Source organism: Merops nubicus, unplaced genomic scaffold (assembly GCF_000691845.1).
Source record: "Merops nubicus isolate BGI_N331 unplaced genomic scaffold, ASM69184v1 scaffold6127, whole genome shotgun sequence".
NCBI lineage: Eukaryota > Metazoa > Chordata > Aves > Coraciiformes > Meropidae > Merops > Merops nubicus.
Genome location: NW_008618215.1, coordinates 1 through 64,080, shown reverse-complemented (window position 1 = coordinate 64,080; position 64,080 = coordinate 1). Strand labels below are relative to the sequence as shown.

At 43.2% G+C, this 64,080-nt stretch overlaps 1 protein-coding gene across 1 annotated transcript; it reads right to left on the bottom strand.

Moving 5' to 3' along the window:
* Window positions 1-31,831: 31,831 nt before the first annotated feature.
* GCLC (glutamate-cysteine ligase, catalytic subunit) lies at window positions 31,832-51,889 on the bottom strand. Its single transcript, XM_008943364.1, has 15 exons — window positions 51,783-51,889; window positions 50,257-50,439; window positions 47,285-47,398; window positions 46,442-46,500; window positions 46,215-46,351; window positions 43,174-43,248; window positions 42,118-42,234; window positions 41,114-41,252; window positions 40,491-40,603; window positions 39,704-39,796; window positions 38,868-38,972; window positions 36,691-36,772; window positions 36,491-36,594; window positions 36,269-36,389; window positions 31,832-32,462 (listed from the first exon to the last, which is right to left on the bottom strand). The coding sequence occupies exons 1-15, from the start codon at window positions 51,884-51,886 to the stop codon at window positions 32,257-32,259; spliced, it is 1,752 nt and encodes a 583-aa protein (XP_008941612.1). The 5' UTR covers window positions 51,887-51,889; the 3' UTR covers window positions 31,832-32,256.
* Between the last annotated feature and the right edge of the window lie 12,191 nt (window positions 51,890-64,080).

Genomic DNA, 64,080 nt, shown 5'->3' with positions numbered 1-64,080 from the left:
TTTTTTTTTTTTTTTTTTTTTTTTTTGTTTTGGCTTTTTTTTTTTTTTCTTTTTTTTTTCTTTTAAATCCCAAGTCCCCATTTCCCTTTCTCCTTAAAGGACCAAACCACTGTATGTTTTTTGTGTGTGCAATTTGAGGCTTTGTAGCAGTTTTCAGTAAGGTATGAGCACTCACAGCTACACTTCCTACTTGCTTTAACACTTTGGGAAAAAAATCCAAAATCCAGCACAACTCTCAAGAGCCTCCTGAAGGCCCTGTGCCCACGTTTGTGTTTTGGATGTTTCCAAGGCATCCCTTCTCATTTGAGAGGAGCCAAACAATCTTGCTTCTTGCAAAATTAATAGAATAAGGCACAAGTCCTGTTTTTCTCACTTCAGCTAAAATGAAACGTGAACAGCATTAGGTCTTTTCACGTCTGTAAATCTGAACTTGACTTTTCAATGTGCTTTAAATAAAGTTGCTTCCCAACAGGCTTACACATTTGTTTCCATGATTTATTGATGAGAGATGATTGCACCAAGTGTTGCTTTCACAGCCAAAACAGCTTTCTAAATCTGGAAGGTGCTTAAATAATTAAGACTCAATCTGGCGGTTTAAAAAAACAAAACAAAACAAAAAAACCCAAAAAACCAAAAACACAAAAAACCCCAAGCATTTGCAACTTGAGATGCAAAAAGTGATGGAGTGGGATGTAGGGGGTATAGGCAGAGAGGTGGGTGGTAGCTGGGAAGCAAGCAGCACCGATGTGGGAGAGCGACGTGGTACTGCCCAGTACATGGGCCACATGACACCCTGCCCGCGCAGTGCCAGCATGCCCTGAGCCCACCAGGAGCTGGCATGCACCTCTTTGGCTCCCTCCACCATGGAGCTCCATCTTCTCGCTTGGCAGTGGGGTTTTAGCGAGGCTTTGTGTGCCCGAGGTGTTGCGTAGCTGGCACTGGAGAGGGGGGCACAGCAGCTGATGGGGGATAGGACAAAGCTGAGGTGTGGACTTTGGCTTTGCCAGCCCAGCTCCAGAGTGAGACTCTCTGCCTGCCCATGGAGCTGCTGGTTCCTCCCTCTCCCAGCCTCTCCAAAGTGCTCACACTGTTATCAGTCAGAGAACAGGAGCAAGGTCATGGTATGGAAAATGTCATGTCAGAATTACCCATTCAGGTGAACTAAGAAAGTCATGCCAAATATTTTGGCACTAAATGTTTGGCATTTAATGTGGGGTAGGGGCCAGCCAGTGCCATTGTGGGCTGCATATGTGCTGAGTCTCAGCATTGTACCTGTGCTCTCGGAGCATCTGCAAGTTTGTCAGGAGTGAAGATATCATTGTTGGCCTCCCCACCAAACGCTGGTGAAATTGCTGCTGGTTATGTTTGTTCAGGATGAGGTTCAGAGACCTCATTATCAGAGTAGAATCAATGAGGCTGGAGTTCAGAGAAGGGGCAATTAAACATTGTTAGGGATTTAGCCAGAAAGATTGTTAGGGCAGATTTAAAATAAGTTCTATCTTGTATGTAATTGTTACTTATGTCTCAAGGCTTGCATCTAAAGTGGAGAGACATGGATTTGATGAGTGGACCACTCAGTGGATAAGGAGCTGGCTGGATAGCTAGGCTCAAAAAGTTGTCAAGGGCTCGATGTCTGAGTGGAGACCAGTGATGAGTGGTGTTCCTCAGGGGCTGGTGTTGGGACCAGCGCTGTTTAACGTCTTTGTCAGTGACAAGGACAGTGGGATCAAGTGCACCCTTGGCAAATTTGACAACACCACCCCGCTCTGTGGTCCAATTGACATGCTGTAGGGAAGGGATGCCATCCAGAGGGACCTGGGCAGCCCTGAGAGGTTGGTCTGTGCAAACCATATGAAGTTCAACAAGGCCATGTGCAAGGTCCTGCATCTGAATTGGGGAAACCCCAAGCACAAATGCAGGTGGGGTGATGAATGCATCAAGAGCAGACCTGTGCAGAAGGACTTGAAGGTACTGGTGGATGAAAACTGAATATGAGCCAGCAATGTGCACTCACAGCCCAGAAAGCCAATCTCATCCAGGGCTGCATCAAGAGAATTGTGTCCAGCAGGCTGAGGGAGATGATTCTGTACCTCTACTGTGCTCCCACAAGACCCTACCTGGAGTACTCTGTTAAGCTCTGGAGCCCTCAGTGTAAGAAATACATGGACCTGTTGGAGCGGGACCAGAGGAGTGCCACAAAAATGATCATAGGACTGGATCACCTCTGCTGTGGGACAGGCTGAGAGAGTTGAGGGTGTTTAGCCTGGAGAAGAGAAGGCTCTGGGGAGACCTTATAGCAGCCTTCCAATACTTAAAGGGGGCCTACCGGAGAGATGAGGAGAGTAGATTTATGTTAAATGTAAGGAAGAAACTCTTTACTGTGAATGTGGTGAGGCACTGGAACAGGTTGTCCAGACAAGTTGTGTCCTCGCTGGAAGGGTTCAAGACCAGGTTGGATGGGGCTTTGAGAACCTTGGTCCAGTGGAAAGTGTCCCTGCCCATTGCAGCAGGCTTGGAACTAGATGATCTTCGAGGTCCTTTCCAATGCAAACCATTCTATGACTCTTGTAATCCTGTATTTTGAGAGAGAAGAGGCAGAATATGAGCACTGCAGAAAGCCAAGTAAGGCCTAAGCAACCCAGCCTAGAGAGCAGCAGCAGAGGTGACAAGGCCTCAGCAGATAAGGTTATCCTCACTAAATCAATGGTAAGCAAAGGGAAGAGGTTGAATAGAGGTTGATAGTGTTCGAGAGTATGGGTAAGAGGAGAACAGATGGAACTACGTCAGACAAGTAGAGTGAAGAGCCAGCAAGGACTACAGCACTGGGGAGACAGAAGAGTTTGGAGTAAAAGGTCCATGAATGTGCTGTTTGAAATTAGCCTGGGGAAGGTGGTGGAAGTGTGTGCTGCAGGGAAATGAGCCTGAATGGTCTTCTTCTGAGGGGGTGAGCTACCCAATCTCTTTTATTTTTAAAGCATCTATTAGAAATCCTAGCTATGCCTACTTAGTAGTGGTTCATCATACACACTGTAATGAATAGGTCATTGTTTTGATTAGGAACAAATTAATTCAGTTTTTCCAGAAATGAACTAAATTGATTAGAATAAATAACCATCATTTGCCACTCGATAACAGGGAATTTTCAGTTCTGCCTGGATTTTCCTTGGCTTCTCTCCAGGCTGACTGTGGCAGCTCCATGCTCTTTATCAGCGAGATAAGTGGGATGTGATTACTGTTCTTTTTAAATCAAATACTGGACTAAAGCATCAGGCTCGAAATTTCAGTATCTCTCTCTTCTGAATACGTTTTCTTCTGTTGTGCAAACCACAAATAGTTCGTGCTGTTTGTACAACTTTGTTGAGTTTTTAAGTACTTGATCTGCCTAGAAAAGCTTCCATCTGAGGTCTTCTTCACAATTTTGTACTTGGCAGGACTCATAAGCAAATGGGTGGATGAAGCTACTATGTTGAGATTCCAACACAAAACTGGTGTGAACTCACTGACTCTCTGTTCTGAGGTATGATCGCGTTACAAACTAGTGTTGGCTTTTGAAGGTGCTTTTTGCTCTCTGCCATCCAGGGCAAAATTCTCCCAAGCTTGAGTGGAGGCAGGTTTTTTGCCCTAGCTCTGTTTCTAATGCAATTTCACGCATTTTACATTAACAGCAGTTAGTTTTCTGCATTTCCTCTTCCTCTTACTACATCTCCTTGCAGTGTGCAGTGCTGTAGGCAAATGATTAAATAGGACTGAAAACCCGCGCCGACTCACCACCACGCTTGCAGAGTATTTTAGGAACCAGGTTTGCCACAGATGTTTGCTCAGTGTCCCACAAGAGCAAAATATTTTGTTTCTTCCCAAATAGGTCAAATAATTCGGATGTTTTCTCTGCCATTGGTGTTAGTTTGTTTTTCTCTCTCACCATGCTGCGAGTCATCTCAGAAAGAAAATATGATTAAAGCCCAACCTTGTCAATGCTGCTAACCTTGGGATATGTGCTTTTTTTTTTTGGTGTTGTCAGTTGGCTGCTAAAGCTTTAATTGCCCCAATTGGAGAAAATGGAGAAAAAACAAGCCCTAGAATATATCTTGCTGATATATACTGCCTGGTTTGCCCCTGTGGCACTGCTAGACAGCTGTCACTGGCAGCTGCTGGGGCTGCTAATAGGACACACACAGAGAATTAAAAGGTGTTTCTGATGAGCAAGTAGTAAAGGAGCAGGCAGTTTCAAAATGGGCATGAAGAAATTGGTCAGTTGACCCACAGGCACAGATACTCAGCTAACCCACATGGGTAGTGCCTGCAGGTCCTTCTCAGTCTGCCTCCTCTTTGTCAGCATGTACAGGAGAAGTGGCAGTCAGGAGCACCTCATTTGCAGCCTTGTGCTCACACTGTACCTTGTCTGGATCTCACTCTGGTAATCCTCTGTCCTGCAGGCATTGCTGCAGCCCCAACGAGCCCCAGAGCCTGTCCCCGCTCTTTCTTTCCCTGCCTGCTTTTGGGTATTCCCCTCATGATTTGGCACAGCTGCAGTCAAGAGCAGAAGCTCTTCAAGGGGAAGAGTCTAATGTCACTTCATCTAGTAAGAAGCTTCTGCTGCTGTAGAGTGATTTTATAAGAACTAATGGTAGTCACAGTAGGGTGAATAAAGTTTAAACTGCATTATTTTGCAATAGTAATGGGATACCTGTTCCTTGCCTATTCCCATTGTGGTGCCTGTTTGTTGACTTACTGCATGGATTACAACATCTTATTCTTCAAAACAATGTTCTTTCTTCCAAAACAGCATCATAAACTCATCATTGTGCACTGCAGCTTCTCACCAATTTTCTGCTTTGTCTGAAAACTAGTGGGAGCAGGATTCAGATTTGCCACGTTACTCAGTATAATGGAGCTGGTAAGAGCACAACACTGTATTTCCATTAAGAGTATTAGATGTTTTGGTTTGGAGGAGCAGTTAAGGGCAGCATTTGCAATCCCTCTTCATTTGCCATGCTCCCTATCCCTTTCTCTTTAATCAAGGCCAGTGTAAACTGTTTGTCATAATCCTGTTGTTGGGAGAAAACACTGTATCTGCTCAGAGCAAACAATCAATCGTGCTGTCTTAATGCAACAGAAGAAATGAGGGAAATTATCTTTTTAAATGCTCTGATTTATCTGAAAACATGTACATGAATCTGAATGGTTGTCATTCCATGCTGGAATTTTTCAAATATTAAATCCATTCAAATTGCCTTGTTGCTGAACTTCGTGGCATTGACTCTTACTTGAAAGTCAGGACAGTGATTAAGTCATTACTGCAGTCAGGTTTTTGAGGAGGCTGTTCCCCTACAGAGCACTCAGATCCTGCCATAGCTCCTTCCTCTTTCAGGCTGAAGTGTTCACAGAAGTACTTTTGTGTGTTTTGAGAAAACCATTATACCTGGATATGTGTCCAGAGTTAAAACTATTGCATACAGTTCTAATAGTCTGGTCTATTGTGGGATCAGTGTCTGTGCAGACCAGCCTGAAGCTTCCCTTCCTGGCTGCAGAATACTAAAGCCTCAGCAGACAACACTGAGCCTTCCTCTGCCTGTCTTCTTCCCAGGACATCAGTCCATCACAAATCCAATGTGCTGTCTCTGTTCTTTGCTCAGCCCTCGATATAAAGTGTTCAGATATCCTTTCCCACTTCTAAGGATTGTTCCTACTCTCACCTGGGAAGGCAGAACCTGCCTTTGCCCTCTGGTCTCTGTGGCCTTCTTGGGACCTCTGCTCCACTTCTTCCCTCCTGGGAAGAAGGAAGGCTAGCAATGGTTTTTTAAAACCAATTGGAAAAAAATGCCAAGTACAAGACTAATCATTCAAAATAACCAGTATTTTAGGATTTTTCACTTTCTTGCTGACATCTTCAGAGGGCCCTCTGAAGGTGTGCAGCCAAAAAGGGAGCCACCCAAAGTAGTGGCTGCTGTTGATGTTCTCAGCCCTGCAGCTGACCTCAGGAGAACTGTGAGGAGACCCTGGCTGAGTTCCCTGGCTGTGACGTACCAGCAGCTATTTGGAATAATCTCGGGTGAGTCATATAGCCACCAATCCAGGTCAGCTTTTGTGTGGGAGATATTTTAGATAAGCTTGCTTCTTATTAGATGAAAAGTAGTTTGGCTTTCCCTGGAAAGGAAGGGTGGTTTGGCTTTTATTCTCCTCAGAATGCATTTTTTTTTTTTCCCCCAGCTCTGAACAATACTGGATATAGGTAGACACTGACATAAATAACGGAGGATATTCATCATCTCTTCCACCCGCACTCTGTGCCAGTTTTGACCACTTACCCTCTAGATTACTCAGGGCAGGGACTCTTTCCTACTATATGCATGCAGAATGGACCTCAAGTATTTAAGAGATAGAAAAAGGGTATACAAATGTTGCACCCTCCTGGAGTCACTTTGATAATGGCCCAAGGAGCTCTGAGGGAAGACTGGTACAGTCCTAGTAGCTCCCAGAGAGGTATTACAGACTCATCATAAGGTCATAAGTAAACAAAGGTCTTAAAAGTGATCCAGTCCTTTCCTCATCCTTAGGCACAGTGAGATTTTCCTGAGCATAGCCAAAGATACTGAACTATTCCTACTGTGCGAGGTTAGTGGACAAAATGAACATCCCCAGCCACACAGAACACCATGTCCCAAGTGTATAGGTTGAGATTTCAACTACCAGCCAAGGCCTTGTGTTAAAGCCCACAGGAGGTCGTGGTGGGGTCCTGGGAAAGAAGAATAGTTCTCGCTAGGAGCGGAGGCTGCTATCTCTGGGGGCATGGCACCGCTGTTCTTCAAAGAAACAACTCTGATGTGCACTTCTGAAAATAAATTATGTTAAAAACAATGCCCTGGTCAGTCTCATTAATTTCTTCTTGCACCCATTGCCTCCCTCAGAAGCGTTTTAACCAAAGAAATACCAACAATAACAGCAACTAAAAATAACAAGGGACTATGTACAACTTCAGTGTAAAAACAATAGCTTAATATACTTGGGTTCGTTTCCAAAAGGTGAGGGTTTTTTTATGCTGCTGAAGTGACATCTCTCCGTACTCTTCTTTTATGAACAAGTACATTTGTGTTTACAGTCCTTTTTAGTTTTACAGTTTTCATTAAGCCTTATACGTATTTTGATGACACCTAACTTTTCTCCTGTGCCTCTGGCACAGGAAAGAATTTGGCCCATCATCTTAATACCAACTTCCTGCTTACATAATTTTTTTTTCATTTACAACATTTCCAAGCTGTAGTCTGCTAAAACCTGCAGCAGTCTTTGTTTTCAGTCCTTTGACACAAATTTTTATTTTGGTACTTGAACAGTCTCACTAATAATTATTAAGGTTTCTTGCATTTATTGGTTTATTTGAAAAGCTGCAGGAGGATGGCATGATTATACTATCATCAGAAAGTGTGTACTAACCTCTTACATCAATACCCACCCTTCTCAGCTGCAGTGTGCTGATGACCTGATGTGTGGTGTTGACTGCTTCCCTGAGTAGAACACTGGTACATCTATACCTGTGAGCAGCCTCTTTTATGAAAATACCAGAATTGTGAGACCCAGTCCTTGGGCTTTTGTCTGTCCTTATTTCTCTCACATAACTACACTTTAAGTGAGGCAGGTTCTTCTTTTTGAATCCTGTTACAGTTTTTTTTCTTGCATTTAAGGTTCGTCTTTTCAGTAATTTCTGTGATAGAAGATTCTGTTTCTGGTCTTTATTTTGTTTTCTGTTTTGGCTGTATCAGTCCAATAGCTGTACCATTATTATTTAATGAATTTAAATATAAAATTTTTATCTAAACAAATTTAGAGGCATTCTGTATTCTTGTAATTGTTTTATTCTCATTTTAAAGGAAGGTACTTAGTATGATTGGTCTAGTAGCTGGTTTTATTTTATTGTTGGAATAATTTATGTGCTGATTTTTTTCTAAAATTGGAAGTGGTAGCAACATATATCCAACATCATATTTTTTCTTGTGTTTTCAAATATAAACCATAAGTGGGGTTCTTGTCCTCTGCAAAATTGACTGAAGAACCACAAATATATAAAAATTGGCAATTTATTTGAATTTAGCAGTGTTGCAAAACAAATAGCTTGTATCTAGTGCCAGTATCTCCTGCAATGTGACAAAGGTGAAGACTCACAGGGGTTTCTTTGTCTCCTGTTTCAGATTGTCTGTTAAAATAAGAATGATGTTAAGTATCTTAAGGTCTACTTCACTTCATTTGAGTGATCCCATACTTTCTGAACTTTCAGCTCATGTCAGCCTTGTAAAGTCCCCTCCTTAAGTAAGGCCCCCTTAGCATCACATATTTCGTTAAAACACGGTAAGGACCAAAAGCTTACAAGCAGTCACTGTGGCTTGTTCACTGCTGTCTCCAGCCTCTGTGTGGGAACAACTGCTGTGGGTTGTCCCCAGACACTTTTATCTCTGGGACGGGTTCTCTGTGTCGGGACGAAACAGCTGGAACTCAGAAATGCCAAGTTACTGCTTTTTAATGGGTTACCACATCACTTCGACCACGGAAATAAGTTGTTTGTGCTCTTACTTCCTGTGGAAAGGAGAGATGAAGTACATCAGCCTAAATCATTGCAGACTGAAGCTAACACGCTTTGCTTTTGCTGGGGAGTGGAGCTTTTAGCTACTGCTCCTGGAAGAGGACTTGTTCAGCTTCAGGGACTACTTAGGCATCTGAGCCGTTAGATATACTTTAACAAGAACTAAATTAGTTCTGTGTTTACCAGGGACACTTATAGTTGCTAACAGCTCTCCTTGGCACCAGAAGCTCTTCTAGGCATATATATGAGAGTGCCTCTGTTCTCATAATTATAGTATTGCTACCAACATGCTATAATTAGACAAGTTAAAAGTTGTCTGAGCTCCTACTTATTGCTGAAATGTGCTAAATTCCGGAAGCAGTTGCTGCTGAGAAAAATCACTTTGAAGCTTTAGCTCCAACATAGGTGGTATTCTCACACCCTACTCACTTTTCACTTCAGTGGAGCTTTTTGTGTGGACTTAACATGCATGGATGGTCTTTGTTAACAGCTCTTCTTGTCTTCTTGTTATATACCAGAAGAGCATTAGAGGCCCAATGGAGTGTATTTTAATAAATATCTCCTTTATGCCACCTGTCAAACTTAACTGTCAGGGGTTTGTTATTTTATTACATCATTTTCTCACTGAATATCTTTATTTTCTATGTTTTCGGGCAGCGTAGAGCATCCTCCGAAACCCAGGAAGAATAATCAGTTCACTCCTTTATTCTATGCGAGGTGTCTGTGCTACTCATCCCTTACCGACTGAAGATAGCAGGTGTGAGCTCTGCACAGGGTGGACAAGAGGTTCTAGCTTTGAACTGTTGCCAAATTCAATAAAATGTCAGCTTCGATGTAACTCGATTTCTTCAACCTACTTTTATGAAAGAAAAAGCATCACTGAGGCCTATTTGCTTTTTGCCATAGCTGCTCCTCCTCATATCGTTTTGACAAGGCAGTTGCCTTGTTACATCCCTTTTATAGATGATTGAACGTGTCACTTTTTATAACCATTGTGTTTTTGCTCCAGCCCTGCAGTGAGTGCGCTGATGGCACAGGAAAGGCAGCTCAGAGCTGAGACTTCTGGCCCCGTTCTCATGAGCATAGTAGCAGGGAATTCATCATCAGAGGCTCTCATCAGAAATCCCCATTCTTCACATAGTTTCTTATTTGTCTCCTAGCTCTTGGCAGGCTTTCTGCTTCCACCCACATGGTAAAGGCTTGTCTAATAAGAGCAGCAGCGTGGAGCCCATTAAGATCAGAACTGCAGACTAACTGAGCCTAACTCCCCCTTTTGATAGTGGAGAGCTGTCTTCTTTAAAGGCAAGTGGGCTTCAGTTAATGATAGCTGGCCAGTTTCTGGCATTGAAGCAGTGAAGGGTGTTGGCCCTGCGAGTGCCTGAATGCTGAATGTGTGTGCACCGTGCCTGCTGCAGTCAGGTCCTGCCCCATCCAGGTCCCAGCCCATCGGTGAGGAGTTCCTCTGGGCCACGGCCTGGGGGCAGGATTATTAACCACCTCTCCTCCTTCCAACAGATAGCTTTGTTATGCTTGGATCCTGCATTTCGTTTCAAGATAGGGTGCTTGCCTTGCCCCTGCCCTTTCCTCAACCCTAGCCTCTGCTATACAGACACAAAAGCCACAGCCATCTGATTTCATCTGAAGCGTTGCTCTGACAGGGGGTTTAGCATTCATCCTTTAAAGGATGACTGTCTGCAGGGGTGGCAGGATGGGCCACACAGGCACGGAAAGGCTTTGAACTCTGTGTGTCTCAGCACCACGGACCAGAACTTCTCCACACTTGCAGAACTGCACCAGCAGCCTGCCCAGGCAGGGCACAGTACAGACGTTCATCTCTTGTCCAGATCCTCTTTTAGCTTGAACAGGGGGGAAAGGCTTCTAGGAAAGTGAAGCTTGGCTATTTAAACTTAGTTTTCACCTGAGGGACTGTGTGTGTACAGTTTTCATTCCTGGTAAAACCCAGAATGCATCATGCAGGCCTCAGGTCAATAAGATGTGTCCCTTCCCTTGAAAACTAACAAGTTACATGGACATCCCAGTAACTGAAAATCTAAGAAGGGACTGGAATAGGCAACTGTAAACTTCTAGCTGTGGAGCAGCTCCCTGCAGTATCTTGGCCTATCTGACCCCTCTGAGTTTCTCTTTTCCTTTCCACTGAGCCCTTTCTCCCCAAGAAGTTGTAGTCTTCTTTGGAAAGTCTCACACCTAATCCTCTCAGCAGCTCCTGTGACACTTTTTCAGGCTATAGTGCCGCAGTCAGCTTAGCCTGGCTGCTGTCAAAGGCCTGGTCTGCTACTTCACCAGTCATTTTCTGCAACTGCTTGTTCCAGGTGCCCTTCATTGCTAGCTACCTGATCTTGGCGTTGAACCCTGGCTGAAATCTAACCCAGCACAAGCAAGGAAGATTTTCAGAAAGCTACACCTACAGGAAGGAATCAAACTTGTCCCAGGCTGTTGTCTGGCACTGAGGATGCCTGTGCCCACACTGTCAGGCTCACTGTAGAGTGACCACCTGCAGCAGGGTGCCCACATATAGCCTTTTGGTTGAGAGAGATGTCTCCTTGTGCCTGTCTCTGGATCATACCCAGGAACTTGGGAACTCAGCTCACAAATGGCCAGAGGCATTGTGCTTCTTATCTAAGCATGGATGCCTGAGCTGCAGTGCTTGGCCACATTTCCTGGCATGCTTAATTAAATGAATAGGTGTGGTTCATATGGCTGTGTGACCAATCAAGAAACCCTTGCTGTGGAAAAAGGATCAGAGGACTAGGCAAGGATGGTGCAGTCTTGAAGCTCAGGAAAGAACGTAAGAAGTGATTGTAGCTGTTGTAAGGGAAGCTGAACTTGATCTCAAGACCAGAGGGACTGGAGAGTGACTTTTGTTGTAGAGACACTGCTGTATCAGTTGAATGGGTCAACTGGTTGTATTATTGGCCTGCCCTAAAACAATCAGTAGAAATTATCTTCCTGACACAGCCAGAGCAGCATGAGGGAAGTGTATGTATGTCTCAGCCCGACATGGAATATAAAAATCAAAGAACCAGCAAAACGAACTGTGAAGAGGATAATGCCCTTGAGCTGGCCTCAACTCACCTGTTTCTTCCTGGCAACTGGAGATGCCCAGCATCATGATGGTGAGGGTATAGAGAATGTTACTGAGATTCATGGTTGTATTGTATTCAGCTGTGCATGGCAATTGCTGTATTAAGCTTGTGTTATGATTCCAGCATATCACTGTATTGGTCTGCTAAATCAAATCTTGTGTAACATCAAGTATTTTCAAATAGGTAATTTAGTATTAAGATATTAAACCCTGCTCATACAGAGTGTCAGAAAGAACGTGTTCAGAGAGTATTAAGCTCTGTCAGACTGCATGAGCATTGGTGTGGGTGCAAGGGAGAGGATGGGAATGAGAGCTGGGAGCCAAAGGAAGAGAGTATCACCCCTTCCTTCTTGAGTGAGTGCTTGCACTGGGTTAAGGGATCGTGGAACTACGGTGTCAGTCATCACTGCAGACACACGTATGGGTGCTATGTGGTTACTGCAGTTTGCTCCTGCTAATGGTCTCCCTTTCTAGACAGTACCTAGGATTAGACATCTCATCTCCAACCTCTCATTTCAAGCAGACTTTTGAAAATATTGACTTCTTTTCTGCTTTAATTGCTTGCAATCTCTCAAAAACAGACAAATTTTCTGAGTTTTTTCTTCTGTATCCTTTTTTTTTTTGTTCCCCTCGGAGGTTTATTTCCATGCATTAGTTCCTCTTTCATTGGCTGAACTTTTAAGGAGGAAGAAAACTGTAGTGTCAGATCTCATACAACTAGACCTGAAAGAAAGCAGCTCTGCAACAGCATGTATTGACTAGACCTCTCTCAGTTCAATCGTTTTTTTCTGTTTATCAGTGAAGCCTTAGAACAAAGCAGTACTGTGACTAGCCCCTGCAAACTGCAGCATGTCCACAGGTGGTGGGAGCAATGGCTGCACTTCCCAGGGTCTCAGGAATGTCCCTGTTAGGATGTGCAGGGTAAGAGCCCTCAAAGTCACACATCTACAAAAAGCTGTCACCTACACAAAAGATGTCCAGTGCTACTTTGGGAAATTCACATATGGATGATGAAATGCCACAGATCCAGTTCTATGGGTAATATGATATAAAGGAACTATTTCAGTCAAAGAAATGAAATATTTTTTGAAACCTTTTTAGAAACATACATTTAGAAGAGGGGGAAACTTGTCATGGTGTAGGTTTGCTGGGTTTCCTTTTTAAAAAGGAGCAGGGTCAAGAGAGAAAGATCTGATTTATATTTTCACAGAACCAGGGCCCAGCTTCTTCTTAAACTTAAATTGACATTGATTTTAACAGCAGAAGAAAAGAGCTTCACATTGATTTGGACAACAGCTGAAAATTGCATTTCATGTAGCAAACAGTTCTTGGATCATGACTAATTACATCACTTTGAGTAAAAGCTATTAAATCCCCTGTATTTAACTGTGTTCCCATTTTAAATGCTGTTTTATCTGGAAAACAATCTCTTGTAAGGGGAAAAAGCCAAATTCTGTATTCAGTTCAGTTTTATCTATGAGACAACACTTCTGCATTCTGCAAAAACCATAAGCAGAGGAGTGAAAGTACAGATACCAGAAATGATGGCTGGAGATCAGGGTCACCCTGGCTTTGTAGGTCAGTGCTCCCCAGCTGCATCATGACACAGGGAGCAGTGCTCCCAGCACCCTGTCCACTTGGAGGGCAGCTGGCCTGTCGAAGGTGTGGGCGCTTGGCCCAGCCCTTGCTGGGAAGCTCATGTTTTGTTTTCCACAGCCTTAGTCAGCGCTGCCTCCTGGCCACTTCCCTCAGGATGTGCTGTTGCAGGCCACTCCCTGAGGTACTTCAAGGCATGTTTTTTGCTGGCAAGGCCAAGAGATTTTGGTTAAATCCAGGAACAAGCTGGGCTTGGCTTGTTTCAAGCTCTCTCCTCTCCTAGGAGCGCCCAGGGAGGTGCCCGGGGGCCAGTTTGAGCTGTTGATATCATCCCAGATGGAGGTTACAGAGATTTGCAGGGACTCATTATTTGTGTCATGCCCTCTTTACATTGCTTTAGCCTTATCTGAGGAGCAAATGTGCCCTGACCTGCCTTGAGGCAAATGGTACCAGGCCACAGCAAGCAACTTTCTGGGGTGCACGGTGGAGGCGGGGAGACAGTGCAGCATTCCCAGAATAAACAGTTCTGAACATGGTTTTGCAAAGGAAAATAAGGACTGGAAAAGAGATATCTTGTGAAGCTTCTGCTGCAAAACATGGACCTTAAGGAAGGGAATCAACTGGCATTATTCAGAGCCCCCCACTTCACTGGCAGAAGCTTGAGCTGGTGAGAGAGCTGCTAGTCTCTTCTGTTTAAAAGGTCCAGGTTTTTATTAAAAAATAAATAATTTTAATTCTAGCAGCCAGTGCTAGATGTGGCTGTTCTGATGCCACACCTGGCACAACATCGCTGCCTGCGTCACTATGGAGACTGGCTCTTAGCTGCCAGGAAGGGCAGTGGGCTGGGGCTGAATGGAAAAGAGCTAAACAGAAGTCTGGGACCCAAGCTGCCTCCATCCTTGTCTCGTATCTAATCCGTTGTTCTCACCCTTTTGCAGGGCAGTTTTGCGTTAGTAACACCAACCTCTGCTTGGGATTTTCTACCCCTGCTGACTGTCCCACTGATTAATGTCTCTTCCAGGTTGTCAGTCTGTACATGGCTGTTGAGTGCAACCTGAGTGCCCAGCATGGGGGTGTCTGGGCCTCGTTCACCAGTGGAACACAGAATCTCTTTCTTCACGCTAAATTTGTGTGGCCACGTTGTCGAATTAAGAATAAACTGATCCCTGTGTTCCTCCCCTTTGTTCCTCCCCTTTGTTCCTCCATCAGGCCAAGATACGTCCCTCAGATAAATGCACATCATAAAAGCATTGTATATACAATTTTCCCAACACCATTACCAGCACTGCTGGCTTCTCTCTGCAGGTACTTTCAGAACATCCTCTTTTTCTTCTAAAAATAAGTACTTCCTTCCTGTGCCTGCCTCCTTTTAAAATTTACATTATACAGTATCACTAAAATCACAAATACTTATGGTGTTGGCTGTTCATTTTGCTTAGCTGAGAGTCAAAAAAAGAAGCAGAAAGTAAAACTGAAAGCTCCTGGAAGAGGTGCAGAACACTGGAAAGAAAACAAAGGGAAGTTACCTTAAGGACAAAGCTGGGGAGCAGAAAGCAATTATGTAAGGTTTGAAGAGATGGTAACAAGGACATGCTGCCTGGAAAAGGTGATGACAGTTTGAACAGGCTAACTAAGCTGTAAAACTGTGAAGAATACAGCTATTTCTTTTTTAACATTGTCTTTTTGAAATACCAGTGACAAACCTCAGAACCATGAATATTTTAAAACAGCAATAAGCTTAGCCTTCTTGGAAATATTTGCTGGCACGAGCAGTCCAGCCAGCTGAAGGCAAATGGTCTTCCCAGCTTCACCAGGCACTCGAATTGTCGTCATCCCGAAGAAGGACAAAAGACCAGAAGGAAAAGATGTCAGGGACTGTCACCATTTCTGGTCAGCTCTCCGACTGGTCGTGGTACAAAGGACAAATGGTGGGAGAGCTGCTGAGCATGATAGGAAACACAGCACCCTGCACTCAGAGGGACTCAAATAACCCTCAGCTCACTGATCCCCAGTGAATTCTTTTTGGTTGGCTTCGCTTTTTTCCAGCTCGTGCTTTCATACTGCTTGCTGAAATTACCTTCGGCAGTTTGAACCAAATTTGGTATCATTCTGCAAGTCCTAGGTGCTAGGAGTGCTAGGGGGATGTGTTTGGGCCATGTTGTGACTGAAGCTCCTGACTGATAGGGATGCCCTCCTCCCTCTGCCTCTGCCATTTCTTTTGCATCTTAGAGCAAGCTGGTTAATAATTTTGCAATGGTTTCAGCTCACAGAACTGGAAATTGCTCTCAAGGTCCACAATCCGACCCCAGCCCTAATTAGGGACTGCACACTTCCAGTCAGAAGAGATCTCTGCATGTAAGTGCCACCTAGCACACAAGGAAGCATATGTGCATGCAATCAGACATAAAAGCCTTGCCAGCTTCCCAGGGGACAGTTGTCTTTCATTACCTGTTTGCTGTCAGCCCGTGGGATGATCATGTAAAACCTGTTAGCTGCAGGGATTTAAATGATAAGCTTTCTCTCACGGCTGCCACAGGCTGAGAGGACCCAGCAGGACTTGCCAATGCTACAAGCAGGGGTGGTGGCTGCCTGTGGGAGCAAGCTGGAGGTGCAATAGGCTCCCAAAACCTCTGCCTGCCCTGGTCCCACTTTGCCCTTCCACCTCTTCCCAGGGCCTTAAGCAGAGTGTCTACCCACCTGAATTTTGCTTGCACTGCTGAGAAACCTGGAGCTGGTTGTCACGAACCCACTTACTGTGCTTCCGTTGGCAATCGGTAACTCATTAATTACATTAATTTACCCTTAGCTTAACACTGGAAGAAAATGGATCCAATTCTTCTCCTAGCTGTCTTTGGGCAGTTACATGACTTTCAGAAGCTTAAGTGAGGAGAGGGTCTGGCCCCTAAGCTCCAGAGGAGTTGCTGCTCAGAGCTCCTCCTCCCAAATCCTCTGAGCTCTTGGGCAGTTTTCCTGTTGCAAATTGCTCTGAAAGTATTAAAAAAAAACCCCAACCAGATCTCTTGAGGCAAGCTTGGCTGAATGTTTCATTGTTCCTTTGTTTCTAAACACATGGAAGCTGATTTACTTCTGTTGCCATCCAGTTAGAGAGGAACAACTACTTTAAAAAAACAAAACACCTCTGGAAACACACGGAAAAACAATTGGGATTTGAACATGAATGGCCTTAAGCCCAAAGAGAACCACATCTGACAAAGAAGAAAAAAAAATAGATTTATTCCTGCTCTGTATAAAGCAAACCGCACGTCTTTAAACCCATAAGAACAAATACCCTTTGTTTTCAATGCATGTGTGGAAAAGGAGAAAGTTTTAATGCCTTGCTGTGGGAAAATGGGATCAGCACTTCCCACCTTTGTTAACAAACTCTTCCCCGACCTTGGCAAACAGCCAGGCCCCTCCACTGCCTGGCCGGGATGTGCTTGCACTTTTCCCCAAAAAACGTGTTTCCCCCTTTCCCCTCCCAGCTGTCAAGTTCAGGGTTTGTTCCGAGGTCACTGAATAAGCCTGTTAGACAATCACATTGGAATATTCCTAAGCTGATCCTGTGATTTTTCACAATACTACCAAGGGTACGCTAGCACAACGTTTCCTGCCAGGCAGCAACTGCAGAGACCAGACGTATGATGAAAGCTACAGATGCATTTTCATGGTCTAAGGAGGGCTTTACTGAAAGTACAAGAATTAGTTGCAATGTCTGCATGCTCTTGCTTGATTTCTTACTCTTTCTTCCAGCATCCACATGACATTTAGCTTGCAGCAAGAGGTGATTTTGGTTTTGCTGTGAAAACAGCACAGATGAATAGTCCTCACCTTAAAATATTAAATTGTTCTTTACTCTTAACTACCAAAAGATGAGGATAATTTAAGAGAAACCACTTAGAGCACTTTGCAACCTAATTATCTTTTTGTGTCCTCTGGCAGTGGAAAAAGGCTTTAAAATGTGGATACACTGCAGGCTAGTTTACCTTGCCAGGAAGATGTATGTAAGTACATGTGTCAGTAGTGCAATAACCACTGTCTTCTGTTACAGTAATTTGAAATTATATGCCATTCTCTTACACCTCCTGCAAAAGAGACAATTAAGGACAAAGTCTAAATGCAGCCAAGTCACCTGCCATGACTTTTGGATTTTGTAAAGGATGAAGCTTTTATTAAAATTAAGCTTTTTGTGACTTTTCCATTGCTTTCCCTGTTCCTGTGAAATGCACAATTCAAATTCAACACTCAAAAGAGGAGAATGCTCCTCAGAAACAGCTGTCTCTCTCTACCCATTTGATGCTGGTATCTGCTGTAGCAGAAAGGACTGAGCAGCAGGCAGGCACACTGTGCTCCTGGTCTGCATTCCTCTTATAAAAATGTTAAATAAAATAATCCCCAAAATATATTCAGTGTATTTGCAAAGGACTTTGAGGATTTTACCTTTATACATTCAAAGAACCCTGGAGTGCGGGTGTAGGTTATATAACATTGCCAGTGGATGGGTAAACAGATAAGAACAACAAAAGATAATCTGTTTTCCCTTTCCAATTGCAAAAGCCCTGCTGCTGGATGGCTTTCTGCTGCCACTTATTGTTGGTGTAAAGCTGAGGTAACCTCAGTGCTGTAACTCCACATCTGTAGCAACACAGGTGAGAGAACCAGACTGTGGCTGCCTACCTCATTTTGATATAAAATGCTCTGGACATCTGTTACCATCAGGCAATGGTTAGCGTGGCTCTGCAAAGTCTTCTCAGGTAACACGTCTCTCGTTTGAGGTGCAATATTTTTTAGACAAATGCCATATGCCTGGTAGAAGTTGAGGAGTGAACCAAGAAGTCAGTAGCATTGGAAACATGCCTTGCACTTGAAATCCATGTGAAGGAAGAGAGGACCTGTGCTTCTGCTTAGAAGATCAGGAGGGTTTCTCCAAGTACTGCAAATGCTCTAGGAAAAGGGCATCAAGCTGGAAGCTGAAAAGCAGCATCAGTATGAGGCGGGCTATGAGGGCATCATTCATCACAAAGGGCATATAAGGAGATATGTGTGCTCCCTTCTCAATCAGCTAAACCCAGATTCTTGATGTGACTATCTGTCCTCTGACACAGGTAAAAGCCCCACAAAACGTTCGCGGATGAAAATCTGAGGAAGTATGAGGACTCCTATTAAAACTCCTTTTCTTCTGTGCTTTGTCCTCCACTCTGTGCTCCCTCTTCTCTCTCTGATCCTCCTTTTCACCACTCCTTCCACCTCAGGCCTTCAGAGGAAGGAAGGTTTGCTTTTCTGCTGCCAGCAGCAGCATTACCTCAGGCTCCAAGTTAGTAGCAGAGGTAAAAGGTGTGAACTGCTCAGAGCTCTGACACCTTTGAAAGGTGCTGGGTTTCTGCATGGGTCCTGGCTACACCCAGAAACAGAGGAGTGGGGAGATGTGGAGGAGGGATACCCATGGTATCTGCCTTCTGAACATCGGGACCTGCTCCTTACACCCTGTCCAAACTTCCCCATGTTTATTTAGTCCTCAGGAAAACTGACTTGGAGAAGGCCCTTTTCAGCTTTGCCTTAAAACTGTCCAAACTGCCAGGCTCAAAGGGTTGTGATCAGTGACACAAAGTCCACCTGGAGGCCAGTCATCAGGGGTATACCTAGAGATTGCTACTAAAGCAAATATTATTTAACAACTTCATTAATAACTTTGATGATGGGACAGAGTGCTCCTTCAGCAAGTTTACTACTAATATAAAACTAGGAGGAGTGGCTGATGCACTGATGATGCCGTTCAGAGGAACCTGGTCAGACTGGAGAAATGGACAGAGAGGATCTCATGAAACTCAGTAAATAAAACTACCAAGTTCTGCACCTGGGGAGGAGCAACCCCATGCTCCAGTACAGATTGTGGGCCAACCAGCTGAAAACCGTCTTTGCAGAAAAAGGCCCTGAGTGTCCCAGTGGACAAGTGGACCATGAGCCAGCAGTTCTTCCTCATGGCGAAGAAAGCAAATGGTATCCTAGGCAGTGTCTGATAGATACGCTACATCTGTACTCATAAATTAAACAGTCCAAGGCAAAGCATTGTCAGCAGGTCAAGGGAAGTGACCCTTCCCCTCTACATAGCACTGGTGAGGCCACACCTGGAGTGCTGTGTCCAGTGCTGGCTCCCATGTACAAGAAAGATAGGAAGTTTCTAGAAGGGATCCCATGAAGTGTCTGAAAGATGATTAAGGGACAGGATCAATTGTCATATGAGGCAAGGCAGAGAGAGCTAGGACTCTTCAGACTGGAGAAGAGAAAGCTCAAGGGGAATCTTGTTGGTGGGGTATGAAGAAGGCAGAGCCTCTTCTCAGTGGTGCCCACTGACAGGATGAGAGGTAATGGGCACGAAGTGAAACACGGGAAATTCCAGCTGAAATAAGAAAACACTTTTTCACTGTGAGGGTGGTCAAACACTGGCTCAGGTTGCCTGGAGAGATTATGGAGTATCTCCATCTTTGAAGACACTCAGAAGCTTTCAGGACATGTTCCCAGGTGGCCTGTTCCAGCTGGCCCTGCCTTGAGAAGGGGGTTTAGACTAAATGATCTTCAGAGGTCCCTTCCAACCTCAACTGCTATGTGCTTCTGTTCCATAATTTCTAAACTGCTCTGTGTTTGAACTGCACTTTCTTTTATCAGGAAAGCAAATCAGTTCCTGCTCACACTGCAGAGAACAGCCAGTGATATTAGACCCTCTCCATGCTTCAGAACATCTGTTTTCTATTTCAGACACAAAGTCTGGATGTAGCTTTTCAGATGTTTTATGAAAATTTGGACTTGAAGACAGGGTGTAAAAAACCCCTTTGTTATATGAGACTCAAATGCTGCTTGATTTTCACAAGGTTGAATCACAAATTTCTGAGTTACTCCGAAGCTGCAGTAGCTGACCACTCCCCTCCTCATCTGTGAAGGGCTCCTTGGGTCCTGTAGAGTACATGATGTGTCATCAAGTAGTGCTGGACGTAACCACAAACTTATGACATTCCTCTAGCTCTGTAGAGAGTCTGGTGGCAAAACCAAGGAATATGGCTGCAGCTGGCTTATTTTTCTTCTGTGCAATGCTGTGTTTGTGTTTGGAGGTCTCACCCAGAAAGCCGAAGACTTTAATTTAGTTACATGCTCAGACACTAACAACCATTTCACAGGAGGAGCCACCAAGCATGGTCAGGATTCCCACCAGGGAGGGTCATGCATAGACCTGGTGACTGGGAGTTTACCTGCCAGGGCAGAGGGGTGACTGGTCCATTTTCTCTTTCTCCATGTTCTACTAGTGACTGCTTGAATACTCATCCAGCTCCCAAAACTCAAGACTCCTAACCCAACTCCTGCCTACTAGTCTGCAGTCCTTTCTTTGTCCTATGCACTCTTCTCAATTAACATTGAATTAACAATGAATCCAACATAACTCAGTTGGACCAGAGAGCCAATGTTTTCTCCTTACCAGATGTGGATTCTTAGGGAAGGAATATGAGAAACAGCTGTGTCAAAATGATCCTTCACTGACTGATTTCCCATGTTCCAGAAGCCTGTGGTTTGGGCATTTCCTTGGACAGAGATGGCACCCAGACCACAGCAACCAGAATGCTGAATAATAAACCAGATAATAGCAATAACAGTAACAACAATGATGGTGATGCCACTATCTAACTGCTATAGCTACGTCTTTTCCATTAATTTGAATAAACAACAGCTGAACTCTTCCATATTTTGGCCTACCTCACATCTTGCAGTGATCAGTTCTACAACTGACTTAGGTGATTTAATTTTATGTACCTCAATCATCTTACACCCCTGGGTGCCTATTTTCCAAGAGAAAAAGCTCTAACTTACTTTGTCTCCCTCATTATGAAAGACCTTCTATGTTTCTGAAAATAATACTGATCTTGACTTCTCTTGTCCTGCTGTATTGGCTGAGGCCAGCAGCCTGGTCTCCCCATCAAAGTACCGTCTTACCCCAGAAATGCTTCATTCCTTTTCAGTTTCTATCCCACACACAGAAAGGGGCAGAAGGAGATGGAAACCCCAGCTTTCCTCAGGAAGCAGGAATTGCTAGGATTTCTGGAAAAGAGTTGCCTGTTGCATGTCCAAAACTGGTTCCACAGTAGCAGGCACAGAGGAGTTCCTGCCCGCCTTGTCACATGCCAAAGCTAATGAGGTAAGAGTATGGAAGCATTCTTTGGCAGTTGTTTGAGGATGTCTAAATTGGAAGGTGTGGCCCAAAATTAGAGGAGCTTTTTTTTTTAAGATAAAATTTGGCAAAAAAAAAAGGCCTTCCAGGCCAGCATTATCTCCCTCAGACCATCAGGCTTCACAGATGCTGCTGAACTCTCCCCGCTAGTTAATCTTCCCTGGCATTCTCCTGCTCTGCCCTCTTCTGTTCCCTCCTGACTATCTCCTCACTTTCTCAGGCTGCCCTTGGCAGGTTCTCCTCATCTTCTCACCTCTCCTACATGGCCTGCAGGTCTCCATGTCTGCTGTCTGTTCTCCTGTCTTTGGATAAAAGCAGAATTTCGTTTGCCTGTCTCCTTGCAGACAATTTACAGCTCACTCTCTATGCGAGACCTGCCCCCATCTGCCTTCACTGAAATCTCAGCTTGTTTCTTTGAGACTAGCTGTCAAACAAGCTGAGCTTGGCCAAACTGGAGCTCTTTAGCATCTCCCTCTTTTCCTTCTTTCTTATCTTTCTTATCTTATGGACAAAAAAGCCACAGAGAAACCTGTAGGTTGGGCACTTGGTCCCCATGTCCTGGTTGCCTAAGCCTTGCAGAATCTTCTTTCATAATGACAAATAATGAGGCATTTTAAGAGGACTATTGGACAGCTCATGCCCATAACTGGCTCCACAAGTTTTTGTGTCTCTTCCACCACTTGGGCAGCAGGAAGCAGACAGAGTCTTCCAGTTTGCATCCTTAGAGTGAGAGGCTGCTGACATAGAGCTGCAGATTCCCCCAAGGCAGGCAGGCAGGGTAAAATCAGTAGGCAGAGCTTATGCAGGAGCAAAAGAAGCAGCTGGACAGGAGACTTAACCATGGAGATACCTCACCTGGGGAGAGAGAGGGAAATGGGGGGGATGTTCCTGAAGAAGGTAAGGCTGGCAAAGAAAGAAGTAATAATGAAGCTATCCCTTTCCCCTGAAAACCATCTTTGTAATTCCTCTCAGCTAGGCTTAGTTTGCTTCTTGGAGCAGGCAGAGCTCATATGAACACTAGGACAGAGCAACTGGGATTTGCTGGGTGCATGTGAATTCAGATTTTTTTCCCCCATCCATATCCCCACAGAAATCATCAGGCAGGTCAGGTCACAAAACCATGAAGTTGCTGTTATGTCAGTGTTTCCTACCCTGTCAAAAGAGATTTCGAAAGTAGCAGCTAAATCACTAGTTCCTGTTGTAGGGCCTGTCGTTGCAGCTCCAACTGGAGGTATGCCATGAAGACACAGCACCAGTATTTAGTGATTTGAGCAGTGTCTGTAATGTCCCCTGGAACATCTGTGGTGTCCAGGGACAGAGCCCATAGATGTCTTCTCATGGTAGTTACCAGATAAACACAAATCTGGCTGATTTTGAGTCCTTACTGCCAGTGGGCTCCACCAGTAAAAGTTGTTTACAAGGAAGTAGATAGTACAGACCAAGTTTATACATGCTCTGTATTTGTTCATGATAAAGGATAGAAAATGGGATAGGCAAGGCTGCCACTATGTCGCCTCTCTCAAACTTCTGGGCATGGCAGAGGAAATGTAAAGACAGAGCAGTTTGATGATATAAGCAATCATAGCTACAACTGCAGTTACAGCATCAGATTCACCACACCACATCATCCAGCAGGCTCTTCTAGACCAGCATCATGCCTCTGGTTGCCATATGTCAACAGGAGGATCTAACTTTGCAGTGTTGTAGCACATCATTGCAACAGCAAACGTGTTGGGCACCAAAGTTTTCACAGTGCAAAAACTCCGTTGGCTGCATTAGGACAAAAGGGAGATAAAACCTCTCTTTCAGGGTGGAAGCAGAGCTGGAAACAGAAACTAGCTCTGCTGATGTCCTGACCAGTGATGTGCCTGGCAGATTGTCCCCTTTGGACAGTACGGTCTTGGAGGAAGCATTCCTCTCCCCTAGAGAACAGCTTGCCCTGCTGTATCTTGAAAAGCACTGCAGAGCTTTGTACAAACATAGGAGCACAGAAGGCAGCCCATGAGAAACATGGCTGCCTGCAGAGCATTCTCCTGGATACTCCTGTTGCACAGTTTGAGTCTTCAGAGTTTCTTTTCTGTTGTGTGCATTTTGTTTCTGCAAGGTAGGGTGAGAAATAACATCTTGTCCTAGGGCAAGCATCATGTTTTATCAGCTCACAGCAAGGTCAATCGTTCCCCCATTTCTGGAAGCCAGAGTCACGGCTGGTAGGACTGAAGCAGGCTGCAGGGCTGCCCCCTCCCCTCCTAGACACACCACATCTGCTGCCTCTCACACCCTGGGTGGGAATGGGAGATGCTGCTGACACTACGTGTGCTGGGATGGCTGAGAAGCAGGAGGTTGGAGTTGGTTTCCAGGAACAGGTGGACACGCCCTTCTGGAGCTCTGCTTCTCACGTGCATCTCTGGAAGTGGCCCCATCCCTCAGGCAGAAGGAGCAGTGCAGTTTGTGCTAGTCAGGGGGTGCCCTAAGTAAAGGGGAGAAGACAATATCTGAAATATTATTTTGTGCCATTCTCTGAGGAGGCCCAGGCAGGTTTTTAAAATAGTGAGTGAAGTTTGTTGTCTGTAAGTGATTGCTTTAAGAGCAAGACCTAACTGCAATTGAAAGAGGAGTTCTCTTCACCTCCCGTGGCTGTTCAGGACACGTCATGTCCAGAAGCACTTGGATGTTGCATGTTTTACTTCAGACAGTGGCAGTTTTTCTCCCAGCAGTGCCGTTGTGCAGCTGAAAGGCAGAGGTTGGCCCATCTTCCAGCCTGTGCTATGGTGTACCCTTTCAAATACGCTTTAAAAAAATGCTCGTAGGACATTTACACAGGACATCTGCCTGGTCGGTTCCTAGCCAGGGTGTCCCCTGGACACCCCCACCACTGGCCTCAGGTCCCCTCCACCCTTTCCCCAGCAGAAAGCAGCAAGCAGGGGCTGCAAAGTCACCATAGCTGCTCTGCTGAGCAACCCTACCAGGACACCAGGTTGTGAAGAGGTTTGCACCAGTTGCACGGTCTGGGGCTATGCCCATGAGTGCAAACTTGGCCCAAAATCCCCAGAGGATTCAGACCTGAAATACCGCTGTGGCTGTGACTCCTTTTTCTCTTCATTCCCCAGAGAACAGTTGTTTTCCCTCTCCAGCCAGCTGCATTGCCTCTGCACTTAGGAGGCCACCTAGGGCTGGCCCTGTGCTTAGCAATGAGCTTTTCCCAACCTCATCCCTGTGCCACGGGCCCCGGGCTGGTTTCCCACTCGGCGTGCTGGGACTATTTGGCTTTGCTGGGATGCTAATGCCGTCCTAGGTCGAGGATCAAAGCAGCATTTCTGCTGCAGTGCACTAGTTCACCCTGCCAGGGTGAGAGCCTACAGGCAGAAGTGGTTTGTGGGCAGGGGTCCCGTTTGTGTCTGAAGTAAAGTACTATGCAGCCACATCTCCTGCTCACCAAATGCAGGGGGGTCTGGAGAGCCAGCTGCAGGCTTGGCCTCCGTCCGGTAACATCCCTGGAGATCCTCTTTGAACATCAGACGTGCTGGAGCTGATGCCAGAGGGAGGAGTAACGCACAGGAATGCTGCAGGGTAGGGTGAAGGGTATGAAACATGGGGGATACCAAGCCTTGCTCCCCCTTGGTGGAGTGGTTGGGTTTTTTCTTTTCTGGAAGGTTTTCCTGGGTTTTATTAGGCAGCTGTGTGATGGTCTCTGGGCAAGGAATGCCAGTCCCTTACACTGCCAAGAAAAATACTGCAAGTCCTTGGCCTCTGAATGCCTGTGTTGTGAGTAAGCTGGCAGGGATTAGGTGCCCAGCATTGCCTGTGCGTGCATGGATGGGAACAGACAGGAAGGTGCATAGTCCGGCCTAGTAAATGGTTGAAGGCAAAGAATAAACCTAACTGAAAGATGTTGGAGAGCTTGAGGTCAGCTTGGCACAGCTGCTTCCTCGGCGCAGAGCACAGAGCTGGGGACAAAGTGGGGTGTTTCAGAGGCTCACTGGTAACAGACTTCACTCCTTTCTGCTTTCTTCCCCACTACCCCCACCGTCTTCTTCAAACATGACCTGAGAGAGAAACACAACACAAAGTAGCTCCGTGCTTCCACAGGCTGGCCGTAGTCAGGCAGCAAGGCACTCTTCAGAATGCCTTCATCAAAATCTGTAGTCATCCTCACCAGAAACTGCTTTCTTTTGATCTAATGGCATTTAATAGGAGCTTGGCCCTTCTCCAGAGTATGAAACAGTTGTTGTTACTTAAATATTTTATAAGGTAGCATTTTTCCAGCCTGAACACAAACTCTTGGAAGTCAATGACAAGGAGCCATCACACAGCAACACTTAAGGCTTTCCTTCGTGATATTTGAGCACAGTGTTTCTGGGTCTCTTGGCTTCATTGGGGTCGTTTTTACCTTCTCACTGCCAGCATGATGACAGACTTCTCTTTAGGTCATGTCAACAAGAGCCCCAAAGCCTGCAGAGCCTTTCTGACTTCACCTTTCTAGGAGAATCTTATAAGAAGGAGTTTCTTTTTTTCTAGGAGAATCTAATTTCAGCAAACTGTTTATTGGGTTTGAAGCTTCCCTTACATCCAATAAAGCTAACGTCAGCTGGCTCCAAGATGGACCTACCTCAGGCCAAGGTGATGATGGTAGTGCCTCTGTGATCACATAGTTAAGAAGGGGGAAAAATCCTGCACAACAGCAACTGCAGCCAGAGAGAGGAGTGAGAATATGTGGGAGAAACAGCCCTGCAGACAGCAAGGCCAATGAAGGAGAGGGAGGAAGTGCTCCAGGCACCAGAGCAGAGATTCCCCTGTAGCCGATATCCACCTCCAGCCCATGGAGGACCCCATGCCAGAGTAGCTGGATGCCCTTGAAGGGGGCTGTGACCCCCTGGGAAGCCTGCACTGGAGCAGGCTCCTGGCAGGGCCTGTGGAGAAAGGAGCCCACACTGAAGGAGGTTTGCTGGCAGGACTTGTCACCCTGTGGGGGACCCATGCTGGAGCAGACTGTTCCTGAGGGTCGGTACCCCATGGAAAGGATGCATGCTGGAACAGTTCATGAAGAACTGAAGCCCATGGGAGGGACTCATGCTGGAGAAATTCATGGAAGACTGTCGCCCATGGGATGGACCTCATGCTGGAGCAGAGGAAGAGTGTGTGGAGTCCCCACTGCTGGGGAGGATGAAGTGGAAGAGACAACGTGAGATGAACTGACCAGAACCCCCATTCCTCATCAACCTGTGGCACTCGAGGGGAGGAGGAGAAAACAGGGACTCAAGTTGAGCTCAGGAAGAAGGGAGGGATAGGGGGAAAGTGTTCTGAGATTCTAAGATTTCATGTTTATTTCTCATTATCCTATTCTGACCTGATTGGTAATAAATTAATTTTCCCCACGTCAAGTCTGTTTTGCCTGTGGTGGCAATTGGTGAGTGCTCTCCCTGTCCTTACCTCAACCCACAAGCCTTTGGTTATATCTTCTCTCCCTTGTTGAGCTGAGGAGTGAAGTTATAGAGTGGCTTTGGTGGATCCTGATCTACCACAAACACTCATCAAATCTATCTTCAAATGTGTTTTTTTTTGCTAGTCTTTGCAGAGTACTGCTAACTACATCCATGTGCCAGGAGCAGGGGAGATCTCACTACTGGCCTGCCGCAGCCTGCGAAAGCAGTGCTGTGGCAATCACAGGGGTTTGGGACTCACTGAGTTGTTTTACCCAGTTCCCACAGGAATTGTTACAGCCTTCAAAAGAAAATACAGATAACATTTTAAATTTTTCCTAAATTAGATTGTTCTGTCCCGGTTAGAAGGCAGAATTGTGTCCCACCTCCCTTATCCCTCAGTTTCCCAAATAGAGAGGTAAATAAGGAAGGCAGGGGTAATGAAAACCTTGCACCAAACTGAAAATTAACAAAATGAAATATATTATTTAACAGGGAACAGAAAGGAAGAAGGGTAGGGGTTTAACAGAGTACAGAAAAGAAGAAGGGTAGAGGTTTAACAGGGTAAGGGGGGTTGTAGGAACAACAAGGCAAGGAAGATTAAACTTCCAAATATACAAAACCCAAATGCTATGCTGAGGCTTCCCGGTGCTGGATCTCGCTGGATTGAGGTGGACTGAAGCTGGATGTACAATCCTTGCACGTGGATGGAGGCAGGGAAGAGTCTGTAGATCAGGCCCAGGTCTCCAAGATGGCCACGGCCACGTGTAGCACAGGGAGCAGCAGAGCAGCGTGTGCCCAGGTAGAAGGTCAAAGGAGCAAGAACAAGAGAGCAAGAGGAAGAGAGAAGAGGTGTGCCTTTCTCGCCCCTTTTATAGACCTTGGCAGGAAGTCCTGAAGACAGGAAAAAGGGGAGTGGGAATAGGACAGGTGTACGCCCCTTTCATTCAGGCTTGTACCTGGTTTAGGGTTTCAGATCTCCACCCACCAGGGGCAGCAGGTTTCAAACCATTACATAGATGATGGAAAAAAAGCAATGGAAACCCCTGTTGCAGTTATACCTGTGTACAGGGAGCACAGCTCGAAGCAGAACAGGCTGGGTTAAAAGCAGAGAAATCCTGAAGTTGGATGCTCTTATCAGGGATCACTGCCCTAAATTTGCAGCCTCTGGAGCTCTACCTCTGTCTGGGCTTCAAGCAGCCATGGCTCCCTTTGTGGCCCTCCAAAGGTGGTCCCATCCAGCACCAAATCCTTGTACCACCTCCACCAGTGTCAGCCCATGGCTCTAGTATTTTTCCAGAAAAGACAAAATTTTCAGGAGGGTGTGCAGAGGGATTTTTACTTCTTTAGTACTGTGTAACCTTAAAAAAGCCATTTTATTTCCCTTTGCTTCATTGCCTGTCCCTGATTTCTTCTGCAGGATTTGGAAAGCGCTTTGCTACCTCATGATGCTGTGAGGTGTTTTGTTTATTTTGTGTCAGTACAATATTTTCATTATACGATGTTTTAAATGAGAAAAAGCTAAGTGCCAGTTTCCCCACACACAAGGAGAGGGGCTGAGCAGTGCCAGCACAGTGCTGGGGCCATCGCTGGCTCCCACTCTGTCTCACAGCCAGAAAGCTGGGGGTGGGCAAGAGGTCGTGAAGGGGTACAGCTGGGACAGCTGACCCAAGTGATGCCCCATACCTATAGCGTCATGCTCAGCAATAAAACTGGGGCCCTGGACTCCTCTTGGTGCTAGTGGTTCAGAGTTACAGGTAGGAGACATCATGGATCAGCTCTCCTTCAGTCTCAGCTAGATCTCCTTCCTGCGAAACGCTCAGTTTTAGGCACTCTGGAGCTCTTTGATTAAGACGATGAAGAGGTTAGAGTAGCAAGATAGACAATGCTGTGTGGATAGATTTGGATTAGCTCACACGATAGTCACAGAACTTCCTACTCTGTACCTGCTCACTGCAGGGGCCATACTGTCCCCCTAATTCACCAGGGTATAAGGAGCTCATCACAAAGCTCACCATTTAGAAATGTTGTTCCTGTTTCTCTTCAAAGCCATTCCAGGAAAACGCCAACAAACCATCAGGTCTTTCAGACTTTGAAGACCCAAGGTTTCTCCTCTAATGCTCAAATTGCACATTCCTGTTTCTGCCCTCCTGTAAATCACAGTCTCACACTGCTCAGTTGTCTTCCAACACTCGTTGCAGCAAGGGGAACTACTGCGTATCTGTCCCCTGATCTGCTCCCCTGGACCAGAGAACACTCTTACTGGCATATATGCACATGCACACACGCTGCTCAGTTTAAGAGGCAGTCAGAAGCACAGGCCTGGCTCTTGATAAGGGACAGGATTGGAACCACCCTTTTCTGCTGAAGCCCAGCTCACGCCATCCATATAGCTGTCGCTCCTGTGACTGGCTTCCGAAGTAGCAGAAGGTCTCTCTCAAATTTGCTGTAAAATCACATCAGTATATTGAACGTAATACACTAAAAATATTCAACAAACCTACTGCAAACAAAAAGTTAGGTCATCTTTCAGCATAGCCTCCAGAAGCTGCATGATGCTTGTTTCACAGAGGTCAGGTTGCTTTTGAAGGACTAAAGGATTGTACGAAGCTCTTGCTGCACCACTCCCAGAAAGACAAACTGCTTGCACAGCTCTGTGCACACACACAGGAGCAGACACGTTTTGAAGAGACCATGACAAAAAACATAGCTAAAATAAGCCAGAAATAAAGACACGCGTACTCTTATTTTCTCACTCAAAAGAAAACTGGGCATCAGAATATTTTTCATAGCTTTGAGACTTTGGGAAATTGGAACAGGATCTTCTAGCTGAAAACTGAGTGGAAGAACTGAAACAAATTTGTGGGGTTGAACGGGGGCCAGAGCACAGCTATCACGGGAAGTGCCACGGCTGACGCATTACTCAGATCTTTGGGCAGGGAATCAACCCTGTTTCACCTCAGGTGGTTGGTGCCTCTTCCCCTCCCTTTGCCCACGTGGCTCCTGAAACGTCATTATCTCCCTGAGAGTGCTTCATGACTACAGGACCAAAAATCCTGAATTCATAGCTTAAGGGAGTTTTCTCATGCCTTCTGGTAAAGGTCAGGCAGAGCTTGAGGCCTGGCGCAGGGATTGATTCTCCACCTCGGCATGGGTGCAGGTACCACACAGCCACCTCTAAGATATGTTCAAAACTAGTGGCACAGCTTGCCCCTCCCTGCAGAAGCTCCAGCTTGCCCTCTGTGAAAGCCTTCACCACCCCACACCATCAAGAACAGGCCAGAGCACATAACTCTTCATCTGGGCAATGTCAGCTGCTGAGACACTGCAACCATGGACACCTCAACAAACAAGCAGCAGTTCTGTGTTTGATCTTTCCCATCCTTTCTGAAAACATGCATACAATAACTCATGAAGGAAACTTCTAGCCCCAGCTTTTAAGCACACAGGACAGAAGGGTGATTTAATGTCAATTTAAAGGAAAAAAGTACAGAAGCTGATACAGTACCATTGGGAAAGCATTAAAAAGTTTTTTAGGGTTCTTCCAAGCATAGCAGCTGATGATGTGCAATTAGACAGACACTACCATGAGGACAACAAGGACTTCTCTGTTGCAGGAGTAATTGACCATTTGCCCTGAGGCCTTTCACCGTGAGCAAAGCCAGTCTGGCTAAGATGAGCTGTACTTGCCAGGTACGCCACTCTTCTTTTTTTTGAATCTGAGAATGTGGTATCAAGTCATGCAAGTGACCAACACATACTGCAAATTTTATTTTTATTTCCTTATTACAGAAACTAAATTAGCATATGCCTACATTTTGATTAAAACAAATTCACCACCGCAGGAAAAAAGCATTCTTTTTATTCTCTAAAGCACACCTGTAAACACAGAACAAAGTCTAATGTCAGTACATAAAAGCTGCTTCTTAGTGCACCTCTTCATTGCAGTTTCTCCATTAGTTTGTTTTTTTTTTTTAAAAAAAAATCATTACACCTTAGGTATTTATATATACTTGCATCAAGCTTTGCATTATCTACCCATAACGCAATTCACTTCTAGAAGTCAGTTAATAAGCTAAATCAAAAAGGCCCCTTAAGGTGGCTTTATTTACAGTAGCAATGGCTAAATTTTAAATACTTTACAGTCACTCCCAGCACTGGCTCCTCATTCAAAGGATTAGTGCACTCCATGATTTCTTTTTAACTATTTGCTAGAGGGGATTAAGTTGCCTGTACCTACTACGTAGGTACCTCAGTTATCTACATAAAGTATCTAATAGGAAATAAACATGCTGACAAAACCAATTTATAATAATGAATGACAAATGAAAAACTCAACCTCTAGGAAGAATCAACAGGTCCTTGGTTTTGTGCTGCAGCCGCTGTCAGCTGTGGGAACCGCAGCAACATGGAAGAAGCAGTAGTTATGGAGTGCTGCAATTCCAGTCAATTCTCTCTGGTTCCTTTATAAAGAGGGCTTCATGTTCAGCTCTCATTTCCTCCTCTCTTTCACATCTTCCCCATCACTGCTTTTCTGTTAAATCATTGGGAAAATTTCTCAACTGCAACAGCATACAAATTTACTCCAGAGAGGAAAAAGTGAGGCATCTGGGAGAAGGGGCATCTTAGTCCCTTTTTTTTTTCCCTCCATGAAATGCAGCTTATATACGAGTATGGCAGACCTTTCCAAGCACAGTTCTGATCAAGAGACAGGCAGGTTATCTGAATGAAAACAGATCTGTTCCTCCAAGTTTTACAGTTTATGAGTGGATGCAGGTCTTGTGGCAACTGAGAAACTGCTGTAAAGATTAACATGTAGGACACACATGCGTTTTTTGTCTGTTATTATGTACTTTCAAAACCCAAATGGAAGAAAGAAGTATCTGTGATTCAGGTATGTCCAAAAGACTATTTTTTTTTTTTTCCTTCTTAGACAATAAGGTAAATTACTTAACACATTCCAGGTTAAAAAAATTACAGTAAACATTCAGTAGCTGGAATGCATATAATATACAAGTACCATTACATTTACAAGCCTGTTCAGGACAATTTTTCTTTCTAGAATAAGCATAAAAAAGTTACAAGCTAATTCACAATAACTTTAGATACAGTGTTATTAAAATACATTGATGTTAATCATAAAAATATTTTACTATTTACATGTACATTGTATAAACCTTAACAATAAGAATATGCCCATTTTAGGATGCCTTAAACGAATATTTAGGCAGATTGGCCCATTTTATAGTGCAGTATCCCTGTTTTGGTCTTCACACCATGAAACTGTACCAGATTCACAGTATCTTTGCTAGTGCTTTGCTAAAAGGCTTAAACTTTCTATTATTTAAGAAACATTCATTCATTACAACGAGCCAGTTTTGTTACCACTTTGTTTCTTATTAAATCCTACCCCCAATAGTTCAGGACACTCTGTCTGGCCTTGTGCAATTTGGTTGCATTTCCAAATCAGGCTGTAATTCATTTCATCAGTTATCACACTGTCTTGCTTGTAGTCTGGATGCTGTGCAATAAATTCCCTCATCCATCGAGCAACTGTCATTAATTCTCCTGTGGGCAAGGGGAAATAAGATTTCACAGTTTATACATCTAATATGGCAGTACTACACAAAGCATTATACACACAATTAATGATTAATCCATGCTTTCATAGAAACACATTCCTATGTGTATTTTTTTAAATAAAACTACGGCTAAACTGCAGGCATAATTAAGCTGACATACTGCTGACAGTCTAAAACCCACTTGTCTGGTGCAATCTTCAAACTTTCAGATGTCGCAACGAGAGAGTGAAGAGAGAAGTAGCTACTGGAACAGATGTTACCAACGGATTGTACAGGAAGAGGTCTTAAACATGCCATTTAACAGAGAAACTGGCCAACAGAGATGAGCCAACAGACATCACTCCAACAACTACATACATAAAATAATTTTGGAGTTGATCTATCCACCTCAGCTGCTAGCTTTGTTCTGTCTAGCCTCACTTATTCTTCCTCTGGCTGCTCCCCTAGCAAAACAAAAAAAAGGCAGGTTCCCAAATAGACCAACTCCTGACTTGTCCAGGCTGCCTCTGCTGCACTCCGTACAGCTCACCATGGGGCAGCCAGCAGGTGCCTGAAGGCCCCCAACTCTTCTAGTAATGGTCTTCAAATGACGCCCACCAATTGCAGGAGACATGCACCCTGTGAGGCAGCAGCTGGAGGCCAGCTGGACAACCGCATTTAGGCTACTGAATCTTGCTCCTGAACGCAGCGTGTGAGCAAACCTCAACTAGCACAACTTTAGGGTAGCTCTGACAGTAAGATATTCAGGTAGGCTGATGGGATGCTCGGAGCCTAGGAAAACTTTCACTGCTACTGGAACGTCAGCTTCCTTGTAAGAAAACAAAGAGCCAAGGGCTTCCACTACAGAAATCTTTGGTTTAAGAAATATCTGGTTTATAATACATAAAAAGGCAGAGGAATCGATTTAGGGAATGAAAGGAGGAACACGCCCATAAATAATGAAGATCACCCAAGACTTTAAAGATAGCCTATGAGTGGTTTTGAACAGAGGAACACAAACACAAATCAGAAAAACTGTGGAAAGTACAGGAAATAAAAGCAGAATAATAAAAAAAAAAGGTTGTTGGAAATCAAAATCTCCCTCAAAAGCCAGAAGTCACATTTTAAAGAAATGAGGCCAGATTTTACACTTCTATATAAAAAGAGGGCAGAAAAAAAAATACCCAAGAAACATCATTTGTTGAAGACAGTAAAATCTCACTGGAAGACCTTCTCAAACCAACGAGAAGCAAGTGACCTGCAAGAAAATCGGATGGGCCAGGAGATGAACACAGCATAAAGAGAGACATTTTTGGACTGAGAGCTGCTGCAGGCTGTCAGTGGGAGAGGGGACAGGTCGGCCCGGCTCACACCACCACAGACACCTAGTGGTCGGGCAGCCCAGTTGCTCCCCATCCTTTGTACCAGTGTCAACCTGCAGCACCTTCGTGGTGAACACAGCGTCCAGCTCTCAAAGAACATATGGGGAAAAGGCACCACAGAACGACAAAAGGTGTGAGGGGAGACAGGACAAAGGAATCACAAGTTCAGAAACAACATCGTACTTGAGAAGTTTGCAAAATTGTGAATGCTGATGAGAAATGAGTAGAGAAACATTGTCCTGCAATGCAGGAACTAGAAGACACACCATGAAATAACTGTGAAGAATGTTTAAACATGCAAAAGTACAGGAATTATGTTTTTCAAAGAGCACACAGTAAAATTGTGGCATTTCTTATTGTATGACTTTATGGGGACAAAAAGCGAAACTGCTTCAAGAAGGGTAAGGCAACAATAAAATCATGTTTGGAAAACATGGAAAAATCATGGAAATTATGTTTGTGAATGGTCATCAAGCACCATGATTATCACACCACCTTCAGCTGAGGAAGTGCCCACACTGCAGGCAGCCAGGACCCAGAAGAGCATGCCAGGACAATGAGCACTTGATGCTGCTACCTTAGTACTGCTTTCATTACTGTCTGCTGGTGGTCAGGTGCTGCTGCCTGCCTAGAAAAATCTGCAGTCTCAGTGAGTGGGGCACTCACACACCAGCTAGGTGGAGACCAGGAAGGCAGTCCCTAGTTGCACTGCAAGAGAAGATGGAACTGCAGCACAGATGAATTACGTCAGGGCAAGGTTAAAGCCACAGCAGCTATGGTGTCACTATCTCTGTTCACCATCTGAGGAGAGAAATCTGAAAAATGGCCACTCTCTGTGGACATGTCTCATAGACAGGCTGCAGTTTGGACCGTCTGATTTGAGACTGAGAGTAAACTGGAATAGTCCAAAGCTCACAACTGAGAAACATCAAGGCACAGTAATACAATACCTAAGGCTTTTTATTCTGTGATTTCTGGTTCTTAAAAAGTGTAATTATTTCAGTTCAGAGTTAAGATAAAAACCCTGTACTATCTACCTCCCTCTCTCTCATACCTTCTAGGCCTGTACAAGCACACAAGCCTGCAACTTCACACCGGTTAGCAAAGTTTTCTTCAGAAAGGAGTACACTGACTGCAGGGTCAAGCCCAGGTCACTACCTCTTAGGAAAAAGCCTCTATAAGACTTATGCATTCTTTTTTGTTTGTTTGTTTTGTTTGTTTGTTTGTTTGTTTTTCAACAGCATTTTTCTGAAGGGAAAATTCCCAACAGCAAACAATGGAATATTTTGAAAGCTTTGCTATTCTGAGGGCTGATGTGCCACAGACGTTTTCTTCCTGGCAGTTTCTCATCTCTCCCTCAATTAAGCCAGGCATTTAATCCCTGTCTATGTCACCAGATGGGCAGAAGCCTCCTACAAACAGCCTTAGGAAAGAACATTTACTCTGAAAGCTGTAATTACTTAAAACTTGTTAATATTCTGAAGTACTGTTAAAGTAGTGAATTACCAGGCAAGAGAAAGACTTGATTCCTACCTCAGCTTTAAAATGGTATTTACCTAAAAGCTTCTACAGAGATTTTAAAGAATTAAAAAGAAATGCAAGACTTTAAAACTGGGGGGAGAAGGGGAATGTCTTAGGGACTAAAATGAAGTGTCTAGTTAAATTTACAGCAAGACAGGCATACGAGGGATTTGCACACAGAAAGGTACAAAGCTGCTGTAGTCTGTGCTACACACCCAGTTCTGAATTAAAGTTAAGCCTGCATTTTTGTACTTGTTACACTGCTGTCTTTTAAAAAGGACCATAAAAAAGTCATTATATTGCCTGTCTTCAAAAACACTGATGTGATGAACACAGGGGGAGTACCTGGTTTGCTCTGCCTTGAAGAAGTATTGCTGCTTACAGAAATGCTTCTCATCTGGGAGCTGAAGACTAGGGCCCATGCTCTAGCACATGCACATCAGAATTTAGACTTCAGAATGCTTTGGTGCAGCACGCTTTGGAGTCACACCAGTAACACTAAGCTATTTGACCCAGCTTCAGATACTCTTAAAACACTCAAAGTGACAAAGGGGATTAGTATATGAGCAAACTACTACAGAGTGGACCATACACTGGCAAAAGCAGCAGGAAGTGGTGCTGAAGAGAAATCTTGGATTTGAGACACAACTACAGCTTAGATGGTAGTGTCACTGTAACAATAATTCCTAATTTAAGTTCTAAAACAGATCACAAAAACATTTATAATAGGAATTAGAGGATCAGATTTAAGCCAGCGAGCACACTCAAGTCCTTTGCTCCTATGATTCAACACATAACCAGACAGCCACAGCTGCCACCAGTTTTACTCCACTGAAAACTAGAGAACAGCCCAATATTAAGTGGAAAAAGGCCAGGAAAATCAAGGTCCAAAAGTGTCAAACAAACATACCAGATGCTCTCTTTTTTATTAGCTTTAGGTAGTTCAGGATGGTGCACCTTGTGTCCACATCCACTTCCATGTTTTCAAGATAGGAATTCAAAACTGGGATCAAACCAGGAAAGACTCCTTCCTGTGTAAGAGAAGAGAGCCAGCATAAACACACTTGGTGTGGTTTCTGGGAGGTCAGAATGGAGGGGGAAGTTGTGTGTTCCAGGTAGAAGAGGCTATGACCTTCCCATTGATAATTGTATCAATGCTCATTAAGGTGTACTCCTCCACATCGGTGCCTGTCCCGTTCTGTGCAGAGCCACATCCATCCACAACCGTGTTTCCACCTTCATGGGTGACAAATGGAAAAGAAGAAACAGTCAGAAGGCAAGAGACACCCCAAACATCCACAGCAGTGTGAATCAGATTGCTTCCTGAGATACCTTTGCAAATATCTTTTCTGAAGTAAAACATTCCCTGCCGGACAGCATCTCTTTTCTGGGCCACCTTCATGTTTTCATCCACCTGTCAAAAGAATAATTTCAGAGATTTGTGACATTTTAGAAAATTAGGCTTCTCCCAAGCCCCCACTTTTTGTTCTCATTAGTTGAAACATCTACTACGTTTCTTATTACTTCATCACACCACGCCAAGCTGTGGAGATTTATTTCATTCTTCATAGGTCCCAGACAAAACCACAAAGAGATGATGCTCTATGAAAGGCAGTCTCCAGCAGAAAAGGCAGTGGTACTGCACTAGAACATGCTACACTGATCTTTTAAGTTTGGATGTAAACACAGGAACAGCTGTGATTAACAGGTTGCATCCCATCTGGTAGACTTCTTTGTCTATTTAGATGCAATTTCAATGAGTACGGAAGAAAATTGGTATTTCCCTAGCCTGGTTTGCTGCTTTTATTAACAAAATCATTGAAGCCCTGAGAAGAGTTATCATTGTATTAAACTTTCAGAAACAGAATTCCAGTAACTTCATATGGGAAATGTATTTATTTCATATCCAAACATATGCTAAATAGTTAGATAAACTGCTAGTAAAGAAGTTCCAAATTATTGGCTTCTCAGAAAGCCTACAACCAGAAAGCACTGCTCATATGCTCTGCAAATGACATAATTGTTGTGTCTTTCTGGATGCAAGATTTTGTCCAAGTTCTTTGGCTGGTACGTTCTCGAGAAACTATCATCACAGCTTTTGGACATTGGTTTTACTGCACTGCCTTAAGAAGAAGGGATACAATTTGCTGAATTTTTTTGTCTGACCTTTAATTAAAAGCAATGCAAAAATCTTCACTCACTTCTTACCTTTTAAAGCTTTGTTTTCAAAAGTTTGTTATGAAACCTATTTATACAACAGACTGTTCTGAAAGTTTGAAAGAACTCCAATCCTAACTGACGGGAGTACAACCACACTCAATGACACAGCAAAGATTAGTGTGAGATTAGCCCCATAAACCCCTATTATTTTATTTGAAAGAGGCAGGCTTACTAATGGTTGTGCAATTCTGTGTTGCATTACCTGCCAAATTGCTTGGCAAGCTCAAGCGATTTTTTGCCCTCCCCAGCCCCCCAACTCTGTTCAGGTTCCTTCGGCACCTGATCTCTTTTTCAGTTTTAACTGATATTCATTAGTTAGAAAATTTGTGGTTTTGAGACATTTCAAACAACAATGCACTGTGAGTGTTAAATTGCTGCATTACTTACAAATTCTGAACTCCCTGACATCAGAAAGAGAATTTATCCTTTTGGAAATTGTATCAACTGTATAGTATGATTACTGTTCATTTACAACTTCAGTATTTTTCTCCATTTTAATTAAAAACATCAATAAAAGCTGCAGGATACTACTGTTGCTACCAGGACTGGATACAGCACATTTTCTAGTAGTCTGTCGAAAGTCTTCTGCACTGCAAGGCCTTTTTTACAGTTACCTGTTACACTGCAGGACTATCCATTTAAAAAGACACTTTCTGGTCAGGTGCCTCAGAAAGAGGACATGCAAGGCCAGCTTCACCCAAAACAGTTCAACAATTGTGAGGACAAGATTAAGGGAAAAGCCCATTTTGCACGGCTGGTCTGTCTGAACCTAAGTCACAGTTGTGGCCAGAATCAACAGTACTTTTTTCTTTCACTCAGGTACTGTGCAACAGTAAGCATGCTGAACTCCTCCTTTCCCTCTCCACCAGATAGCTCGTGCCTGTGTCTCCTTATTCTCTGTTTTGTTTCTATGTTAAAATAAATATCTGAGGTTTTGGTTTTCCACATATGAAATGGTGGAAGCATGCTCCTTCCCAGTCTCAAAAGTCTTGTGACAAAGGTATTTCCCAACATTTCTGCAGTTGTCAGACACTGTTAGGCACCACAGAAATTCCCACAGTATTTGTCTATAAGCTTAATTCCATGAGACAGCATTAAAATATTTGTATAATACTGTAGTAGAGTTGAAACCAATTCAAAGTACTGGTACAGATGAAAACTGACTGAAAGATAAAAATGACTACTTTGTGAGCACACAAATATTGGTTCCTAGGTTGCAGAGGATAAAAATCAGGGTTAATGAAAATATGCTGCATTTGGCTCTAACAGACCTGATCTTTCATACTTACCTTGGACAAAGGAATGAGAAAATCCAGTTTATATGACAGAATCACTCTGGTTAGCAACACCACAAACACAACATAGGCAGAGTTTTCAAAGTCTGTTAACTGGACCTGAACACAAAAGGATTAGAGATTAAATTACTTTAGTGGGAACACACTCAAGGACATGGACAAACATCTGGGAGAGTTTAAGACAATGTGATACAAAAGTTCATATTGGTACTTGTATTCACACACGTTCTACTAGCAGAGATGGTGATAGACCAGCTGGAATCATCAGCAGTGCCTTCAAATGCACAATGCATGTACACACTTCAGTGAACTCAACCCTTTAATCCAAGGCCAAAACACTTGCATTTCAAAAGGCTATCTAATAACCTGCACCTTCAGGCTCTCTGTGTAATTACTAATGTATTACAGCTTTTAAATGTCCACTTTAAAGGGACTAAATTCAGAGAGCTCAGAAACAAAGACAACTATAAAATAAAAGCACTTGTGAAAAACAAAACAGTGACAGTGGAATTGTTCAGTACCAGGAAAAGTACTGGAGAAATACAGTCTCTAGAAGCTAAATGGGGCTTTGTTTACTGCTGTTTAATGCAAGCTTAATTCCTTTCCCCATCACCCCAAATCCATTTGCTGTGCTGCAGTGGATTCTCCTGTCAGTTGCATTCCCACAGTCCATGTCTGATTAAACACTGTTGTCCACTTCACTTCCCTCAGCAATTCAGAGGGGAGAGAACGCAGCCTAAGTAATGGGGCTTGACACGGGATGGCAGCACGCCGGGTGCTTTTCCACCTGAAAGAAAAAGTGCTGTTGTGCACACTGCTGCCTTCCTCACCTCCATAGGTCTGAATTCCACTCTCCATCCAATATCTGAATTTGGGGGAGGCGGCTTAAACCTCATTGTCTGCCAGTTTGTAGACTGAATATTCTGCAAAGCACAGGAAATATTCTGTCATAATCAAGACACGCACAGTTCTATAATACAATCAAAGAAAAATATGCAGATCATTAGAGCCCAAATATTTTTGCTGGAAGAGCCCATCAAGTGAGAAAAGTGCTTCCAAGCTAAGTGGCCTGACTTCCTAAAAAACACAGTGAAACTACCCATGCTAGGAGCAAATATGTTAACACTTTGTCAGGCTATTTTGTTTGAGGATTACTTAGAAGATACTGGGGGGCTGAAATTTAGATTTTTTTTTTTTATTATTATTTTTAATGAGGGATTGATACATCCCAAAATAAAAATATGTAGTATTACTGTTAGCATAGTTATTATTTCATACAGTTGTATAAAAGAGACATTTTTATGTAAATGTCATGCAGAACAGTTTTTAGGGAGCTCTAAAAATAGACAGTTCCCCATAACACTTGTATACATAGCTATAGTTTGAGTTCTTTGTATTTTATTGGGTTTGAAGTATAAGTCACACCTCCTCCTAAATAAGTGGTAAACCAAGAATACATGTGTTTATAACTGCAAAGTCATATGCTGAAGAACTAGCTGAAGTGAAAAATTCAGGATATAAATTCTTAGCTAATATAGTCATACTTCAACTGAGCAGTACTATAAAGAACAAGCAATTATGTGCATATTTATTAAACTCCTCTAAATCAGACACCACCTCAAAATGGTCAGATTCGTTTGCATCATCCAGATGTATTTTCTCCTCAAACAAAGTCAATGGGTCTCGAATGAACAAGTGTGCAATATGCTGTGCCAAAAGGTGATCGATACCTACAAAATGAAAATTCAACCAATTAACATAGCAAAACAGGCTCTAGGAAACAACTGGTCTTACAAGAAGAAACCATCCAACTCTGCAATGCTACCTCAACCCACCACATCCTGTTAAAGTTTAAATGACGACTTTGGGAAGGAAGGAAATAATTAAAGGGGGGGAGGGGGGGAAGAACAGGTTGTTTGGAAATGGCAGCAGAATACTGGCGTGGCTGCTGTCATTCTTCCTGTTTTCTGATGCACTTCTGTGCCACGTTTCTTAAGGCAGTTCTGCTCTCTCCACAAAGATAAAACATTAATGCCACAAACACTGAGCTTCTCAAGCTGGAATTAGGGACAGTTTCTTTTACAAATCAATACTTTCTAAAAGTCTACACAGTTACTTCCTGAGTAGGACTCACTCTGAGGTACCCACAACAATTGAAACAATAAAGAAAAAAAATGTCAAATATCCCCACACTCTGAAAGCATAATTTGTAACCTGCTCATAATGAAGCAAACACTTACCTTCCTTTATTAGGTGCTCGTAGATATCTTTGTCTATTGTCAAATCAATGTCATTGTATTTTTCACCACATTCAGATAGATAACTGTCTATGGAATCATATCTGGATTTACTGATTCTATAATGGTTGTTCTTCAGTGGCTATATAATTTAAGAATACAATATTTTAACAGCTTGTTAACAACGTTACCTGAGTTTTGCTCACTAATTACACTTATGTGAGAATTATTATCCTTTTTAAAGAAACCCCTACAGCTTCAATTAAAAGTTATTCAAAGCATGAGTCTTAAACAGGCTTAATAGAAAGTGATCCCAGATTTATGACTATTTTGTATGCAGATGTAGGTATCTGAGAGAAAAACCAGTCATGACATATTTATTAGAATTCTTTAAAAGTGGAAATAATTTTCCTTATGTTACATACCATTACCCCAAGTACCTGGAAAGCATTATTATACTTATTGCAACATACACCATTACAGTTTCATTATGTGTAAATTGTTAGAGATGCTAAAGAACTAGTTAAAATGAGAAGTTCAAGAAACATTTCAAGTAGTTTTTTTTAAGTTTCTATGATTTTGGAAGGGCTCTGAATGCCAATTTCTGCTTAGAGTAACTCCTGAAGTTCAAGTCCTGACAACGGGCTCTTTTTTCACAGTTCTAGTTTACACTGTTGGATTGCCAGCATCATCTGCTATTTAATCCAAAGCAGCACCCTGTGGGCTCAGGCACAGACTGGAAAGTTTCATCACAGTGTGACCTTTTCAGCAAGCTGTGGAGGAGTGAGCCGAGTTCAGCTGGGATTCCATACCTAGCTAAAGTATATATTTGCTAATGTAAACTGTACCACCAAGGTGAATGTTTACACCCTCCCTCCTGTATTTACCACAAAGTCTGCCACGTTCCTTCCTTAGGGATTTCGATGAGCACAAGCAGAATTTGGGGCTAAAGGCAATTTCCCATTTTTGGCTGAAAATAAAGACATCTACTACGTAACTTCACTTACCTCTAGCCCCCTCTCCTCCCGCGTCCGGTCATCTACAGAGGCAGAGATGACGCCCCAGCGACAGTCAATGTCAGACACGTAGCCTCTGTAGAATGGAGAGGCAGCACTCAACGCCATCTAAAATGAAGCAGCCTGATATGAAAACCACGGGCAAGCCCATGAACCGAAAGCAAAAGACAACGCCACTTGAAAGGGAAGCTTGCCAGCCCAGAAGTACTGAAGTATGTACCTCATTTTAATGTACAGCCAAAGCCCATACAGCCACAGCTCTTTCCACTGCTACCTCTGGAAAACGCCCTGAATAAAGGCTTAGTACGACTGGAGTGGCATCTGACTCTCCCCACGTGTATTATCTTTTCAGATCAGCATTTGAGAAGCATAAAGATGACAGCAGCAGAAGCAATTTTGTCACAAATTAACAAGTCTTCTGCTGGCACACTTCCAAACTCTGGAAGTTCACCTGGCAATTGTTTTATTTTGTTTATTTTTGTTTGGTCAAGCACCTTAGCAACAGAGCTGGAACGTACCTCGCTCAGAGCAGGAGTGCTCACCACCTAGACCAGACCAATATTTTAGTTTTGTAACATCTGTTATAAACACTTGTTTATGACCATATGCTTACAAAAAGAACAGATTGAAATAACTTCAGCTGCAGCCCTTTGTAACACCAGACCAGAGTTGAAAAAATTTAAGTTCTTTTAAGGAGTGAGCTTGTCTTGTTTTCATGAAAAGCTGCCCCAAATATATTTCTAGAACTAGTCAACAAAAGTCTCATGCATGTGGAAAGTCAGGCATAAGAAAAGAAACAGGTATCACCTGTTTTGAGGTGTCATTTGGACATGAAATAAAGCATACTGCTCAAGTGACAACTCAGCAAGAGACTGACACTTCTCCCAGGAAACCAAAATTTGTGAGTAGCATGCAAGGTTTTTTCATTCGTTCGTTTGGGGTTTTTGTGTTGTTTTTGTGTGTGTGTTTATGTGTGCTGGTGTTTCTTCCTAGGGGTAGTGGCTTTTGCACAATAAAGAGCTACTGTGATACAAGTCCATTACTTACCACAATAGGACAGATTGTAGCCAGCTGATCATACAGATACCTTGCTTCAGAAATGCTGCAAGCCTGGAATGTTACCTGTTGGAAGAAGTACAGTGCTATCACAGTTTCAATAATCATAGCACAAGCACAGTCTTCCTAGATTTAGAAACAATAATATAATGAAACAATTTAAATACCAAGAATTTAAAGCTTGCCTTTTTTTTTTTTTTGTGGAGTTTTTCAACGCCCCTTTCTTGGGACAAACTTTTCATAGTCATTTTACTCCATCTATCAGCAGCATTTATATCACAAGCTTTTTTCCACACAATTTCCCTATTCATTAAAAGACGTCAGACCACAACACTTCAGTTGTGAGGCTAAATATAAAAACACTTGCCATATCAAAGAAAGCTAAGTTGACATCTATAATACACAAAGGCTAGTAATGTACCTTCAGGAAATACGCCAGGAACCTACCTACCTAGGACAACAGTCAGAAACTACTGTAGATTTGGTTTGTGACAGCTAATGCTGTTTTAAAGAACATTTCAAGATGCCTTTATTTAATCCAGCAAAACTTAGAAAAACAAGTATCTCCATGTCTACTATAACTCTTAACTCTCTCTCCTTTGCAGTTTACATATTCATAGGTCAGAGGATAATTTAGATGGGAATGTGTACTCCTGTACCACTATCATAACATTGTACAACAGGCTTCATCCCTAAATCACCATCACTGGTTGCAGTCATCAATAGTGCCAGCCAAAGACAGACGTTCCTCTTCCACGGATTACCATTAGAGTCCCAGAAAACACACAGGTCCTTCTCAGTCTGCTACTGAAGCCCAAGCCAACACCAAGTAAGGCTTAAAAAAAGCCTAACCAACCAAAAAACCCACCTAAATCACCAAAAGCTCCTGCGTTCATTCATGGAATTTATTCGGGGGGGGGGAAGGAGGGAGGGGGAGGAAGGGTAAAAGGAATATGTTAAAATGTCACAAGTCAGAAGAAAAGTGTACAGCAGAGGAAGTATTTCTTCTGTGTCTATCAAAAAAAAAAAACTTAAAACGTACTTAGGCAAGACAAGATTATTCGAATCTCTTGCAGAGAAGCAGCTAAGTATGATTTCTCATTTTGGACTTCCAGCACCAGGCATCCTGCAAGTGGGGGACAGGACACCTACACTTCACTCTTTCTTCTGGCACTGAACTATATTTGCCTTTCCTTGCCTTTTATGTTTATTCCAAATCACATTAAATCTGGGATTTGACCCAGTTCCTAGCCAAACATCTCATTACAGAAGAAAAGGGCATGGCAGAGGCCTTCTCCAGAGGGCTGCAGGCACTGCAGGGGCTGCAGAAAGCAGCACCCACGAGCACAAGGCTCAGCAGGCACAGGGACGCGAAGCCTCGAAAGGGGCAGAAGCACAAGGGTTTGCCATCCTGTTGGCAGGGGCAGCACCTCCCACCCCACCGCTGCTGCTGGCTGTCCCCACGAGCTCATCAGGGCAGTATTTCTAACCTTGGAAACATCAAACCAAGATGTAGCCTGGTGCATAGTGAGGGGAAAAAAAAATAATCAAAGAAAGTGTGCTTACTGCAAATTGTGTTACAGAAAATAGGTGGGAAATGTATTTTCTTCTAGTCAGTTATCAAGAATTATCAGTTAACACACAAGCAGATGCTCACAGCACCTGCCAGCCTTGTTTTCATTCTCTCTTTGACAACAAGACTACCGAACTTGATCACTGATTACAGAAAAGGAGACTAGTACAATGGTATTCTTTAAAAAGGGATTTAATGTATGTTTAAACAAGTTCACACAATGACTGAATTGCAGGTCTGTATTTCTTTCATTGGTCTTAAATAAAGAGATGGTAAAAAAATAGACCATCTCAAACTTAACACTTTGCAAAACTACACAGTATTATGTGCACTTTACTACTTCAGATTCTCCCTTGTTCACCCTTAGTGACAAGGAACCATACTTAGCTGCTGCCAGGAACATTTTATTTATTCAGCTTTTGTAGTTTCTCAAATCTCAAAGGGAAGTGCTTTGAGTGAGGTTTTTTCTGCCACTGCTGTGACACAAGAAGAGCTTGGAGAATTTCCTTTAATCCCCTAGAGATTTAACATGAGCCTCTTCCTAGCTCTGCCTCCAAGATGGCAGTGACAACAGGCAGATTTTTATCCGCAGTCAAATACATTGCTACCACCTAAGGCATAAGCCCCTAGCATCAGATTACTATGATTAAGAAAGATTTAAAACAAACCGATAATGAAAGGATTCAAGCACTCCACAGATACAGTACCCTCTGTTTAAATCCAGGTGCTGTGGGACAGCAGTAACTCAGGGGAATGACTGAAAACAGTAAGAAGTGGGCAAGCGTTAATGGGAGAAAACAGAACCAAGAACGTCTCCCAGCACACAGAAGACCCATGGGGATTTTGTATGTTCATGGTGCAAGCAGTGAGAAGACTTCTTAGCTAACAGTATTTGAGAGATTTTATACAGAAGTTCATGCTCTTCATAAACAAAAGTACGCAGGAGAAGAAAGCTACTTATTTTTTAAGATATTCCAATGATGAATTGTCACTCTCTGCTTTTGCTGTTCAACCGAAGAAGAGGGGGGAAAAAAACCATAACAAATGAATAACCAAAAAACTCCACACACTTTCCTACAAGACAGCTTGCTTTCCATTCTCACAATGTTGTTTCGTCATGCCTGAAAGATGCACAAAGCGGAGGATGATCTTTCACCCCTGAAAAGCACATGGGTTCCAGGAGCAGCTGCTTGGTCAGATGGGGTTTGACCAGTTCAAGAAACCCTTTCAGCAAGGCACCCAATTACATTTGAATGTCAGCAGAAAATAAATATCATGCAAGCAAACAAACCAGGATTTTAGGACTGGATTATCAGCTAGAAGATTGTTTCTTTCCCCCTTTTGCTACTCTGAAAATGCACCCACTGAATTAAGCTAGAGATATTAGACATAGAGCAAGTCTCAAAGCGTTTAGGGAAGACAACATTCAGCAACATCTTGAAAGCAGAAGTGTTTTTACCTGAAGACAACAGTTTCCCATTCCAAACCCCATAGCATCCATGTATATGTAGTCTGGCTTAGCTGCCTTTGCTGCTTCTCCATCATCATTAGGAAATGTTTCGATGAATGGTGATGGCGTGTTCTTATCTTTAAATACTGTGTGGAAAATGCAGGCACTCAGTAACCCAGAGCATTGGACTGAACAATTATTGAGAAAAGAAAAAAAGATGGCTCGAATTTACTCACTTGGCACATTTATCACAACTTTCTCTCCTCTTCGGTGCCGAATGTTTCTAGTCAGTGTACTACAACAACAGAAAGTTTGATGAAATATCTGAAAGTTTCTCTTTACGCAAATGTTTCAGCCGTTAGTTTCTCAGCATTTCTCAAGAGTTTCAGGATGTCAACTTTCTGTTTATTTTGGACATTTTCCTTCAGGACACTTCTTTTCCTAGTTTAAGATCGACCATAACAGATATAACACTGACTTTTTCTTCAGTAAAGTCAGTCTTATTTTGACAAGACTTCACAGTACTACACTAACAGAACAGGCAGAAGTTAAAGGCTACTGACCTGAAAAATACAAGGGCAAATGAAAAGGCATGCTTGGTGTTTAAACAGTGCCATTTTTCTCTCTCCTAAATCTCACCTTATGAAACCCCCTCTGAGACTATACAAATAGCCTGACAACATGCTGCCCCTCGCTGCAACTAGGGCAAGCTACTGAGTGCACCGAGATGTTGCTGTGACACACTGAGCTGGATTGACTGCGGTGGCAGTGGTCAGCCGTCAGATTTCAAACTGCACACAATTCTGCATTCACACCAGCAACACTTTTTGCCCCATAATGGTGTGAACTACTGTGTGAACTTTATACTGTGTATAAATTTACTTTAGCTTAACAGTTTACTTAAGTCACTTTGATAGAAAATATGTTACAGCAACCATCTCTGTCCAAGTCCTTGTGATGTCTGCAGCAACTAGCCACACGGCTCTCTCCAGGAACATAAAAAAGCTATAGGTATGGCTATAACATTTAGGTGCTGAAAAATATCCAGCTTCTCATTCATACTCTCCAAATATTCTTACCTAAATCTAGGATGTTTATTGATGGCTTCATCTGGAAAAAAGAGGGATTTTGAAGCTCCTCCTTCTACTGGTGTTGGCTTGTATTCCGGCAGCGTAAACCCAGGACACCCTAACCTAATGTAACACAACAAAGAGATCCAAGCTGTAATGAAAACATACTGTGATTTGAAACCAGTCAGATGACCAGGGATTAGGATTCCAGTAGACAAAGGGATAACAAGAGATTTTTTTAAAAAACCCTCGCATCTACCATGGTTATTTCTCAAGTGCTTTTCAAGTCTGCTACCTATGCATTTGGAACTGCCAGAAAGAGGTCTTAAAATGGTTGCCATTGAAAGGTCAGCACTTGCCAACAACCAGCTTCCATGGTGGTTAAAACAGACCTTTCTTTTTAAACAGCTACTCTCTCATCGGACAGTAAACATGCACCTTTTCAGTGGCTGAAGCAGGAAACTCCACAGTATTATGCAAAGTACACACACATTTTAGTGCATTAGCATTTGTCAAGAACACTGACATGCAGCTACATTCTGTGCCTTTTAAGGCAGTTTCTCTAGAACGTATATGTTAACACTGATTGCTGAAGCAGTTTGTCCAACTCTGCTCCCAACAATCTACTCCTGCTAAAAGTGATGCATCTAACCAATTCTGCAAGAATCAGAGGCAGTTTCAAGTGATACACACACCTCATGCCTCACAGCAATTTGTGATTTTGGAACTCTGAAAAAAAAAAAACAAAAACATAAATGAAAGAAACATAATAAGCAAAGAAAAATTACAGCTATTAGGTGTAAAATGTTGAGAGAGATGCAAACAAATCAGAAAACAACCTTCCCCTTTGGAATTTCTGTTTTAAATTTAACAGTTATCTGAAACAAAAATAGTAGTTTTTCAGAACAACTGAGAGAAAGGAGCATTCGAGAAATCAGAAGTAAAGTTGCAGAAGATTCATTTCTCCTTGCTGGACAGTATAAAGGACAAAGGTTGTGCTATTGAGAAGCTCTAGTACTTTGATGTATAAAAAAGGATTAGCTGATACAACTACAAGAAAACTACTCAAAATACCAGGAAACGCTCACATTTCTGGAAATATTACTTATGCTCAACATGTACTTAACTACTGGCTTCTTCTTCCTGGTTTAAGTATACAAGTTGTTTTACAAGTAGATTTACAAGATCTAAATCTAACTTAATCACTTATGCAAGTGTAACACTAAAATGCATCACTCTAGTCCTCAACAAGGAAAGCAGCTTTCTGGTCCAGTAGAGAGTGTGCAGATTTAAGACCTAGGGATACCCACTTAGCTTCTAAACTAGTATTTTTTAATTTTAATTATTTATGCATAAAGGTTTGTTAATTTTCAACTGAGTTATTTTAATTTGCATAAGCCTTCTGTCAACATTCTAACAAGTTCTTTTGTCTCTTCAGGCACATAGATTTTTTTTTTTAGCTATAGCCACAATATATTATACACACATGTATGTGCAGAGATGCACACAGACATATGTACATGCTATTGTAGAGAGAAAGTAGGAAAAAAACCAAGCCCACAAAGCTTCAGAAATAAGTTAGCATCACTCCAGTCAAATCAACCAGGATTTGAATGGCAAGATAGCAAAAGGTGGAAATAAACTAAATAGCCTAGGGAGAGCAATCGCTGAAAGATGAAGCTGTGTTTGGAATGAACCATATGTAATAGACAAAATTTTATTATTTACTGGCTTTTACTGAAGTCCAATGTATTGCTCCTACAGTGATGTAAAAAGTACTTCTCTGTCTACACAGCAATGAAGAACTCTCCCTTTATTCCTGGCATGACTGGGTCTGAAATGTTTGTACACCCAATTTATTAAACAACAGAACATATTTGTAAGGTTGCAGGGAAAAAAAAAACCCACCACACACAAACCTACTTTGTCAACACTGAGAACTATTTAATCATTGGACTTCAAATAAGATCTTGTTATTTTAAAAGTACATAACATAGCTCCCATAAAGAGGAAGTGTATTTTGTCAAGAGACTGTTCCTAAAATAGCGTATCTCAGGCTTTTTGGTACCTGAACTTCACTGCTAAGTCACATTTTGTACCTTCCTTGCTCTCAGCAACAATTTAGGGCCATTGCATTTTGTACTATACAAGTAACCAAGCCAGTTAGAAACCAGCAAGGAAGGCCAGCTGCTCCTCTTCTACTGCAGAGCAATTTTTTTATTTTTTTTTTTTTACTATTTTAAGGATAACTATCTTCATTCATTTGATTGATCAGGCTAGAATGAATATAATAAATCTCTGCCTAGAATTATGTTTGAATGGAAGGTCACAAAGTACAGTTTCTCCTAGGTAATGAAGTACATCCTGAATTCAATTTCTTCAAGAGTCTCTTTACAACAGTCAAAAGAAGGAACCCTTTGTAAAGCTGTTATGAACCTAGGAAATGTGTGGTCCTTTCTAGATTCACTAACTACAGTATTACAGAAGTTTAAAGTCTTCATTTTGTAAGGATAATTACATTCCTGTTCTACTGTGTGCTCCAAGCCGTCAAAAGAAGTTTGCACATGCTTTAGTGAAAAAAGTGTTAAAAAATAGGTCAGGTTAGTCATGTTTTACAAAACTGCTGTTTATAAAGATCAAAGGTTGCAAAGTAGGTACAGAGAAACTCTTCATATATGATTTGCCGTATCAATTCAAGATGGCAGACTACTCTATATACAATACTTGATGTTACACATATTCATGTTTTCTCTCCTAATACAAATTCACTGCAAATTAGAAGTAAGCTGAAAATATAAAATAGGCTTAATGGTCTCACTGCAATAAAAATTTTGGGAAACATGACTGGAGCATTAACTCAAAGTACTTCAGACGAATTGTACTTTGCTTGGCTTCACTGTACAGCTTAGCTACATGCAATAGGAGAAAAAGCATATAGGGAGAACAGCAAGCAGAGCAGTACACCTCAGCAGCCATCCCACCTTGGAAACGACGTGACCGTGCAAACGGCCTCGTTTTCTCTGAGAACAGAAGCAGCTTCCTGCCGTCGTCTCCTCATGTTGTCTTGCACAGTGTTGAATTCTGACATGGTTCCCCCGTACGGCTGCCCAGGCGTCCCTTCAATCATATAGCTGCCATATTCTGGTCGCCAGAGTGTTGGGTGGCTACAATGAAAGAATATCCCCGTTTAAATATTTCTACAACTTCAAAAAAAGATGGATTTCAGAAGTGAACGCACCTTCAAGAAAAATCTCTTCAAGTTGATTATGTGAGAGAGTAACACAATGTACCTTCCAATGCACCTCAATGCCAGGAGGTGGTGAAAAGAAATTAAATCACAATTTGGCAGTAGGAGATGTTGCTGTACAGTGCAGTAAGTAAGATCTGCCTGTGTCAGATGGCAACCACCTTTAGTATCTGTCTCATGCTTTGTTTCTTGGGGTTTTAACTGAAACTGGAAAATACAGAACAGTAACTGCTTCCACGGTACAAGGCCAGGCAAAAACTATGCTCAACGTCTTCTTTCTACTGCCTGAGAATACTTGGTCTTGCTTCAGAAACTGATTAGGCTCAGAAACGAAATGAAGTTTGAGTGCACCTAGTCACCCCTGAGAATTAATGCCCTCCCATGCCCTTGTGAAGCCATCTCTATCAGAGGCAGAGCCACACCTTCCCTACTGTTCTTCTTCCAACAGCAGTTTTGAGCCTAAAGGCAAAGGGATTCCTTCTTGCAGGTTTTCAACAGTCCCTCTGCTGAGGAAGAGTGACAGGGAAGCCTTACTTCAGGGAGACAAGGTTAAGGTACCTAGAAAGAAGCAGATAGGCCCATGGCATCACAATAGCAGAGTTTCTCCACCTTCCTGTAAGTTGTGACCTGCTTTTGGTGGTCTTCAGCCAAAGCATTTGGCTGTCTCATCTCTCTGCTGTCATCAATTAAAAGGTTATTCACACTTCTGTGGCTAGTTGAAGTAGGGGCATGACACAACTATTGCTCAAAATTCCATGAAGAGCATGGAGAAGAGCTGCCCTGGCAGTCTTAAACCTACCTTCCTAATTCCAGCAAAAATGGGTGAGTGCTCCTAGTCAACGAGCCACCCTGTGCAGCCCTCCCTTGCTCCTGCAGTGAGGGATACAGAGGTGAGTGCACACACGTGGGTTATGGGGCAGGTGAGGTGCAGTACCCAGTTACTGTGTACACACAGACACAAAACCAGAGCAAGACAAATCAGACACCGAAAGTGCAACTTCTGCAGGTTCACCATTGCATCCTCCTTTTGTTGAAGTCATAGCACAAAAGGTGCACAGACTGCCTGCAAGCATGCTCAACATCTTTCGCTTCTGGCACTCCAGCTTTGCCTCAAAATATCAGTATCTGTGCCTTACAGTTTTACTGAAAGCAGACTTGAAAGTTAAGCCGGGTCTACAAAATTCTGTAAAGTATCATACAGAAAAAAACACACACACCCCCAAAAAAAAACAAGAGAAAAAAAAGGAAACAGCTACTCACTTGGGGTTTACCTTCTCCCCCTTGTCTTGCAGCGTTTGAAGAACATCTTCACCGCAGAGCAGCAAACGCACTTTCTTATTCTCATGGTCAAATTTTACTAACATATACTCCACCTTGTAAATAATAAAAACAAAATAAACAAATGTTAAGGCTTTGGTCACACACAAACACATTGGCACATAACTTTAAGCATCAAGTGGGAAAAAAAAGAAGGGGCGTCAGACTGAACTTCACAGAAACTTAAAAAAGCATTGCTATAAATGTGGTAATATCACAAAAGATGTCTGCATGCTTATTTCCTCTTGAATAAATTGAAATTCTTTGAAATGGGCCTTGAAAAAAATTTCCCCTCCATTTCTAATCATGGATTTTTCACAAAAATGTTCCTGAATTTGTATTTGCCTCCACATAATGTTTTTTAGACAAAAGAAATTTGAACTGTAAGCAAGCTACGAACCACAAAAAAAACTCCTGTCATCCCATGAGTGGTGGCCTTTGCTGAAGACAAAAACCAACCAAACAAAAAACCCAGTCATTCTACAAATATTTACACCCATCACTGGTAGGATTTATTTAAGACTAGCAGGATGGAGCCTCATTTACACCCAGAAAGCCCATTCTGTTTTTACAGACCGCACCAGTGCCACTACTAACACACTCCAGTTCTGAACACAGCACAGGGGTTTCCACCCCGCCTTGATTCAGCTCTGCTGCCACCTTTTCTTCCTGTCCTGCCCAGCTGTGTACCTGCCTCAGTACCTCTGCCTCCTCACCCCTGTCCCTGCCACAGGCTGTGACCCATGTCCTCACCCGGTGACACACCGGTGGAGGCCTCAATCCAACAAGCGTGCAACAGCAGCGCTGCCAGCATTGTGCCCGAGCACTGGTGAACACCCCTTCCCTCACGGAGACTATCTGAAAGCAGTCAAACCTGGAACACTCATGTCAAACTTTCTAATCTCCATGCATACTTACTACCAAAGCTCCCGTAAGGACTTTTAGAGCACCAGCAAGTACAGCAACTGAACAGCCACCCAGACCTTCAATACTTGCTGATAGAAGCTACTTCCCAACACCTGCTTGGCAGGGGATGCTTTGTGCTGTTAGGAAGTGTCAAAGACCAAAGAGCCCCCAGGTGCCATGTGCCGCCTGCCACACAACAGCAGAAGCCACACACAGAAATGCATCACAAGGGTGCTGCCTTTGAAGACCCCCCAGCTGGACTCCTGGTGATATGCAGTGCCTTTTGTTGGAGGCTCTCAAACCACCGCCTCCGAGACTTTCACAACTCCCACAACCTGTAGTTCAAAATTCAGGCTGCAGTTCCACAGCTAGAACTTGGTCAGAGGTTTCACATTATGCTCCTCAGTTTTGTTTTCTGACACTGCCTAGAACACTGTCCACTGGTACTTATCAAACACCACTGCTCCAGCTTCAGGAGTTTAGTCACACATGACGCTGATGTTAAAGTTGCAGCCTATTAACTCATGGCAAACTCAATTTAGACCAGAAACTTAACTTGTGTAGGAAAACAGCTTGCTAAAACAGAGAGCTTGTGCAGTGCTCTCCAGCACACTGTAAATGGATTTGTGGGTTTCATGTTCTTTGGTTACTTCAGTGCTCATGGAAGAGCTATTGCTCACTACGGTGATACTGAATATAACCCTCTGTTAGGATTTGTGATTAAATCACAAGCAGCATTTTCCAACAGTGTAATTCTACAGAATCTGATCAGATACAAACTCTGGAGGGACTCATTGAGCAATTACATATGTTCTCTGTGTTTTTAAAGACCAAATTTTAATCCCCCAAAGAAAAACAATCATTTCTAGTTTCTGTGGAAGACTGCGTTTCCTTATGTGGGATATTTTGTGGTTTGTGTGCATTATGCCACAATAACCTACGGGAGATAACTACAGACAACAGTCAGCCAGAACACACCCCAGCACTAATTGACTTGTCACCTAGTGCCAGTCTCTTCAGTGACATCTGACCCAGGATTACTGGCAATAAAACGGGACTTCTCTTGCAGCTTCCAGTTTCCTAGCATGATCAACATTATCTTCTTCTGCTTTGTAGAAGCATCATCCTCACTCAGACCCAGTCTAAACTTGGAGTACTCTGCCTATCTCCTGAAGTCATATGGACAGGCACCTGAATGTACATCAAGCTCTCCACTCGCCTGGCCTCCCACCACACCACCCACGTGGATGGGTAGCAGAAGGGGAGGCAAAAGAATTGCAGCTGCCTTTGAGAGACCCCAAATCTGAACATCTGCATGACTGTTAATGTGATTAGCCTCCCATATTAAAAATCTCTCTCCAAATGCAACTGCAATGAGCTGGTAGTGTGGACACTGTACTTCTCTATAAACCGTATCCCAAACTTTACGAAAGAAAATAAGCCAAAAGTGTGAAGAAACATTAAGCCAAGAAGGCTGAAACAAAGTAAACAAGATATTTCCTAATCCAAGTGCAGTACTGAATATATTGCATTTATGCATCTAGCTTTAGAAACAACTACTACTCTTGCCTCTGGAAACACTGAGTGAATCTTCAAAGCTGTCCTAACACACAGAAGATCTCCTGCTAATTTTAATAAGAAAAGAAAAAAAAAACAACTTCAGATGTGTGCCAACAATTCCAAGTAAACCACAGAGTATCTTGCCAACAGACAGACTGACTGAACGGGCATCCTTAAGTAATTTAATTTGAGCTCATCAAAAGCTTTAGCCTACAGCTAGAAAGAGAGAAACAAATTCAGAGTTCACACGTTTTTACATTTAACTTCAGTTCATCATTCACAGACTTCTCACGTGTTTTCTATACATAATAAAGTTTGGTGAATTGCTGCAAGCATCAGCATGCCTGGCAGAGCTTCAAGAGTCCAAAAGCCAAATATGTGCGGTTTCATCCGACATTCATAATCCATCATTTTGCCAAGCTCTTCAGAGTTCACTTTTCTCCCTAATTTTAACTAGTCTCTCTAGCAAGCAGCAAAATACACGTCAGGTCAAATCACTGATGCAGACGGCTGACAAGCAGCCTGGCAAAGAGCCAGCAAGGAAAGTGCATTCTGCCATGGTAAGAAAGCCAGGCACTTTGGACCCCCACGCCCAGTTGGTACTCCCACCCTGCAGCAAACCCTACACATCTCCATCCTCCAGCCAGCACAGGCTGCAAGGCTGCTGTGGACATGAGGCACCCTCCCAGCTTCTCCCTGCAGGCAGCCATGCTCAGCACTGCTTCAGTGGAGAAGCTTCCTTGACCAGCCTGGGTCTGTTTGGCTTACAGAAATGATGTGACACCCTACACCAGAAGGAGGAACAACAGTCTGGCCAGCAAGGTTGCAAAGAAAAAGCTGTAAATCCACACAGGGGCACAGAGCAAGCCTTAAAAAAAGTGTTCAAAGCTAAATACATAAAAAAGCAAATAAATTCTCAGTTAAAGCAAATAATCTGAACATAACAGAGATCCACCCCTAAGCCAATACAAAGAAAAATTCTCCTTTGCAGGCTTCCTTCCTCTCAACTACTGACTTGCAATGTACTCCATCTACAGAGTGCTTCCATGCCAGCCAGCTCCACTCCACCACCCTATCTTCTCAAGAAGGCGTAGGCACTATTAGCTTGCCAGCAGGACAGCACCCACAAAGGTGTGGCTTCACTTGTCACCATTATTTCTTAAAGTTGGCTACACCGAGGAAATTTCTGGCTTTTGCAAATTCTTTGACCTCACTTCTGCAAATACAGCCACAAGTGAGATCTCGGAGCCTCTTAACTGGGAAGGAACCAAACTGCTCTCCATGTGTTAAGCCAAACGGTTGTGCTGGATTTGCCTGGTGGCCAAGTAAAAGATGATTGTTCCTGGGAACTGTGTGAGCACATCTGGAGTTGCATTGGAATGCCCGAGTTATTTGACCATAATTACACGTTATTTCTGCATAAAGCATGCTATGTAAAAATGAAGAAATATCAGTCAAGCAACTCTTTAGTAGTGATTCTAAGGAACAAGGAGAGCCAAAGCTGACGCACGTTCCCACCCAGTATCACCACTCAAATGCTTGCCTTGGCAGTGGTCTCCTTTCCAATATCAAAACCTTTCCTCACACACTGTATGTAACACCATTATGCTAAGTACACTGGGAACAAAACCTATCTAACAGTTGAAAGTAAAGCCCCTGCTCTAGAGTTAACGTTAAAAGGATTTTCATTCCAAGTATTTGCCACAAGGTATTTCTGCATATGAAAACATAGGTAAGCATTCAACCTGGACTTTGCTAAGCTCAGAAGGAAGGTCCCGACAAGATTATGCAACAGAGGAAAACAGTTTAAGAAGAATTATCTGAAGAGAAGCTTTTTCAAGAGGAGAGCAACACAAGTCCATAGGCTCTCTGAGAAGAACAGTTCCTTGCATTTGTCTTTTACCACCTCCTGATCATCCATCTCAGCTGCAGATTGCTCCATCATTGGAAGTGTTCCAGGCCAAATAGGACCAGCCTTTGAGCAACTCGATCTAGTGGAAGATCTCCCTGCCCATGGCAGGGCACTTGAACTAGATGATCTTCAGAGGTCCCTTCCAACATAAACATTCTGTGATTCTAAAGAAATAAACCCAAACAATCCAAAACACCAAACAACTGATAACGGATGACTCAGGGACCGCTGCTGTTCCTCAAGGACAGTTTAATCGACAATTTCTTTCTCCTTCCACCGGGCAACTGCTGCCACATGCACTTGGAGCAAATCTTAGCAGTCTCCTCATAGGTACATTCCCTCAGGTCTGGGGCTTTAAGAGAAATTTGAATTTTTTCCTAAGCACCACATTGGGTCTCATGGCTTTTGTTTACTAATACCAAAAGCCACTACACCACCTAATATAAGTATTTTCATGCAGTATGCCTCATGTATTTAGGTATATAGTAGAAGATAAAAATCAAGGTAAGCTTTCTTCTCAAGACCATCAAAGAAACAAATTCCTTTTCATCAGTTATTAAGCTCCATTACTGGGGGGAGAAGTTCCCCCATATATTTACTGGTCAGTTAATGCATCATTAAAATACCACGTATGATTAAAATGACAATCTATAGGAGAACAAAGTTTTAATAATCTGACTGTGCATTAAAGAACCTCTGCTGCAACTTTTAAGTGTTAAGGTAGATTTTTGCCATAGGTACACATACTTCTGACGAATGTAGAGCATAATACTAAAGATTTTTTTTTTTAAGTGCAGTTATTTTCTCACCACTGCTGTGATAAAATATGGAGCCACAGTAATAACCAACGGGTAATGTACTTTTGAGGAAAGGTTCACTGGCCCACAAAGGTGAGTCTATGCCTCGAGGGAGCAAATTTCAGAGGAAAACAAGTCTGGAAGCGCTACACAGGCTGGTTACCCCATTTCTAGCCAGCAACCTCCCAGACTGCACACTGGCATGAGGCAGAGCACTTCCATGTTCATAAGCTTACCATGGGTGTTCTCTGCCATGGAAATAACTTTAAAAAATCTGCCACAAACAGCAGAACCAAGATTCAAATGTATTTCCCAAAATGCTTAATTTTGATCAAGCAGACTGGATGTGGCCAATCCAGAGAACAAAGTGCCATCTCCAGCTCTATACAAAACTGACTCACAGAAACCATGCCCTGAACACAAAGCACAACAGATGGTTTGTATCACACTGACAATAAGCAAAAAATTAAGAACTTCTCCACCACGTTAAAGATTGCCATAGGTAAAGAAAACAAAGAGGATGCAGGGGCTCTTATCTCAGTTAACACAGCCAGCCCCAGCTAAGTGCTCCTGCCTGTTCCCCCTCCCACTTGCTGACGTTAGGGTTACAGATTTTCTTCTGCATGTGATACAACATGACTAGAGGATGTCCTGTGCGGCACATACCACAAACCAGGAAGCTTGGTTGTTGAAAACTAAAATCTAAATGTTATAAACATCTGCATGCTTCTAAAGAACAAGATGTGGTGCACTAGAGAACAAAGTGTCTTTTCTTTGACTGCTGTAGTATGCAACAGAAACACACACAGCAGATAACTTAAGCTTCTGTTATTAAGATCGGAGATTGGAAAGGAGGAAACTGATGCATACCATGGGGGCTGGTCACTACTTATGGCAAACTGCACCTTGTTATGAAAAAAGAACCCAGCAAAACACCTCCAAACGTTTCCATGAATTGCAAAATTAGCTTTGAAAAAGCATTACAGTATAAACTACAGCAAGTCCTGCACTGTCACATGCACTGCACATCCAGTAGCACCAAAGGTAAGTCAGTGGTGTTGCACTGCAACCTATGTGTATCTTATCACCTGGCCATGGAAGAACTGAGTGGAAGGGAGCTGAAGAAAAATAATCAGTCATCAGGCAGGGAAACACATCATGCACGTTTTGAGAGCTAGAGGGTTTAGATGTAATTCAGTTTAGGCTTTTCCTGACACAAAGATTAAAGCCAGTCAGAAACAGTAGTTTCACAACTGTCAACCAAAGCGTCCAAGGAATAAACACAAGGATTTTTCAAGGGCACCCACCTTGTTCAAGTCAAGATTTCAGGAGTTATATTTGCATGAGTTAGTGTACTCATTTTACAGGTTGCATACATATACTCAAGGCTGTCAAGCAGCGTGGGCCGATGCATTAACATCATACCTTCAGACCCTGCCTCAGAAACACCACCAGGATGCAGCTATGAAACATACTAAGGAAGCACTAAACCTATTTGTAAATAAAGCCACTGTCCCTGTATTTAGCCAAATAAAGCTCAGAGAGAAAGGATGAGCACGCAGACATGTGACAAATCACCGAACCATTCGGGAGTGCTGCTCCCCCTGCCCAGGGCGGCAGATCGATTAAGACAGCTCCCATTCAGACGCATCCACACATGCCGCGTTTGGCAGGGGGCCACCCTGAGGAATTTCTGCATGAAAGACATTCAAAAATGCACTCTGTTCGGGGAATTCTGCTGGGAGAGAGGGAGGCTAAAAGCGATTGTCTTAAAATGACAAGAGCTCAAATGTATAAACCTGTTTTGTACGACTTCAGGCCATGTGAGCTTTATTATAAGCACGGGGATTCCTCACTGTTGTATTCTATTGAAAAGATGATCAAAACTTAAGCTGTTCTTATTTTATGCAGCTCATGTGCTAAATTAACTGTTGTTAAAAAACGCCCTGGACTTTGATCCTGGTTTTAAATGGGTGACAGACAAACAGGAGCCTCAGACTGTGTGCATCTGAACACAAATGCATCTCCCTAACATGCAGCTATTACTTTACCAGTCTGAAGACTGCAACACAGCATCATTTATCACATCATCCACACATTGCTACTGCCCTGAAAAAAACACATGTAGGTGGTAACTGCAGCAAGACATTAATGGAATTGCTAGGTCCCTGGGAAGAATCATTCAAAATGAAAAGCAGCTCTTTTTACAGCCCAGCCGTTCATTAGGGAGAAGGAGAAAGCTTCCAACGGAGTCCTGCATGTTCTGATGAGAAGCAACACCCTTGGGACATTCTGCTCAGAAATCTCTGGCCTCTCTTCTTGCAGCACCTGAGAAGGAGCTCTTACACAATGAAGTCCTGAGCAGCAAATGTTCATTTTAGTTTTCACTTATTTATAGAACCACAGAATCGTTAAGGTTGGAAAAGACCTCCAAGATCAAGTCCAGCCATCACCCAACACTAGCATGACCATTAAGCCATGTCCCCATGTGCCACATCTACAAGTTTTTTTGAACACCTCCAGGGATGGTGACTCCACCACCTCCCCGGGCAGCCCATTCCAGTGTCTAACCACTCTTCCAGTAAAGACATTCTTCCTAATATCCAATCAAAACCTCCCCTGGCACAACTTGAGTTCATTTCCTCTCATCCTATCGCTAGTTACTTGGGAGAAGAGACCAACACCCACCTCACTAAAACCTCCTTTCAGGCAGCTGTAGAGAGTGACAGTTAATTACAAGGTATAATTAAAAAGCTAACGGATAAGGTGGATGGTGAATGAATCAAAAATACAGAGCACCAAAAGAAGGTTATAAAAAAGACTGAGAAAGACACAACAGGCAAAAAACAAACAAACAAACAAACTCCAATCAAACAACACCAGAATTAAGTCAGGAAGAGCTCAACTTGTAAGCAGTGTGGTGACATTTTTCACACTGCTTCATACAATTAATTACTAAACCTATTTTAAAGGCCTGCATATTTCACTTCAGGTTTCCATGAAGAGTACAACTTCCTAAAAGCTGAAGATGCTTATTGTGCACTGTGTCCCAACACTGACAGAAACAAGACTCATATCCAACAATAGGGTCATTATGTCCAATTTCACTAACAAGGCTGGGCGAGCCAGATTGCTGTTAATTCACATACACTTTCACACAAAATTGCCATGTTTTGCCCATGCTTGCTTTCCACACCCCTCTTTCTAAGAGGCTCTCCCTCCAGCATGCCCTTCTCAACATTTTCATGTGTTGAAGCAGCCCCTCCTCTTTAATGTTTCTTTGCCACCATCAGTTTTCCTTTTCCAGTTCTTCCTCCTTGTCTCATTTCTTCCCGGTCCAGTTAGGTGTTCAGCCTGGGGAAAAATCAACCTGTCCCGTTCAGCAGCAGAACAGAGCACAGAAGACAAGTATGACGTGCACGTAAGAACACAGATGTGTGCATAGTTAGGTTTGTACACTCGTGTGCAGGCTCAGGACACAGTGGTGGCAGCCAGCCCAGCCGAGGGCCAGACGTTCCACTTGTCTGATCCGAGTGTCCGCATTCAGCTGCAACGTGAAATTTAAGCAACACCCGTCAGCTAGAGGAATGCAGCCAGCAGACAAGAGGCACTGAACAGCACAGGGTACTGGTAACGCGCTGGCACGGAGGAGAGCTTTTGAGGGCAAAAGCTGGGAAGCAGCAGGATAGGCTTTACCTTACTCAAAACCCCTTTAAACTCTTTTGGTACCATTAACATCTACCAAGCTGCACAAACTAACTGCTTCACATAGTAGCTATTAACTCTACTGGAGTTTCAAAACACTGAAAACTTGCAGGATTTTCCATCTGCTGAACAAAAAAAAAACCAAAAAACCACCACAAACAAACAAAAAAGACCCACCACAAACAACCGACCACTCAAAACAACTTAATGACAACTACCCTGCAAACCCCAAGATAAGCACAAATTGTTGGATGGGAGAGGAAGATGAAAACGCAAGGAGATCATGAGACCATACTAGTTAGCATGACAGGGTCTCGTCAGCAGATCTAATTGTTGCCCAACTTTTGTAGGCATCAAGGCAAGGATAACAAGGAGGGGTTTGAGGAGGGATAATGAGATAGTTTTGCATTTATTTTTTTAATTTAGTTCAGTGTTTTGTGTTTTCCACAAGAGAAGCCAAACATAAACAGGGAGGCTAACTGTCAGTTTTAAATGAGGCAGAAGGATGATTAAGAGGCAAAGGACCTTTACCTGCAGGTTCAAAGAGGCCTTGAGACCTTTAAGTGCAGATTCAAAGATTCCTTTAGAAAAACTTTTTTTTAGCCAAGACTCATTCTGTTAAACCCACATTGGTAGGCCTTTTTTTTTTTTTTTTAACCATTGCAAAGATTTCACATTTGTGGAAGATTTGAGTAAAAAAAGAAGTGCCCCCAAAAGAGGTAACAGCTGTTTGGTAAACCCCTTGGTTCCACTAACCCTGCAAGCAAGAAGATAGATGACTTTTCAAGAAGCACCAGAACCAGGGTTTTGACCTTTCCAGTTCTTTACCCGGAGGAGGATGGGAGCACCAGGGAACACTACCCTGCAATGGAAGTTGTAATGCTGCCTCCCTTCTTTCACAACAAATGCCACCATCCCGGTCTGTCAGCCTGCATTTTGTCTGGCACCCAAGCATATGAGGACTCCCCAGAGTTTCATTCCCTGGAAGCACAGGGAGCGGAGTCCTTTGGAGGTCTCAAGCACCCCAAAGGACCACCACAGCTCTACATTGAGTCTTACAACACAAAGTGCTAGCAGAGTCCTGTTGAAAACTGGTCCAAAGCAAAGGCTAGTTCTGTGCTTGTGAGCAAACACAGGACTTCTTTTTCACAAAGGTGTGAGCTAGACAGGGATAATCTTTAAAGTATTCACATCTGCCCTGAAAGACAAACTTAGTGTATGCTAAACAAGTTGGTTTTTTTCCTCATAAGCATACCTTAAGAACTAATTAAAAGAATACATCTTTCACCAAACTGTGTCAGAAACATCTCTAGAACACAAAATTAACTTCATTTATTCTGATTTCATCTGTACCATTATGTGAAGGCTGTCATCTTCATCCTTGATTTCTATCTTCAAGAGCTTTTTAAAACAATAAAACTCTCTCAGGCTATGACTTGATACATGAAGGTCAAAGTGCACAAAAGGCTTCTCATGAAAATGATCCAGCTGGCCCACTGATTCATCTAAGCTGCACATAAACGTGGCGCCACTTGCTAATGACTAGATACTCGAGAGGAAAAACAGAAAACAAATTTACCACTTTCCCCACTAGTCTACCTACAGCACAGCTGAAATAAGTTATGGAGACAGGTATGGTTTTATGTTTGCACACCAAGTATCTGGTACATCAACACACTCCTTAATGCTGTGTAATGTAAAAAAAAATAAAATTGTACAATACAGTAGAATAAAGATAACTGCCGCAGCTGAGTTTATTATCATTTGCTAAAATCAGAGGTAGATGATGAACCAGGTTACCTGACCTTCTCTGAATGTTCGCAGGCATTTCAAGTACAGCTCTCACCTCCTTTATCACAATCATGACAGTAATCATACTGCTTTTAAAATTCTGCCTCTTGCCACATGGCACGGAAGAAAACTGTGAGTGTCCTTAACCACAACGCATCACCAGAGGACAAATACTCTCCTCAGTATGGTCTGCATGCCAAAGGAAGAACAAGGCTCCTAGGGCACAGTCTCACCCTACAGCTAAGCTTTCCAAGTGACTAGCTGCAGGTGCTGCCTGTGCTGGCCCCTTCCCTCCACTGGCTCCTGCTGCCTTCCTCACATTAATCAGAACTCGTTGGATCTCACAGAGAAACAGCAGAAGCTCTGCTTAGAAACAAACCACCCTAGAAAACAGAATGGGAGAAGAGTTTTCTGCTGAGTTAACTTCTTGAACCTGGGTGGCTAGTAACCGCGAAAGGAAGACAGAAGAAACATGAGCCCAGAGCAAGGGGAGGGAAGCGGAACCAGCTCTCTAACAGATCGAGCTTAGCTATCTTGTGATATCTCACCCTGAGAAAGCAAGGACAACTAAAACGTAACACCCGTTGAAAAATGAGTAACCCATCTTAAAGATTAATGAGAAAAACAGAAAACCCTCAGGTTAAGTCTCAGAGCAATAAGGAGACTCTGATCTGTCCATATGAACTTAAGACTGTGTATGAGGTTATTCTGTCAGCATAACTTTTAGTCATACGAGAGATGTACGAACATACAGATGTCAGACAGGTATAAATATAAATCTGTGTAAATTTCCTGACTCCACACCACTCTGGCTGCAAAACTCTGTGGTGTAAACTAGACATACCCCCAGCATCATTCCTTTAACTGGACAGATTTTAGTAGTCACCCCCCTCCCCCCCCCCTTGAAAGCAGCTCCTGTGCTTCGATACATGCCTTGCTCAGGTGAATTATGACAGCAATTCTTTAAAAGAACAGGCTTTAAGAAACAAGGTCTCTCAAGGTGCACAAGAGAAACAGCCATTTCTTCTGGCACAGAGCATCTGTGAGCAGCTCCTCTTGGCGCCCATATAAACTTTTCTCACAAATGCTTTTGGTGTTCAGAAAGGAGACACAGAAGCAACGGCCAAACCCCCACGTTGCAGCTTCCTACTCTGCTCTTCCAACTTCCCTGCAGTCGCATCCCAGGCACCTGCAAGTGGCAAACCCTGGACAATACCACGACCAAGGATGGCTCCCAGCACAGCACATGCGAAGCTGCTCCCGATCTGGTGAGAAAGCCGGGGCCCCGGGGAAACCCTACAGACCAATACAGGAGGGAGCCCTGGCTCCACAGAGCGCTGTCAGGCCGGGACACAATCCGGGGCAGCTCTGCGCAGCAACGCACGTTACCACCTGCACGAAGGACCGGATAAAGAACGGACAAAGTCACGACTCGAACGAACGCTCACGCTCGGGCTGAGTCAATCACCCTGTGGGTGACTCGCACCGGCCGCCGGGATGACTCTGTGTAAAGCAAGGCTTGGTGGGTCCCCTTCCGCAGGGACAAGCCGGGGCCACGGAGGTACCTAGT

Excerpts from the sequence above, each read along its gene's own strand:
- GCLC (XM_008943364.1), bottom strand. The coding sequence starts at position 51,886 with ATGTTAGTAAAATTTGACCATGAGAATAAGAAAGTGCGTTTGCTGCTC. Across the intron at positions 38,973-39,703 it reads TGGAATTCAGACCTATGGAG|GTCCAGTTAACAGACTTTGA; the intron begins GTGAGGAAGGCA and ends TTTTGTGTTCAG. Across the intron at positions 36,595-36,690 it reads CAGAAAAGATATTTGCAAAG|GTGGAAACACGGTTGTGGAT; the intron begins GTATCTCAGGAA and ends TCACCCATGAAG.